The sequence below is a fragment of the Sycon ciliatum genome, chromosome 2, assembly GCF_964019385.1.
Source record: "Sycon ciliatum chromosome 2, ocSycCili1.1, whole genome shotgun sequence".
Classification (NCBI taxonomy): Eukaryota; Metazoa; Porifera; class Calcarea; order Leucosolenida; family Sycettidae; genus Sycon; species Sycon ciliatum.
This window is the reverse complement of record NC_088644.1, coordinates 30,014,543-30,086,631: the sequence shown is the minus strand read 5'-3', so window position 1 is coordinate 30,086,631 and position 72,089 is coordinate 30,014,543. Positions and strand designations below refer to the sequence as shown.

The 72,089-nt window shown below is 47.7% G+C and overlaps 2 protein-coding genes across 2 annotated transcripts; both read right to left on the bottom strand.

The window, feature by feature from the left end:
- Positions 1–43,752: 43,752 nt before the first annotated feature.
- LOC135809627 (uncharacterized) lies at positions 43,753–52,367 on the bottom strand. Its single transcript, XM_065323014.1, has 6 exons — positions 49,170–52,367; positions 48,429–48,671; positions 47,899–48,051; positions 45,718–45,972; positions 45,203–45,541; positions 43,753–44,845 (listed from the first exon to the last, which is right to left on the bottom strand). Exons 1-6 carry the CDS (start codon positions 50,847–50,849, stop codon positions 44,555–44,557), a joined length of 2,961 nt encoding a protein of 986 aa, XP_065179086.1. The 5' UTR covers positions 50,850–52,367; the 3' UTR covers positions 43,753–44,554.
- Positions 52,368–65,802: 13,435 nt separating this feature from the next.
- LOC135809626 (collagen alpha-3(VI) chain-like) lies at positions 65,803–68,701 on the bottom strand. Its single transcript, XM_065323013.1, has 2 exons — positions 68,226–68,701; positions 65,803–67,568 (listed from the first exon to the last, which is right to left on the bottom strand). The coding sequence occupies exons 1-2, from the start codon at positions 68,608–68,610 to the stop codon at positions 66,493–66,495; spliced, it is 1,461 nt and encodes a 486-aa protein (XP_065179085.1). The 5' UTR covers positions 68,611–68,701; the 3' UTR covers positions 65,803–66,492.
- Positions 68,702–72,089: the final 3,388 nt, after the last annotated feature.

The window sequence follows — 72,089 nt, the reverse complement described above, 5'->3', positions numbered from 1 at the left end:
CCTACTTCCCCCCTTGCCAGGGTAAACTGACCTTGCTTTCCGTAAATTGCCGCTCAATCGTTAACAAATCTGCCGAACTGTCTGTCATTGCTGATTTCAACAAACCTGATGTCATCTGTCTAAATGAAACATGGCTAAATCCAAGCATAGCGCTCACCATCTCCGGTTATACCACATTTCGTCGCGACCGACCACCTCATGATAACAAATCCGGTACGGCAACCAGAGGATATGGTGGAGTTGCGATTCTTGTCCGGCAAAATCGCTTCGGAAGAGTCCAAGTTCGCGACGACCTTGCTCGTCCGACCTGTGAATCCGTATGGGTTGAGCTTCACCCAATCTTAGGCTCCCCGACACCCATCCTCGTCTGCTGTACCTACCGTCCGCCCTCAGTCAAAACCACGGAAATAGACCACTTCTGTGATATGCTAGCTAGTGCTTTGGTAACCGTTCCCATGTCATCGTACCATGTCATAATGGCTGGGGACTTCAACAGTAAGCACAAACGGTGGTGCCCATCGGATTTAACGTGTCCTGCTGGGGCGGCACTTTTTCGCACCCTTACCTGCTTCGGTTTGGATCAGCTGGTGCAGAGTCCAACGCACACAACATCTTCCGGAACACAGTCATGTCTAGACCTTGTCTTCACAAACCAACCCCTGCTGGCGACGGACGTTCACACAGCTTGCGCTCTTGGCTCCTCGGACCATCTCATGGTTTCATGCCAGTTCGCCGTCTCATTGCCCTCGGACCCAGACCTGCCACTTCCTTCTCGCAAACCGTTCCCATATCGCTTCCGTCGAGTTCCCTCTCAGTGCTGGGACTCTATGAACGCTGATTTCTCCTGCCACGACTGGTCGTTTCTGCAACCAGAAGGCTCTCCAACTGTTGACGCCGCGGTAGATCACTTTGCAGCCGTCCTTGAACGAGGGTTCCAACAGCACCTCTCTAACTTTGCTATCGGCTACAACAACCGGAAACATTCCAACTCAACATCCTCGACATCTAGTCCCCCATGGGTGACACGGTCCCTCGTATCTGAAGTGAAGCGCAAGCGTGATCTTTTCAGCATCTACAAGAAATTCCCAACGCCGGTTAACCGGGAGGCTTACCGAGTTCAACGCAACTTCGTCAAGCACCTTTCTCGTACCTCACACCGCTCCTTTCTAAACTCTCTTTCTGCAACACTCTCCTCCCCCGATCGCCCATCACTCCACCAATTCATTCGCAACCAGTGCCGCGGGACCTCCCGCGCGCCAATCCAGTACCTGACGGACTCCAATGGCAACCGCCAGCACGATGTGAAGGCGATTGCAGACACACTGAACAAGCAGTTTGTTTCATCCAGTTGACTTCTTATTATGACTTTGTACGTTATAATTTTGTTGAGCTCCGGTCTTCCCCTTCATTCTAACTCAAGTGCAGTTTAGCGTGTATTGGCTTGTGATTTCCTTTCTTCTGTTTGCTTGGCATTTTATCGCTCCACAGGTACCCTCAGTCTCAGGTGCTCTCACATTTGTGCAATTGTTGATTTTGGTCCTGAATTGTCCTCCCTGTTGCTTTGCTACCGTCCTCCTCCTTCCTCCACCTTTTTTTCTTAATTGGCCTCATTATGGCATTCGCTTCCATGTAATTGGGCTTGTAGCCCGTGTGTACTTGCGAATTCAAATAAAAATATACATACATACATACATCCGGCATTCCGGAGGATCCGAATTGGGACATTCCATCGCTGTCCCCAGCCCCTGAACTTAGCGCACCACTCACACGCGTCGTTACCACGACTGCTACCGTCTGTAAGCACCTCAAACTCCTGAAGAATTGTAAGTCCCCTGGCGAAGATGGCATACCCAATGAGGTTCTCAAATGGCTTGCGCCATCTCTGTCCTATCCCTTGTGCCTGCTCTTTAACATGTCATATCGTACAGGAGTATTTCCGTCCGTCTGGAAATCTGCTGTTATCGTCCCGATCTATAAGAAAGGCCAACGCTCTCAGGCTGGCAACTACAGACCAATCTCTCTCCTTCCCGCTGTGTCAAAGGTCTGTGAACGTATTTTCTTTGAGTCTCTGTACTGCCACGTCACCCCAGCGCTTTCACCATCTCAATCCGGTTTCTGCCGTGGAGACTCCACAACTTTCCAACTAACACGTCTAGTACAAGACATCTACACCCAGCGGAACCTCAGGCGGCATGTTGGCATCGTGTTCTTTGACCTAGCGAAAGCTTTCGACACCGTCTGGCATCGTGGTCTGCTTGCAAAGCTAGAGTCCGTCTTCTTGGTACATGGTCCAGCCCTGCAATGGCTCTCATCCTATCTTTCCTGCCGCCACCAGACTGTCAGAGTATCTACCTCCCTATCAGACCCATTACTAGTCGTGTCTGGGGTACCCCAGGGGTCCATACTTGGGCCGCTCCTATTTCTACTGTACGTTAATGACTTGCCAGCCCTTGTACCAAATGTAAGTCTTTTTGCTGACGACACTGCTCTGATGTGCTCCGACAGCTCGGCAGACAACCTCACGGCCTCCATGCAGTCCGGGGTCAACGCTACAGTAACATGGATGGAAACCTGGAAACTGAAGCCTAACCTCGCCAAAACCGAGGCCATGTTCTTCTCTCCCTCGCCCCCCACTCAGTTTCTGTATTTTCCTGGTCTAAATAGTACACCTATTAAAGTTGTTAACGAGCACAAGAACCTGGGCGTTATTCTCGACCGCCAACTCTCCTGGTCTCCACAAGTCCAGTCTGTGTGCAAGCGTGCGAGTGCGTCCTTAGGTATGCTACATCCCCACTGCCAACACTTGAATGATAACTGCAGAAAATTGTTCTTTAAGTCGTACATTTTGCCTATATTTGACTATTGCGATATAGCTTGGTGCGGGTTGTCTCAGACTTTACTCCACAGACTGGAAGTACATCAACGCTTGCTTCTGAAAATTCTGTTTCGAAAAGACCAAACATTTGCCTCCCTTTGTCTTTATAAACTTGCTTCCACGCACCCTCTTCTTGCCCGACATCAGCAGCATCTTTGTATCCTTGTGCAAAAAATCTTCCTAGCCCAAGTCCCGAAACATATTGCCAAGTACAACTGGTTTGTTACCACTAGACCAACACGCAATGCCTTATCACTGCCCCGAGCTAGTTCCTCTCTGTTTTTGAAATCCCCTTTCTTCTCAGCATACTCCCTTTGGTCTAACCTGCCTACTAGCATTAAGACATGCCAGGATATCAGGAAATTCAAAGTCCAGCTTTCCACACTGTCTCATCCGAAGTGATCCCATGTATTACTAATGTGCCTCCCTTTCTTTTTCTCTCCCTATCTCCTTTCCCTCTCTGACAGCATCTTTCTTTTTCTCCCTTTTAGCTTGCCGTGGTTGGCTATCACCTGACCTCTCATGTTTATTGGCAGTCTTCGGAGGGGCCAGGAGATGTTGAATAAATAAATAAATAAATAAATATCCGGTTATGCGACGTCTGACTGTACTACATTTGCCAAATAACGTGCAATCAGCGCCAGTACGTCAGTGGGAGCATTTCAGCGCTGCGAAACTGAGCCTGACTACGAACCAGTCATTACAATTTGCAGATAATTTCGGTGATCTGTCTTGTCGGTGATATAGCCATTCGGTGAAATGTCTTTCTGTGAAGTGACTTTCGGTAAAGTGTCCAGTCGGTGGATTGTCCATTCGATGGTTTGTCTTTCGGTGAAGTGCCTTTATTATTATTTAAACACATGGCGAGGAGACAATAATTTGATAACCGCAATCAATAAAACTAGCTGAACCGACATTTGTGTACTTTATTCATGCAATGTAAAAACGGTGGAGACGATGTGCAATAAAACGATGAAAATATGAAGAAATGGTGTAGGGAAAAATATGGATTCAAACAAGTTTTCGTACAACACTCATCAGGAATCGTCGTTGTACTAAAGGACACTGAAACAAAAATTGAACTATTATAGAAAATCTAAGTTAGAGAAATAACACTAAGAGCAACAGCAGTGAAATTTGCAAGTGTGAATTTTAACAATCAAAGCGAGAAATGAACAAAGGAGAAAGGAAGGAAAGACAAGGTGATAACAAATAACAGCAGTACATTACACCTAGAACATTAACGACCAAGCTTGGCCGCACTAAACACGACACGTTACTTGCACAATTTCAACCCAATTATACTATCTTTCTGTACACACAAATTAGGGTTATACAGACGCTGATAGATAGCTTCCAACACTTTTAACTGTAGTCCATAACCATGACGACCACGGCACAATACAGTGAACGAAGAGTCGGAATACGAATTGCAACAATCAGGACTAGCTAGCAGATGGTTGTACACTGAAGACTTGCTACCACGAAACCTACGCACAACACTAACACTCTCACTGGCACTCTCACCATCACTCCCATCACTGCTCTCCGACTCACTGCTCCCTCCGCCGTCCGTTTCATCCTCCACTTCCTCTGTACTCTCTCTGTCTCGTCCATCCCGCCTGACCGGGTCCATTGAGCTCAACTCGGCCGTCACCCTGCTATCACGTCCCTCCTTTCACCATTGTCCGCTGAGTGCGTAGCTTCTGTTGTAGTTGGCTGTTGATCGTCTTGGTCTTTCAATTATGGGCTTGGATGGTGGATTAGTTGTGGTTGCTGTAGATTGCTTTGTTGGTGTAAGTGTGGGAGCTACTGATATGCAAGGTGGGTCTTTTTGAGTCGGCATTTGTAGTGTTAATGCAGCTGTCAGTGTTGCTCGCGGTCTGCCACTGGCAAGCTCCACCACCGCAAGAACCGATGGCGGAGGATAAGGAGGAGGCAGTGGGACCGGGACCGCAAGCGGCACCGCCTCAGCCAAAGCCGCCGGGGGCACTGACGAAGGAACCACCGACGGCCGGAGCAAAGGCGGCGACACAAGCCGACCCGATGAGCCACTACGCCCATTCTCCTCCACCACCGCCACCAGCGACGGCGGAGCAAGCACAGTCTGTGAGCCAGGATCCGCGGGTTGTGTAGGCAACGGCTGTGTGGTTAATGGTTGTTTTCTAGGTCGCCCTCGCTTCGGTCTTTGATTTTGTGCGCAAGGTGGAAGTATGTGACGTGGTGTGTGTTGTTTGATGCGTGCGTTCAAGTGCTGAACAGTCCTACCAACATACCGACTAGCGCATTGTCGGCATTCAAAGTTGTAAATAAGATGACTTAGGTGATGGGCTGGTAGGACATCCTTCCGCACCGTAAACGCACGCATCGTCGTAAAGACTGGCACGAAGTGTACTGCGTAGTAAGTTCGACGAACAACAGACTTGACTGCACTACAAACTTTAGTCGACTCCTGCCCTTTCCACAGCAAACATAAATAAACGGGACAACGAGCAGGACCAATCATAGGAGCCTTCGTAGTTTGTTCGACTTTCAACAACTTCTGCAACAAAAACTCAGGGTACCCGTTCTTGACAAAAACTGACCGGAGAAAATCAAGCTCTTCCTGCAGCTTGCAGGACGAACAAATACGCTTCGCACGATCTACAAGGTTACGCACTAAGTTTACTCTATATCGAGACGAACAATAAGAGTCATATACAATGTACTGACCAGTAAACGTCGGCTTTCGATAAACGGTTGTCAGAACGTCACTACTCGTTTTTTCCACAAGCACATCTAGAAATGACAACTTGTTGGACTGTTCATGCTCACATGTAAAACGAAGGGCAGGGTGAATACTATTTAACACGTTATTAATATTATTATAATCATCACGCTGGACCTACGCACTGGCAAATACCGTCCATATCGGAAACCCAACGACCGGCCACTGTATGTCCATCACAAATCCAACCACCCACCAATCATCATCCAGAACTTGCCCTCTTCCATCAGCCGACGACTAACGGACATATCAACGGATGAGGAGACATTCCAGGACGCATCTCAAATGTACAACAATGCGCTCAGAGACAGCGGGTACAATGAGACCGTCCAGTTCTTGGAGGAACGAAAGAGTGGGAAAAGAAAGAGACAAAGGAAGAGACACCGGAATATCACATGGTTTAACCCACCGTTCAGTAAGAATGTGTCCACGAACATTGGTCAGCGATTCCTGCAACTCGTCAGCAAGCACTTCCACAAGGGTTGCAAATTATACAAGATATTTAACCGGAACACGCTAAAGTTCAGTTACAGTTGCATGCCAAATGTCGCCACCATCATCAAGCAACACAACAATAGTATCCTCCGCAGCGACCACCAGAATAAGACCAAGGATGTGAGAACCTGCAACTGCCGTGTCAAAAATGATTGCCCCTTGGAAGGAAACTGTCTAGCATCGAGCATTGTGTACAGGGCACATGTAACCGGCAGCGACATGAAGGAGTACACTGGATTAACGGAAGGGACATTCAAGACACGATTCAATGGTCATCAACATACTATTCGCCACAAGAAGCACGAGACCTCAACGAGACTGTCCAGACCCATCTGGAGACTGAAGGATGAAAACAAACCTTACAGTATCAGGTGGTCCGTTGTGAGGAGAGCCGCACTATACTCTAACATCTCGAAGCGCTGCAACCTGTGTCTGGCCGAGAAGCTGGAGATTGCCTGGGCCGACAAGACCCGCTCCCTCAACAAGAGGTCAGAGCTTGTGTCCAAGTGCCGTCATGAAAACAAGTTCTACCTCTGTAACTTTGCGCGCAAGGTCAAGTGAATCTAGCTGGTAGTCCCGCTGCCAAGTGTGTGTGTGTGTGTGTGTGTGTGTGTGTGTGTGTGTGTGTGTGTGTGTGTGTGTGTGTGTGTGTGTGTGAGTGAGTGTGTGTGAGTGTGAGCGCGCATGTGTGTGTGTGTGTGTGTGTGTGTGTATGATGCCGTCAATCCTTTTTCTGCACCTTGTCCTCACCCACTTACTGAGGTGTGGTGAGCCCATAAGTGGGATCATTTTCAAGTCCACCCAGAGTTTTGGGGATTTCAGGGGGTGTCGGCCGTTGGGCGGTTCAATAACCAATTGAGTCATCTTACTAAGATTCCTTTTGAGTCTCTCTCCCCTCTCCCGGGGGGACTCACGTGACCAGTTTTGGCAGTGAGCAACAAGTAAGTACAAGTGTGTGTGTGTGTGTTTGTGTGCATTCGTGAGAAAGAGAGAGCGTGTGGGTGATTGGATAAGTGCGGGTGCAAGTATGTGTGCGGTAGGTGTGAGAATGAAAGGATGAGTATTGTGGCCGTGTGTGTGTGTGTGTGTGTGTGAGAGAGAGAGAGAGAGAGAGAGAGAGAGAGAGAGAGAGAGAGAGAGAGAGAGACAGAATGTTTGTGTGAGATTTGGAGAATGTGTGTGTGTGTATGTAAGATTTAGAGAATGTGTGTGTGAGATTTGGAGAATGCGTGTGTGTGTGATATAGAGAATGAATGTGTGTGTGCGTGTGCATGTGTGAGATATAGAGAATGAATGTGTGTGTGTGTGAGAGAGAGAGAGAGAGAGATTTAGAGAATGTGTGTGCGGACGCGCGTGTGAGTGTATGTGTATGTGAGAAAAGGGAGAGAGTGTGGGTGTATGTTTGTGTTGTGGTGTGGGCATGTGTGGATTTGGCATTTGCCCCCAGCTCTATTCTATATCATTCATGCCGGAACTACTGCTGCATAGCCCCAAGTCTGAAGACTTGGCAAATTCACGCCTGCACCTGACTCTTGCGCTATGATACGCGTCGCCTATGACACCCCTCGGAATTTCCCACCTTGCTCCCCCTTATGTTCTGGCTGCCCGTTTTGGATCCATCAGTTGCCTGATGATCGTAGAGATACGTGAAACTCGGAGTTGTGACAAAGCTTCCAAACTCTCTCTTGTGTAGTATTATTATTATTATTATTTCGTAATCAATATTCGCATGCAACGACGCAAATCCACGCAATTCAGTAGACACATCCTTTCTATCAAACATTTTCTTTCCCTTCTCTTCAGGATAGTACAGGGAATGTTGGAAATTTGGAAAAACACATAACTATATAGAAAAATAGAGAAACAGTCAACACTTCAACACAGGCGATAAAATGGCTAAAGTGTTAAAAAAAACTCGAAAACAATAGCAGCAAGTTGTAGACAAACACGTTGAACACATCAAGAAGCACTTGTCACACTTTCACGAGGTGTGACACAAAACAACTGCAACGATAACACATTCTCCTTCTGTACACATAGTTCTGGATCTAGTTTACGAATATACAGAGCTTCTAACACAGCAAGATGTAACTTAGACCTTCCACGAGTTAAAAGCGAAAAGACATCATCACTATACAACTCACGACAATTAGCACTTCCCGACAAATGACGCTTGATGGACGATGTCCGATCATCTAGCTCTGTCACCTTCGACGTTTGCGGTTGTTCTCTTCCGTTGGGCTTGTTGACACCTCCAACGTCCTTTGAATTCCTGGTCGTTTTCGTTTGACTCCTCGGTCTTCCTCGTTTCCTCTTGTTGATCGTTGTTGTCACTTCCAGTACCGACGTATTCAAATCTCCAGTACTTCGTCTCTTCACCTTGCTTCTGGTAACTCTTCCGGTGTCCGTGAGCTCCAGTGTCACATTGGGCGGTTTTCGGGATGGTCTTCCTTGCTTCCTCACGCTAGTCTGAGATGGGTCAAGCTCCCCGCCCGTCGAGGCGGAGGCGCACATGCGTACATCGACACTGGGCGCAGACAAAGGCGCTCCAGTCTCCGACTGCACAGCACATTTTGGAGGACGGCCACGACGAGGACGAGTACCACGAGCGTCAACAGGGACAAGACCTAACGGCACGTGTTGACGGATGCGTGCGCCCAGGTGCTGAAGAGTTCTACCTACGTACCGAATTTACATTCTCGGCACTGAAAAAAATAGATAAGATTGCTTCTACTAAGGGTAGGTAGAACATCCTTCTTCACACTGAACGCACGCGTCGTTCCAAATACTACATACAATTTCACGTACGGGTAAGACGAACAGACAGTGCTGCGCACCTCCTTCTCGACGCGCGCAGAACCAGCACCCACCCAGGGTAAGCGGAGTACTACGGGGCACCTGTCCGGTCCAAATGGTTTCGGATCCTGCGTGATTGGTTTGTTATTAATAAGTTTTGTTAGTAGTGACGAGCTGCCTTTGGAGTGAAAAACTTGTCAGCGCCTTCTAGGTTCAGCCTGGTCCCATAGCTCAGTGGTTAGAGCATTGCTCACGACAAGCGGGGTCCCAGGTTCCAGTCCTGGTGGGTCCGGCGTTTTTTCTCTTTTCAGGCACTTCACTTCCCCTACTGATCCTTTGAATTTGAAGTTCTCCCAATCCTTTCCAAATTTAATCACTTTCTTTCACCTCTGGTAGTTTCCAGAAACTGACCGTGGTTTGTCCCCTGGGGGAAGGAAAAAGACCCAAGTGCCATCAGTCGTCAGCTGGCCCAACTAGATTGCACTCCACCATGGGTCTGCGCCAACCGCCAGTTTCCACCAGGTTCGGCAAGGGTTGCCTCGCGTTCCGGGGCGCCCAGCTGTGGAACACATTGCCCAGCGATGTACGTGCCATCTCCACGCTCCGCCAGTTCCGCGCCAGCATGATCCCGCACACACTTACTGGCCTTAGTACCTAGAGTACCAAACGTCCTGTTTGATGATCAGCTGGCTTATTAGTTTTTCTCCACCTCTATCCTAATTACATCAGTCCCCAATTTCATTTATTACTGCTTTCTATCTGCATTCGCCACCTTTTCATTGGGCAGATCTGCCCGTTTGGTTTGCGAATTAAAATAAACACAACAACAACAACAACAACAACAACAGTATGTGTGGCACGTGTTGTGAGCTGCCTTTGGAGTGAAAAACTTGTCAGCGCCTTCTAGGTTCAGCCTGGTCCCATAGCTCAGTGGTTAGAGCATTGCTCATGACAAGCGGGGTCCCAGGTTCGAGTCCTGGTGGGTCTGGCGTTTTTTTCTCTTTTCAGGCAGTTCACTTCCCCGACTGATCCTTTGAATTTGAAGTTCTCCCAATCCTTTCCAAATAATAATTATTATTATTATTATTATAACACCTTCCAGTGGCTAAAGATGAATCAGTGCCAATATAGATGAGGAGGGGGCGTTTGCCAGCCATGGCGTAGAAAGAAAGTATTATGAAGTGTGGTTAGGGTCCAGCGGATAATGCTCCGAAAATGTTCGTATAATGCTAATCATAGTGCTCCAAAATCTACCTTGTAATGCTGATTATAATGCTTCAACAAGGGCTATAATGCTCTTGGTTTGGAACAAAAAATGGAAGAAAGGCTGCATATTAGTAAATTTCCAGGAAATAATGTAGTCGATCTGCCTCTGAAGCTACTACGATATCTCTCACGAGCTCCACCACTTCTTAGCACTATAAGACATGGTCGCGTTTCCATTGGCTGCTCTCCTTTGCAACTTTGGTGCAGGGCTGTGGCTGAATAGTGGGTGTATCAAATCTTTTCCCTTGCTTATCCATGTAGCGAGAGGTGAAACCATTATGGCTGGTGATCATTTGGATGCTGGAAGCTCATCATGGCTAGTGGTACTCCCGCCTGCAGACAAGCTGTCACTGCTTTCACTCTGTGAAAATTGTCTTCATCTGAAACAGCTCAAGTGAGGCCAGTTCCTGGGAGACGATCTCAGATAGAGATCCCTCCCATTTGCGGAAATCCTGAAAACACGTGGTCAGAAGTTATTTTGCCGCTCTACATAGTCTGCTTGCGCTGTCTTCTTCTCCTGAGGTTGCGTGGAGACAAATGGTTGGCCACAATACTCTTCTTTTCTGATAGCACTTGACTGTAGGCCTTGCACTACAATCGTCCACGACGAACCGTACAATACATTGTACATGTACGTGCTTCACCAGGAAAGTAAGTGCTCAGCACTCAAATCGATTTGGTACCGCGTCCATGAGAAATTCTAGTTCTTTTCGAGCCTGCGGAGCTGGACTCGGCAAAGGCAGGTATTTGGAACAAGCTCTTTCTGTTTATAGCCGCTCCTTCATCCAGGTATCGCTAGAGATGCTACGACCAGAGCCTATGGCATAACAGGAAAACTCCTCTCCGTCTGTTTGATATTCACGTCTAGTCTCCTCCATGGCTCTCCATGATTTGTTGTTGTTGTGTTTATTTTATTTCGCAAACCAAACGGGCAGATCTGCCCAATGAAAAGGTGGCGAATGCAGATGGAAAGCAGTAATAAATGAAATTGGGGACTGATGTAATTAGGATAGAGGTGGAGAAAAACTAAGCCAGCTGATCATCAAACAGGACGTTTAGTACTCTAGGTACTAAGGGTGTGCGGGATCATGCTGGCGCGGAACTGGCGGAGCTTGGAGATGGCACGTATATCGCTGGGTAAGGTGTTTCACAGCTGGGCGACCCGGAACGCGAGGCAACCCTTGCCGAACCTGGTGCAAACTGGCGGTTGGCGCAGACCCATGGTGGAGTGCAACCTAGTTGGGCCAGCTGACGAAGGAACTAGGAGGGCTTGCAGATCAGAACTTGCGTGCCCATTCCGAGACCTCCAGACAAGAACGATGAACTTCTGCCTGAATATCTCGGATACTCTGTAGGTGTCCAATTTTAGCAGGAGGGTACGCGCGGAGGTGTGATGCGAGAGTCCGAAAACCGCCCTTGCCGCCCGATTCTGCATGACTTGTAGCTGATCCAATTGGTTGGCAGCAAGAAGTGGGGAAAACGCATTGGATCCGTACATCAGGTCAGACATGAGGATCGCTTTAAAGTAGAGAACTCGGCTCTGATGAGTCAAGCAGTGACGCAACCTCCATAGTGCTCCGATCCTCTGAGCCAGTCGAGCGGTGCAGCGATCAACATTTCTAAAAAAGAACTCTTCATAAATCATCGTTACGTGTTTTGTGTACCAGCCTCACTCAGTTCAACAGTTGCAACGTAACTCGTTGGGCATGCTACATCACCTCTACATTTACCTGACTACATTGCTACATAAAGACTTTATGTAGCAATAGCATTACAATCATGCAGTCAGGTAAATGTAGCATTAGTGGTAAAGGTGTTACGTGTCTTAGACTCTACAAAATCACAAATTTTAACTCTGGTTTTTACTCAGTCGGTAGAGCAAGATGAAACTAACATGCAGGAAACTTATCGGTAAGAAACATATCTCAAACTTAAAATCTTACATCACATTAGAAAGGATTGACCATTTGTGAACAGATAAAAAAGTAAAGTGACCTACTTTGAATACTTCGACGCTTTAGAAAGAGCACAGAAATGGGTGTGAGAAGGTTCACAGTCAATCATGGGCAGTGTTTTGTTCCAGAGAATGGTACCAATGAATTGGATTGTGCCTCTACCAGAAGGACCTGGCCAGAAGGCTACTTGCAATAGGTTTTGGTGAGCTCCACGGGTGCGATCACTCTATGCTCTGACGTAATAATTCCGAAACAGGACACTTGAACGGCCATGGATGCAGCGACGAACGAATATTAGAACGTTCGCTGCCAGGACGTTTTCGAGGGTAGGAAGACAGAGTCTCTCGAAGAGCCCTGTAGTGGAAGTCCATGGCGGAAAGCCAAAGAAGGCAGGGATTGCAGCTTTCGTCATACGAGTGAGGGCGTCCATGTTTCTGGCTACCAGAGATGGATAGATTGCATTGTGTTGGGAGACGTAATACTGTACACATCCTAATAATATCATCACCAACAATGGTAGTCGAAACAGCGTAACAGACAATAAAACACCTTTTACTGTATCAAATTACTGTCCATACGTCTTCCAAAGTTGTGAGATACTCGTACTACAGAGCCATGCCAGTGATAGAATGTTGACATTGGATTATAAATAAGCGAGAATCATTCCATTGTCCGTTTTACATGAAGATGAACTTCGTTTCCTGGATGTTGATTGTATCCTGAAACAGTCATTTCGCTGAAAATATCTTCATTGTCCGGTTCTTCTCTTGAAGATTTTGTTTCGATGGAGATCTCAAGTTTCAGAAATGTATGCAAAACTGTTCTAGGACAAATCTTCTCTTTCAACGAAGCGTTGTTGCCGTGCATGGACTCGTGAGAATACCGTGCATACTATTATCGGAGAAATGCATCGGAAGGTAGAAGCCTTTATCTTCCGGGGAAATCACACATCACTGACCGGCGAAACTGAGCGTTCAGTTTCCAGATGCGCAAGAACAAAACCAAACATTTTTTTAAATTCGACCATATCACTTCGTGAACGAACAATACGTACGGTGACTTGCCTAAAAGGCTTACCAGACCTCACAAGGGTATGAGGAGAATGCCAAACCTGGAATAGCGTGAGCATGTGTGGCCACCTGCTTGCCAATCTGTATCATCCGATGATCAGGGCAACGCCAGCACGTCGTTGTTCCAACGTTGCATGCACGTTCTTGGTGTGTAGCCGCATGTGTTTTGCAAGCCGCCTTTGCCAAAGCAAATCACTGCGAGCCTGCAACACAGATGCCAACTCAATGGAATAGACAATAATGCGCATGTGCCTGTCTCCCCAGAGCCATCCCGGCCCCTGAGTCCTGACAAATGCGTAGCGGAAACAGCGGTATTCACAACGCACGCACTGAGCGTGTATTCACACTAGGCCGTAACCTTAAAGTCTACATGTAGTGCCCAGTGCAAGAATCACTGCTAGGAACCTTTTCTACAGTTGTGGCAAGTGAAATCCGACACTTGCCATAGGGGACAGCGCCTCAAATGGACATCAATGATGTAATGCACTGCACCTAATTTGTACTATAGAGCCGTATGCATCCCAAACAGGTCGAAAGGTCACAGCTTAGATACACACAGTTCACAAACATGGCACACATAAGGAGTATTGGTATCCAATTCCCATTCATTTTTGCCAGCACCTTTTGAACCTTGACTGTGATGAGTACGAATTCTGTCATCAGACAGATAAAGTTGTATGCAGCACATGTACTGTACGTATGCAGGGCTGCAGAAGCTGCAGGATGCACGGTGCAGTCCCTTATGCCAAGTGTCAGATTTCACTTGCCACAACTGTACATTATCAAACGCCATGCATTACTATGAAAAGGGAGCCAACCCCCAAACGCTGTGGGAATAGGTCGTGGTGGCAGCTTATCAGTCATGCCGGATAAGCGTCTATCCTGCATTTGTTTGTTGACAGTCCTCAACGTGTTACTACAGGTATAAGGAATTTAGGAGAGGGTGCACATCTGGATAATAATATGCAGATATACATGTATACATGTCCATGATATGCTGAAACAAGAAAAATCAGTTAGATGCAGTTACAATGCCTGCGAAGCGTGCGATCTGAACTACAATAATACAGTGTATGTTACTCGGAGCAGTCGTCATGACTGCTATGGGTTCGATCACCTCGTCCTTCACCCACATGATCTCGTGTCATCACTTAAAACTAACGGAATTCTGGCATACATCATGCAACTGGCATTGCCTCTACCACAACCTGCACAATGCGTGTACCACCAGTAGGCATATGCGGATAATGCCGGAAGAAAAATTGGCAGAATTCGGTACTTTTTCTGGTAAGCTTCATGCATGTTTGGTATGTGGATAAAGAAATGGAGCAGAATTCGAGGAATTGTCCGCCATAAGGTTTGTATGGTTCTGCCAATTTCACTGCTTTTCGAGCAGAATCTGCCACCTTTTCGAGCATTATCCGCACACCCCTAACCACCAGTCTACCACACACAAGTACAATCATGTTGTTAGTTTAACAGCATGAAATGTATTGGGTTATGTATGTACTAGGTTACTATTTAGCTCGTAGCTGTACTGATGAGGCCGTTATGGCCTTTATGGCCGAAACAGCTTGCTGTCTACAGCATTGGGTATCATGCTCCTCGGCTTTCGCCTTGTTGAGCACTCTCAGTAGGCTGCTCTAGTGCTGCTGCATCGCGCAATGCCCGCTACTTTGTGTAGTTTGAGCACTCTGGCGCTAGAGCGACGAGCTACCTTAATGTCTGTGGTGCCTCCTTTGCACCATGGCTGGTAGCTCGGCCTATTTAGCTCGTAGCTGTACTGATGAGGCCTTTATGGCCGAAACAGCTTGCTGTCTACAGCATTGGGTATCATGCTCCTCGGCTTTCGCCTTGTTGAGCACTCTCAGTAGGCTGCTCTAGTGCTGCTGCATCGCGCAATGCCCGCTACTTTGTGTAGTTTGAGCACTCTGGCGCTAGAGCGACGAGCTACTTTAATGTCTGTGGTGCCTCCTTTGCACCATGGCTGGTAGCTCGGCCTATTTAGCTCGTAGCTGTACTGATGAGGCCTTTATGGCCGAAACAGCTTGCTGTCTACAGCATTGGGTATGTACTAGGTTATGTATGTATGTATGTATGTATGTATGTATGTATAACTCATAATCACAAGGTGATTGTAGAGGCATTAATCAGCGAGAGAATTGTGAATGATGTCTCTGAATCCAACTCTATCGTGTGCTGCATGAGAGAGTGCGTGCAAGGGAAGACCCGTCTAACTTTTAATGTTAGAAATCCTGCAAATTGGGTTATAGTTAACACCAAGTACAATCATGTTGTTAGTTTGACAGCATGAAATATATTGGGTTATAGTGTACTGTAATACCAAGTACAATCGTGTAGCTGTATGCAACCGAATAGTTCTGAAGCGGCAACATCTGCTACTTTTCGTGGACAAAGCTCCCCACCTTCCCTCAACTCGTTATTGGCCGGATATTTATCGTGCTATGAGGTGACGTCATAGGGATGTTGCTCTGCAAATGTATAAATAATGAATAAAACAAACATAGGCGGTACATGGTGTGAAGTGACTACACGGCAGTGGTGTTAACGTGAATACGGCATACGCGCAGAAAACTTTATTTCACTGCTTTATCATCACTATGATGGTGGGGTCGGGCAACCACCCTGAACTAAAAAATGTAGTTATGCACATGTATACCAACAGGTGTGAGGCCACACGCACACAGGACACGGGTGGTGATGGCCACGGACAGCTCCCCCGGGATACAGGACGCATGCGCATTCACTAGCTGGTGAAGCCAAGGGTCGCTACTGGTTCTGACGAATGTCTGCAACCATGCGACTTCATAGCTAAACCAGGAATAGTCCCGGGGAGCCATGCTTCGCAATTGCTGGCGTAAAGTTGCAGTATTCAGTTTCTTATTAATCAAAAAGGGGTACGCCTGTCACTGCTGGTACCCATTGTGGTTTTCATAAAGGAAACTCAACACGCTGCAAACTTCACGGCATGGACAACAGTAGTACAGAACAGCTGTATCATCCCAGGGTTGGAGACGTCCTCAGACACATTATCCTTGTGCACACTCGCCCGTGAATGATTTCATCCGTTTCGGAAATTAGGCCACGCGACATGCCTGAACGCGAGTGGACTGCATGTGTCGGTAATGGGCGACCATTGCCGTAACAGCAGCAAGACAGCTGGGCATTGCACGCAGATTTGCGATCATGTTCAGGCAGATCGGGTTTATCCTGGCTTCCCGTGAAGGTCTGAAATTGTTTGTAGAAGCGGAAGGGGATTATTGGAGAGATGCCGTTGGCGCTCTTCATGGCTGTGCTCGGATCAGTGACGACACAGGGCGTGGAGAAGAATTCGGTAGGATTGTTTGTGTTTGTGATCATCAGTGGGGAACGTCGTGACAGCGTGTTGCAAATCATTCGCCCTTGCTGTGTCGTGCACTGAAGTAGAAAACAGACAAGAAAATGTATTGCCATGCCGGGCCAATGCATCGGATTGCCGACCGGGGTGGTATAAAAAGGCGGCGACCGCCAGACAACGATATCACAGTTCCCAATCACCGCTAGCAGGAGACTTCAAACATTCATACCGATCATAACGTGAGGTGAGCTCCGCTATTTCCCTTTCCAGCGGCTTAGCAGTTGTCTCGTACGCTTCTGTGTTTGAAGACCGGATCAGAAGAAGACTTTCTCACCGCTTACTACAGGATTCGTTGAAGGTATGTGTAATTAAATTTCATATTTCAAAAGGGCAATGTTCACCTTGTGTGTTCTGCTTATTTACAAAAATGATTAACTCAAACGATGTTGTACTGTCTGGTACTTCAAATTGATTTCTGCACCTACATCATGCACTAGCGGTTCAGCAGTTCAGCAGTTTAGGTAGATTTTCAGTGATACCTGGTTGTGCCACTACTACTGCTCTGGCAAACCTACATTTTGATTTTACCATGCTCGGTCTCACAATTTGTGGGCATTACCTGGGAGTACATGTACGAGTCGTAGTACAATATCTTGAGTTGAAGTACGTACCCCTGAGCATGACGGACATAGACTCTCCTCCGGTCGTCTTGATAATTATACAAAGTCACGTACGTACATGTACAGGGGGAAAGAAGCAGAGCCATACATGTACGTGTACATGTACGTGGCAAACCGATATTTTGTTCTTTGTGTCCTTCCCGACTGTTACAGATCTCACCAAGAGAATGGCTTCCTCTCTTCTCATCAATTCCGGTGGTCTTCTGGTAACACTGGCTGTCTTGTTGGGTGCTGCTATGATCTCTTCTGCAAAATCCATCACTGCTGACGACGGGTCGCCAAGCACCGCCATCAGTATGCCGTCATCAAGTTCCCCAGCAAGCCTGCTCACTTGCGACACGCTAAATAGACAACTGCGTGATTCGCGTGATTTGCGTGATTTGCCTTACGGCATGAAGGTCCGGCAGTGGCAAGTGGCCCATGATGCAGAGGATGACTCTTGCGAATGTAATGAACTACTGCGGGAAGCTAGGCTGGACTACTACACCGACAACACCGCTCAGAAGGAACTCAACGAAATGCAAGGAGCCCGGTCAAACAGTGGAGGCTGCGAGTGGACAATGGAATGCCGATATTCTCCCTCGCGCTTTCCACACTTCTACCACGTTGCCAAGGCAGCAAACATGGATGGGGAGACGAATTTATGCGGAAGCAGACAGGCTGGCGACAGGTGTGAAGAAGTAGAGAGCCATGAGATGGTGTTACGCCGTGTACAGGGTTCTGCGACGCACGCCAAGGGCGCACTGAATGGCGAGGATTGGGAGATCAGCCTAGAAAAACGCAGCATCGCATACGTGTGTAGGTCTCAAACCCACTAATCTACTCACCCATTGTCTGTGCTATAATTTGGGCCGTGCTCCACACAAAGCTGACACGTTGCTCGCAATGAGATAAATCCCCCCAATTTGTTTTCAATTGTGCCGTGATCTTTAACAATTCGACAATTTTGATAAATTAGAGGGAGTTGAAAACGGGGATAGCTTTCTAGGCTACAGGTCTAAGTATATGCATGCTAAATTATTTTCATTATTCATGTATGCTGCTCAATTTCCAATAGACAAGTTCTATCATGAATAAGAACAATTCTATACTCAATCTGCGGACAGCAGAACAATTCTATAGATATTTATTCATTTCACGACGGCCGATTACCCCCTAATATACTCACTACAATTATCCGTTGCATCTATCTATAAGAATCAGTTCACCATTGTTTCCGACAGCTAAAGATCCCAAATTATCTTCCCAATGTGGAGTAAGGCTATATTTTTTAAACTTCATCCAGTATCATAATAATACAATGCAGTAACATTATAATATATATCTTTATTCCACAATATCTCAATCTCAGCAGGACTAGCCAGTTCGTCTCTCCCCAAAAATATTTATTATCAATTATACTCAATCTGCAGACATCCTTTAAGATTATTTACATGTACATCGTACATACACCCCTGTACGTGCCGGCTAAGTATTGACATTGGTTTAGAATTTACAAGCACCAGATATCGATAAGACTGCATTACTATCGTTCAAAAAAATACAATCATACTATTCTACTACTGGTCACACTCCTCCGCATGTCTACTATTGTAAGCGTGAGAATGTCTGATAATGGACCGGCGGATTCTGCTCGAAAAGGTGGCAGAACCATACAAACCTTCTGGCGGGCACTTCCTCGAATTCTTCTTCATTTCTTTATCTACATACCAAACATGGATGAAACTTTCCAGAAAAAGTACCGAGTTCTGCCAATTTTTCTGCCGGCATAATCCGCCGGTGCCTATAATGGGCTTGTCATAATCAGTGTTTGGGGTAATTCACCCCTCATCACTTGAGCTCGAGGCTCCGTTTACATGGAGACGAAACGAAACGAAACGGAACGGAACGAAAAATCGCTTCCTCGAATCGTTTTCAAACCGTTTACACGAGAATGTCAAATAATTTTGGCAGAGTAGGCTGAGAAAAGTTGCGCCTGAAGAGCACCACTTATGTAGTGCTCTCAAGGCACAGACGTCGCCAGGGATAGAAACTTACAAAGACACGCCGTTTCCAGCGTGACAAACACTTCGTGAACACCAGACAACAGCGTGAGTCAGTGTCGCTCATGGAGGTGCAGAACAAACGCTGAGGGCCGTTGGCCATTCACAACTTCCTTCGTCAGCTGGCCCAACTAGGTTGCACTCCACCATGGGTCTGCGCCAACCGCCAGTTTGCACCAGGTTCGGCAAGGGTTGCCTCGCGTTCCGGGTCGCCCAGCTGTGGAACACCTTACCCAGCGATATACGTGCCATCTTCATGCTCCGCCAGTTCCGCGCCAGCATGATCCCGCACACCCTTAGTACCTAGAGTACCAAACGTCCTGATTGATGATCAGCTGGCTTAGTTTTTCTCCACCTCTATCCTAATTACATCAGTCCCCAATTTCATTTATTACTGCTTTTTTATCTGCATTCGCCACCTTTTCATTGGGCAGATCTGCCCGTTTGGTTTGCGAATTAAAATAAACACAACAACAACAACAACAACAAATCATGGAGAGCCATGGAGGAGACTAGACGTGAATATCAAACAGACGGAGAGGAGTTTTCCTGTTATGCCATAGGCTCTGGTCGTAGCATCTCTAGCGATACCTGGATGAAGGAGCGGCTATAAACAGAAAGAGCTTGTTCCAAATACCTGCCTTTGCCGAGTCCAGCTCAGCAGGCTCGAAAAGAACAAGAATTTCTCATGGACGCGGTACCAAATCGATTTGAGTGCTCAGCACTTACTTTTCTGGTGAAGCACGTACATGTACAATGTATTGTACGGTTCGTCGTGGACGATTGTAGTGCAAGGCCTACAGTCAAGTGCTATCAGAAAAGAAGAGTATTGTGGCCAACCATTTGTCTCCACGCAACCTCAGGAGAAGAAGACAGCGCAAGCAGACTATGTAGAGCGGCAAAATAACTTCTGACCACGTATTTTCAGGATTTCCGCAAAAGGGAGGGATCTCTATCTGAGATCGTCTCCCAGGAACTGGCCTCACTTGAGCTGTTTCAGATGAAGACAATTTTCACAGAGTGAAAGCAGTGACAGCTTGTCTGCAGGCGGGAGTACCACTACCCATGATAAGCTTCCAGCATCCAAATGATCAGCCATAATGGTTTCACCTCTCGCTACATGGATAAGCAAGGGAAAAGATTTGATACACCCACTATTCAGCCACAGCCCTGCACCAAAGTTGCAATGGAGAGCAGCCAATGGAGACGCGACCATGTCTTATAGTGCTAAGAAGTGGTGGAGCTCGTGAGAAATATTGTAGTAGATTCAGAGGCAGATCGACTACATGCATTATTTCCTGGAAATTTACTAATATGCAGCCTTTCATCCATTTTTTGTTCCAAACCAAGAGCATTATAGCCCTTGTTGAAGCATTATAATCAGCATTACAAGGTAGATTTTGGAGCACTATGATTAGCATTATACGAACATTTTAGGAGCATTATCCGCTGGACCCTAACCACACTTCATAATACTTTCTTTCTACGCCATGGCTGGCAAACGCCCCCTCCTCATCTATATTGGCACTGATTCATCTTTAGCCACTGGAAGGTGTAATAATAATAATAAGAAGAAGAAGTCTCTTTCCCTCAAACCAGTTAATAATAATAATAATAATAATAATAATATGAACTTAGAAGTTGCGACTTCGGCGGTAATGTCATGAAGTTGGTTGCTCCAACGAGGAGCACACGCTTCTTGCCGAACTTGACACTTGACTGACTCACGACTGCCATCCGGAGCACACCAGGAGCACGTCGCACCTTCCGCTCGGCAAACCTGAAAGAAAGCACCACTCCCTACTCAATACACAGTGTTTCGGGGAATTCACCCCTCATCAGTTGAGCTTGAGTAGGCTGAGGAAGATTGTGCCTGAAAAGCACCACTTATATACTGCTCTCCAGGCCAAACCATCACCAGGGATACAAACTTACAGAGACGCTTTGTTTCAAGCGCGACAAACACCTCGTGAAGCCCCAGGTAGCAGCGTGAGTCAGAGTCGCTCATGGAGTTGTGCTAAACTGATGAGGGGTGAATTCCCCGAAACACTGTGTATTGAGCAGGGAGTGGTGCTTTCTTTCAGGTTTGCCGAGCGGAAGGTGCGACGTGCTCCTGGTGTGCTCCGGATGGCAGTCGTGAGTCAGTCAAGTGTCAAGTTCGGCAAGAAGCGTGTGCTCCTCGTTGGAGCAACCAACTTAATAATAATAATAATAATAAAACACTGAAACCTTCAACTGAAGGCATGATTATGGCAGCACAAGACCAATCCCTCAAAACGAAAAATTACCAATACGCCATAATGAAGTCAATTGCTCGAACTGATGCCAATTGCAGGCTTTGCAAGGGCAGCTTAGAAACAATTGACCACATTGTCAGTGCCTGCCCAGTTCTTGCTCGGACCAGTTACATCGAACGTCATAACCGGATAGTAAAGTATGTGCACTTCGAAATGTGTAGAGCACGAGATCTACCTACTGGTGCTTCACGATTCGACCACCAGCTCAAGGCATTGGTCAAAAGTGATCGGTATCGGCTCTATTGGGAGTATTCGGTCCCAACTGACCTGAAACTATCAGCAAACAGGCCCGATCTGCTCCTTGTTGATGACAAGGAGCGCATCGCCTACATTATAGACATCAGCGTTCCTGGTGAGAACAACATCAATAAGAAAATGGCTGAAAAGCGCTCGAAATATTATGATTTGAAGCGGGAGATTTGGAGGATTTGGTCCCTCACCCAGGTTGACGTGGTCCCTGTGGTTGTCGGTGCCCTGGGAGGCTTGGTGAGGGAGACTCCTCAATGCCTTCGGACTGTGCAGGGAGGAGACCTGGCTATTGTGCAACAGGAGGCTATACAAGGTTCGATTAAAATACTAAGAACTATCCTTAACATGTAGATGCACCTCTGCTGCGTTTGCATGTTCAATAGCTAAGAGACTTGAATAACGACTGATAAAGACTGATATTTCCTTTGTTACTCCCTTCATTGGTTGATATATTTTGCCTGTCGCTGCAAATTCTTTATTATTGTTTTGATGTTGGAGTTCGGATTGAGTTTCTTTCCTTTCTTCCTCTTCCTTCAACTGTTTCTTGTCCCTTTGGTTTTTAGGTTTTATTTATTTATTTATTTTTGTTTGTTTTTTCACTTTCTTTTTGCTGTCCCACCCATGGAAATATTTCCCGGTGGGTCTGGCTTATCGCCTTCGAAAGAAGTGAATAAAGGAGAGATAATGTGAAGTGTGTGGGTACAGTGAGGGCTGCGTCCCACCCGCCTGTGTGGATTCACAGGAAGTGTGAGTTACGAAGTCTGAAGAAAATGTTGAACAGTCTCTGCTGGGATGACGACTACACCATAGCTCAGTGGTTAGAGCATCGCTAGCTACAAGCGAGGGTCCCTGGTTCGAGTCCTGGTGGTGACAGTCAATTTTTTCTTCAGACTTTTCCCGTTTGTCTCGTTCCCTCAAACTAGTGAAAATAATAATAATAATAATAATAATAATTGTGGAAGAGAAAAGGACATATGGATACGAGTTAAGAGTAACTCTCCATCACTGTAACATGATACTATATACAGTCAGAAAGTGCAATAACTAGGCACAAAACTGACAGAGTACTGAAACATTCGACGTCCTGACACCTAGCTTTAACACATCTCCGTAGCGCTAACCGACAGCCTTCCAACTTGGAAGGTTCAAGGTTATGGAAAAGACCAAAGAGGGGAAGGCAAGCGCAACGAAAACGAGCAAAAGCCACAGTCCCAACGGAACAAAGAATGTCGATTGTTACTGGACGATGACGAGACCAGTACGATATTTGACAAAGCGGTCTAACTACAATTCGAAGCAGCAAAGCAGCACTTGGAGATGTGTTAAAGCTAGGTGTCAGGACGTCGAATGTTTCAGTACTCTGTCAGTTTTGTGCCTAGTTATTGCACTTTCTGACTGTATATAGTATCATGTTACAGTGATGGAGAGTTACTCTTAACTCGTATCCATATGTCCTTTTCTCTTCCACATTTATTTATGGCTCAACATCCGAGTTTCAAATTGCACACCTGATGAGCCGTCACGAACCATACGGCGAAACGTACGTCGTGTGAAACCACTTGTTTTGTAGTCAACTAGTCCATCACAATGTCATGCATGAGGAGTACTGTAGGAGTTTGGCTTTCGGCTTGTACAATTCGTTTTCGCAAAGCTTCCCTTTCTTTACTTATCTTTGATATTTATGACCCACCCAAGTTGGGTGGTGTGCTGCTTTGCTGCTTCGAATTGTAGTTAGACCGCTTTGTCAAATATCGTACTGGTCTCGTCATCGTCCAGTAACAATCGACATTCTTTGTTCCGTTGGGACTGTGGCTTTTGCTCGTTTTCGTTGCGCTTGCCTTCCCCTCTTTGGTCTTTTCCATAACCTTGAACCTTCCAAGTTGGAAGGCTGTCGGTTAGCGCTACGGAGATGTGTTAAAGCTAGGTGTCAGGACGTCGAATGTTTCAGTACTCTGTCAGTTTTGTGCCTAGTTATTGCACTTTCTGACTGTATATAGTATCATGTTACAGTGATGGAGAGTTACTCTTAACTCGTATCCATATGTCCTTTTCTCTTCCACATTTATTTATGGCTCAACATCCGAGTTTCAAATTGCACACCTGATGAGCCGTCACGAACCATACGGCGAAACGTACGTCGTGTGAAACCACTTGTTTTGTAGTCAACTAGTCCATCACAATGTCATGCATGAGGAGTACTGTAGGAGTTTGGCTTTCGGCTTGTACAATTCGTTTTCGCAAAGCTTCCCTTTCTTTACTTATCTTTGATATTTATGACCCACCCAAGTTGGGTGGTGTGCTGCTTTGCTGCTTCGAATTGTAGTTAGACCGCTTTGTCAAATATCGTACTGGTCTCGTCATCGTCCAGTAACAATCGACATTCTTTGTTCCGTTGGGACTGTGGCTTTTGCTCGTTTTCGTTGCGCTTGCCTTCCCCTCTTTGGTCTTTTCCATAACCTTGAACCTTCCAAGTTGGAAGGCTGTCGGTTAGCGCTACGGAGATGTGTTAAAGCTAGGTGTCAGGACGTCGAATGTTTCAGTACTCTGTCAGTTTTGTGCCTAGTTATTGCACTTTCTGACTGTATATAGTATCATGTTACAGTGATGGAGAGTTACTCTTAACTCGTATCCATATGTCCTTTTCTCTTCCACATTTATTTATGGCTCAACATCCGAGTTTCAAATTGCACACCTGATGAGCCGTCACGAACCATACGGCGAAACGTACGTCGTGTGAAACCACTTGTTTTGTAGTCAACTAGTCCATCACAATGTCATGCATGAGGAGTACTGTAGGAGTTTGGCTTTCGGCTTGTACAATTCGTTTTCGCAAAGCTTCCCTTTCTTTACTTATCTTTGATATTTATGACCCACCCAAGTTGGGTGGTGTGCTGCTTTGCTGCTTCGAATTGTAGTTAGACCGCTTTGTCAAATATCGTACTGGTCTCGTCATCGTCCAGTAACAATCGACATTCTTTGTTCCGTTGGGACTGTGGCTTTTGCTCGTTTTCGTTGCGCTTGCCTTCCCCTCTTTGGTCTTTTCCATAACCTTGAACCTTCCAAGTTGGAAGGCTGTCGGTTAGCGCTACGGAGATGTGTTAAAGCTAGGTGTCAGGACGTCGAATGTTTCAGTACTCTGTCAGTTTTGTGCCTAGTTATTGCACTTTCTGACTGTATATAGTATCATGTTACAGTGATGGAGAGTTACTCTTAACTCGTATCCATATGTCCTTTTCTCTTCCACATTTATTTATGGCTCAACATCCGAGTTTCAAATTGCACACCTGATGAGCCGTCACGAACCATACGGCGAAACGTACGTCGTGTGAAACCACTTGTTTTGTAGTCAACTAGTCCATCACAATGTCATGCATGAGGAGTACTGTAGGAGTTTGGCTTTCGGCTTGTACAATTCGTTTTCGCAAAGCTTCCCTTTCTTTACTTATCTTTGATATTTATGACCCACCCAAGTTGGGTGGTGTGCTGCTTTGCTGCTTCGAATTGTAGTTAGACCGCTTTGTCAAATATCGTACTGGTCTCGTCATCGTCCAGTAACAATCGACATTCTTTGTTCCGTTGGGACTGTGGCTTTTGCTCGTTTTCGTTGCGCTTGCCTTCCCCTCTTTGGTCTTTTCCATAACCTTGAACCTTCCAAGTTGGAAGGCTGTCGGTTAGCGCTACGGAGATGTGTTAAAGCTAGGTGTCAGGACGTCGAATGTTTCAGTACTCTGTCAGTTTTGTGCCTAGTTATTGCACTTTCTGACTGTATATAGTATCATGTTACAGTGATGGAGAGTTACTCTTAACTCGTATCCATATGTCCTTTTCTCTTCCACATTTATTTATGGCTCAACATCCGAGTTTCAAATTGCACACCTGATGAGCCGTCACGAACCATACGGCGAAACGTACGTCGTGTGAAACCACTTGTTTTGTAGTCAACTAGTCCATCACAATGTCATGCATGAGGAGTACTGTAGGAGTTTGGCTTTCGGCTTGTACAATTCGTTTTCGCAAAGCTTCCCTTTCTTTACTTATCTTTGATATTTATGACCCACCCAAGTTGGGTGGTGTGCTGCTTTGCTGCTTCGAATTGTAGTTAGACCGCTTTGTCAAATATCGTACTGGTCTCGTCATCGTCCAGTAACAATCGACATTCTTTGTTCCGTTGGGACTGTGGCTTTTGCTCGTTTTCGTTGCGCTTGCCTTCCCCTCTTTGGTCTTTTCCATAACCTTGAACCTTCCAAGTTGGAAGGCTGTCGGTTAGCGCTACGGAGATGTGTTAAAGCTAGGTGTCAGGACGTCGAATGTTTCAGTACTCTGTCAGTTTTGTGCCTAGTTATTGCACTTTCTGACTGTATATAGTATCATGTTACAGTGATGGAGAGTTACTCTTAACTCGTATCCATATGTCCTTTTCTCTTCCACATTTATTTATGGCTCAACATCCGAGTTTCAAATAATAATAATAATAATAATAATAATAATAATAATAATAATAATAATAATAATAATAATAATAATAATAATAATAATAATAATAATAATAATAATAATAATAATAATAATAATAATAATAATAATAATAATAATAATAATAATAATAATAATAATAATAATAATAATATTAACCCCCCTCGGGGACGGTTCAGCTTTTTGGAGCTCTGGTAGCCATCCGCCTCTGAGCGCGCTACCCGCTCCAATTCCTTTGAGTTTACCCTCATCCCTTTACTAGTAGCCGTTTCATCATTTTTGTGAAGTAGGTCTCAGCAAAGAGAAGGTCTAGTCTTGTTTTTTAGTGAACTGGTGTATGCCACCTCGCAGGAAATGGTCTGGTTCCGACAACCGTATTGCCTTGGAGTGCCATTTTCTGGCTGTATGGCCACAGAAGGCGGGTCACCGGAAGCGTCAACTTGACCTATGGATACAGCGTCGACCGGATGATATTATCTCGGAGCAGAACTTGGCTGGTCAAATTTCGCTAATTATCAAAAAATACCTTACATCGGTGGAGCAGGAGGAGATAGCCCGTCAGTTGGTGCAGCGTGGCGAGTTGCCTGTTGAGTTCATGACGCGCTTTGGCTGTGTGGTCCAGTTGCCTGCTACGACTAGTCAAGGTCCTGAATCTGTCAGTGCGTCTTCCACCGGCGCTGTTTCCCTGGATTCGGCTGCTGGGTTACCTGATGGTCCTGGCACCTGTTTCACTGACACTGACAGCGAACCGCCAGCCTCTCTTGCACGTGATCATGTAGAATATTCCGCCTGCACCGATTCCGTTGACTCTGGTCCCAGTGTGCTAGTAAACGATGGCCTTGACACGTGCGCCGGCGTTCCACCGAGCTTACCCCGTGTGTTTGCTGCTGGGCCTCTGCCTTCATGTACTGAGTACTCCAGCACTGCGGGTGATGATGCATCATGTATTGAATCTGTCTATGCACACTCTGTGGGTAGTCCAGTGGCCTGCGTGCGTCCACAGGCTGTTTATGGCCTGGCAGGACCTCAGCCACCTGTGGAGGGCGACTTTGCTCCCAGTGGATCAACGCCTACTGTGGATGGACCGGCTGTTGGAGTGCCTGAAACAGAGCAAAGTCACTGCACAAGGGAGACGCCTTGTTCGCCTTGTAGTAATTCCAACCCTGATAAGCTTGGAGGCATTCTAACCAATCTCAGTGAATCTGGCATTCTGGGCCCTGGTGGTTTGAGTATGGATCTGGAGTGGTCAATCAGGCACCTCTGCATCAATCGCAAAATAACCACACCTGGTGACGTTGCCAGACCTCTGAGCGGTGTTTTAGTTAGAGTACAGAGCTTGCAGTTGACAGGTCGGCCAAGACTCACTGTCCCCAGAAAGGTCCCTAGCCGTGCACTTTCCAGCAATGTTGCCTTGGTCAACGGTGGCATGAGACTGTTCCTGTTGGGTTTACCCCTGCCTCTGTCTTTGGAATTCGCCAATCAGCTCACCTATGCAGCGGCGGTGCTGGTCTTGGTGGTGTCTGGTGTTGCACCTTGCCGTTTGGGTGGTGGTGATCATGGGAGGGAGACTGCGCCAGGCTGGTTGTTGCGGATACAACGCAAAATTGAGAATGTGAGGAAAGACGTGTCGCGCCTCACAAGTTTCATCCAAGCTGGAAACCCAAGATTGTTCACCAGATATCCTGTCAAGAGCAGTGATGAGGCCGCGGCTCTACTCGAAAGCAAGAAAATGGAGCTGCTGGCGCTTTCCGCCAGAATCAGACGGTATAAGGATAACATCAAGAGAAAACAACAGAATCAGGTATTCAGAGAGAACGAGCGCCAGTTCTACCGCTCTCTGGGGACACAGGAGGCTGACTGCAGTGACCAGACTCGGCCTGGTATGGGGGCGTTGCATGATTTTTGGTCAGGCATCTGGTCCGAGCCATTTGCGGTGAGCAGACATGGATGGATTGAACGGGAGGCTCTTGCCTATCAAGATGTCCAGCCACAAGAGGATGCAGTCATAACGCCGGAGTTGTTCCAACTGGCAGTTGGAAGGATGCCTCACTGGCGTGCTGCTGGGCCTGACAACATCAGACCATTCTGGTTGAAGAAGTTTAGTGCACTGCATCCTGCCTTGCTTCGCATATTCCAGCAGCTGTTGGATTCGGAAGTCGTGCCACCGCCCTGGTTCTCCCTTGGTGCAACCGTACTCCTACCGAAGAAAGGTGATCTGTCGAAACCGCAGAACTGGAGACCTATAACCTGCCTGCCTTCTATGTATAAACTTTTCACATCTGTAGTATCGGAGCTTATGTGGTCTCACATCACCGCTAACAGTCTGCTGGCCCCGGAACAGGTCGGATGTGCACGTGGCCGAGGAGGATGCACAGATCAGTTGTTGATCAACAACATGATTATTGAAGATGCCAAATGCCACCAGCGCTCCCTCAGTATGGCATGGCTAGACTTCCGAAAGGCCTTCGATAGCCTTTCCCAAGAGTGGATCTGGGAAATTGCTACCATCTACAAGTTCGATCCTAGGATCATCCGCACACTCCAAACGCTGTCGGAGCAATGGAGCACACAACTGTGCCTTAGCAGCGGTGTCAGCGAGCCAATATCCATCCGACGGGGTATCTTCCAGGGTGATTCTCTGTCTCCCCTGCTGTTCTGCATCGGTCTCAACCCAATCTCAAACGAATTAGCAAGAAGCGGCATAGGATATCGTTGTGGACCCACGCGTGATTCCCTGTTGTCGCATCTATGGTACATGGATGACGTCAAGCTATTTGCCGCTAGCAGTACTGGACTGGACTCCTTGATCAACATTGTGGAGTGCGTTGGTGGGGCGGTTGGCATGCAACTATCTCCCACTAAGTGCTCGAAGATTGTCTGCCCGGCCGCTAAGCCAACCCAGGATGCAGAGCCTTCGTCAACCTTGCTAACAGAGTCGATCATTCATCCTCTGCAAGATGGCGCGGCGTACCTCTACCTTGGCCTGCGGGAATTCCTGGGAATCGAGGCTGGTGAAGTTAAACAATCTGCCATCGCTGAGTTCCGTCGCCGTCTTCGCTTGATCACGGATGCTTCACTATGTGCACCAAACCTCATCAGAGCAATCAACACCTACGTTCTGCCAGTGGTGTCCTATGGCCTTGGCACAGTCGTTCCTTGGACTGCGGATGAGCTCCGCTCGCTGGACAGGACAGTGAGGAAGGCTCTGACTGCTAGCAGGGCCCACCACCCACGTGCCTCAATCCGTCGCCTATATCTACCGCGGAGTGAGGGAGGTCGTGGCCTAGTATGCATCGTAGATCTCCATGACCGTACTTGCATCCGGCTCGCTCAGTACCTGAAGGATCGGGAAGATGTCCCTGCCCTGGCCGCTGTTCTCCAGCACCATGAATCACGTCCCTCTAGAAAATCAATACCAAAGCTGGCAAATACTGTCCTGCAGCGCCTTCGCCTGACGAGCCTGGACACCGCTAACAAAGAGACTGTTAAACAGGCCCTCAATGACAACCGCCGCTGTGAACTTCGAGCGATGCCTCTTCATGGTCGCTATTGGGCGCGTGTTGATGGCATCCTGGACATACAGCTCTCGTTTTCCTGTTTCAGATCCCAGACAATGCGTCCTGAAACGGAAGGCTTTCTCATTGCTTGCCAGGATCAGGTGATTGCCACGAGAAACAATATGCGCCATATCCACAAGAGGCATGATGTCGTGGACCTCTGTCGTGTATGTGGTGCACCCGGAGAAAATATGGACCACATCATCGCCTGCTGTCCAGCCCTGGCACGGACTGCATACATTGCCCGGCATAACTTTGTGGTCCAGGCCCTGCATCGTGCGCTGTGTAAGCAGCATGGATTACCCAGCAGTAAGCAGCTGGTGCAGGTCACAAGTTCTGCCAGTTGCAAGCTGATGTGGGAGATTTCCATTCCCACAGATCGAGTAATAAAAGCGAACAGACCAGACCTGGTGCTGGTTCTGGATGATCGGGCACTGCTCTTGGACGTCAGTGTCCCATTGGACCACAGGGTCAATGAGAAGGTGCAGGAGAAGATCAGCAAATACCTGCCCTTGGCAGCAGAGCTGAGGAGGATCTGGAACAAAAAGATAACTATTGTTCCAGTTATCATTGGTGCTCTGGGTGGTGTGTCAGGAACGAGCCGCAGCCACATCTTAAGCCTTGGGCTCCACGCGTCCGTGATCCAGCGGCTGCAGCAATGTGCTATTCTGGGCACCCTGAGAATTGTGCGGTCGGTGACTGGTCATGGATGGGAGAGTGGCATGGTCGGAACGGTCGGTTGACCTTATGTTAGCCTGCCCGCCGGTAATGTCTCGATGTGTCTCAGTCTGTGTGTTTTATGATTGTGGTGCATCATGTGCTGTGTGACGAGCCGAGAGGCGTGAATTTCTGCCATATGCCCCCAGTCATGTATTGTCTTTCTCTGCATATGCCGTTTTATCTCGTCTGAGTTTGTCTTGCTTGGAGTGTCCCATGTGCAGCATGCTTGGTGTTTACTACTTGAGTAGTTCTGTTATACATGACTGTGATTTTATGTGAGTATCGAAGTTGGTATACTTGAATTTTTCTCTCATGAAGTTTATCAAAATTTGGTTCAGGATTTTCTTTTATCTTCATTGACTGGTGCTTCACCCTTGGGTCATATGGATCCCGGTGCTGTGCTTCATGTTCAAGAACCATTTACCTCCTTTCAAGCTTTCTTTTTCTGCTTTGGGAGTGAATAAAGTCGTCATAATAATAATACAATACAAAGCTTCCAAACTCTCTCTTGTGTAGTAATAATAATAATAATAATACGAAGTAGTGGTTGCGACTTCGGCGATGATTTGTAAGAAAGGTTTGCTCCCCACACAATAAAAATAATAATAATAATAATATTAACTGGTTTGAGGGAAAGAGACAAACGGGAAAAGTCTGAAGAAAAAATTGACTGTCACCACCAGGACTCGAACCAGGGACCCTCGCTTGTAGCCAGCGATGCTCTAACCACTGAGCTATGGTGTAGTCGTCATCCCAGCAGAGACCGTTCAACGTTTTCTTCAGACTTCGTAACTCACACTTCCTGTGAATCCACACAGGCGGGTGGGACGCAGCCATCACTGTAACCCACACACTTCACGCACAAACTAGCACGCGGGGAGCCCCAAGTCATAAAATATTAACTGGTTTGAGGGAAAGAGACAAACGGGAAAAGTCTGAAGAAAAAATTGACTGTCACCACCAGGACTCGAAGTAATATTAATAATAATAATAATAAAGGCACTTCACCGAAAGACAAACCATCGAATGGACAATCCACCGACTGGACACTTTACCGAAAGTCACTTCACAGAAAGACATTTCACCGAATGGCTATATCACCGGCAAGACAGATCACCGAAATTCTACTGTAAATTGTAATGACTGGTTCGTAGTCAGGCTCAGTTTCCCAGCGCTGAAATGCTCCCACTGACGTACTGGCGCTGATTGCACGTTATTTGGCAAATGTAGTACAGTCAGACGTTGCATAACCGCATAATCAATCACACATACTCCACATGTATACATTATATGCAAATAAAACGTGTGAATTCGTGCGTACATTACCATGCTACATATACAATCATGTACATGTACGTACATACATGTACATGTAGCGTGTGCGCACATTGGTTGGTTGGTTGGTTTTTATTTCACTTCGCACATTCAAACGGGATGACGACCCAATAAAATGACGGCGAAGGCTTAGCCTAGAAGTGGCTATGGAAGAACATAGTAAAAGCTATGGAAGCACATAGTAAGAGAATAGGATACTAATAACTGCGGGTAAACGGGGGGAGAGAGAGAATACGATGTATCTGTGATACTACGTGCGGGTTACTGAACTGCACGGGGAGGGAGAGCAGAGCAATCAGCAGCAACTCGAACTACTCCCTACAGGCGTATGGTACACATGCATGCTTAAACTCAGGTAGCCGGGTAATTGTGCGGACCTCACCAGGGAGAGCGTTCCACAGCAGAGCACCAGCAACAGAAAATCTCCGCTGACCGCGGCGGCTACGGTTTGCCTGGCTTAGTAGGCCATTTGACTGCTGATGGCGGGTAGGGGTGCCTTGTGCCGGGGTCAGAAGCTGGGCGAGCACAGGGCTGGTGCGGGCGTTTATGCACCGCCAGATGGTGATCAATATTTTCTGCCTGTAGAGCTCGCTGACACGGTACAGGGAGTGAGCAGTGAGCAGCGGCTGCATGGCTGTCCGGGGCGGGTTGCCATCGATACAGCGGATGGCTCTGTTTTGCGTGGTTTGCAGTCGTTTCAGTTGACCCTCTCGCATTGCGGCTGAAAAACAGCAGGAGCCATAAAGCAGGTCGGGCATTATGACCGCCTTCACATACACCTGGCGAGAGCGTCTTGATAGGCTTCGGCGTGCCCGCCACAAGGCGCCAATTTTCTTGGCAACCTTGGTGACCACATAGTTTACATGGGTGTCCCAATCTAGGCGATTGTCAAGGTGAACGCCGAGGTAGCGCGCAGAAGACGCTGAGGGGAGGAGACAGTCGCCGCTTTTGACTGTTACTTCCTGTACATGCTGCTGGGGAGAGATAGTCAGAACCTGGCTCTTGGTGGCGTTCAAGATAAGGCCTCGGGACTTCAGCCAACCGGCCAGAGCAGTTGCCGCTGTGGTGAGGGTTCTGGACGCTTCCGCCGCTGAGGCCTGGGAGTCGTACAGGGCTATGTCATCTGCAAATTGTACACTTGGCACAGGCGAGGAAACCAAAGGGACATCGCGTGTGTATATACTGAAGAGGACAGGGCCGAGAACAGAGCCTTGGGGAACTCCGCAGGTGCAAGCCAGAGCAGGGCTGGTTGAAGGCGAGATGAGGATCTGCTGCTTGCGGCCGGACAAGTAGTCGACGAACCAACTAAGGGCTTTTCCAGAAATTCCAACCGCAAGGAGGTCTTGAATTAACTTGTCGTGGTGCACTTTATCAAAAGCCTTCGACATGTCTAATAGGCACAGCCCTGTGGTCTTGCCACTGTCTCTCGCCTTCTGCAGATTATCAGTCAGCACACAGAGGGCGTCTTCCGTGGAACATTTCTTGCGGAAGGCAAATTGTGTTTCGGGTAATGCCTGGGTCAAGTCCAAATGACGAACTAACTGGTGTTGCACTACCCTCTCCAGCAACTTGGACACTATTGGGAGAAGGGATACAGGTCTATAGTTGGTGGGGACTGATGGGTCACCGGCCTTGTACAGTGGCACGACAGACGCCAATTTAAATGCGGATGGAATGGTTCCAGTCCTCAGCGAGGTGCAGAACAGCACAGCCAGAGAATATGAAAGCAAGTCAGCACACTGCTGTAGCAGAGAGCCCGGTATGCCGTCACTACCTGTGGCTTTCCGCGCATCCAACTTCTCAAGGAGACGTCGGACGTCAGCAGGAGTCACAGGATCAAGTTCGGTCAAGGAGACGGGTCCAGCGGGACCGTGCGGGGTACAGAGTTGTTCAGGACGGTTGGGATCGGTGACAATGGAGTGGAACGTGTCGGCCACCTCGCTGATGCTACAACTAGGATCTTGGCGGCGACGTGAACGCCCAGTGACTGCATTTAGAATGGCCCAAGACTTCCTAGGGTTGGCCACATTTTCTTCGCACTGACGGGAGAAGTACTCGTTTCGCTTGCGCCGATACGCGTTCCGAGCAGTGCTACGTGCTTGTTTAAACTCTGCATACAGTGTGCCGTTTGTCCTATCCTTCCGCCAACGGCTGTGCAGCCGCCGTTTACGCTGTTCGAGCTGGTGCAGCTCTCTGTCAGACCAGGGAGGTATCGCCCTCCGGGAAGGCTTAGAGTTGTGCAGCGGGGCATGCTTGTCCAAAACGTACAGGAACTTAGTGTGCCACTCTTTCCACATGTGATTTACATCATTGTGATCCGAGAAATCATGTAGAGAAGCCTCAAGGATATCTTGCCGAAAAGAGTTAATGTCAACGCCACGTATATTCCTGGTCAGCCGCGACGTCGTGGATGACGCGGGTGGAATGTCAACGGCAAGCTGAATAAAGGCTTCCACAGCGCTGTGGTCACTAATATCAGTGGGCACAACCGTTGCTAGGGACACTAGCGCCGGGTTGGTCAATATGAGATCGATCACCGTGCCTTCAGGGCACTGTGGAGTTTCACGGGTCGGCTGCATGACGATGTTCTGGAGGCCAAACGCAGCACAGAGGTCGGTGAGGTGTTTGTGCTGGGGTGCCGGATGGGCTGGGTCCATATTTACATTAAAGTCTCCAACTAGGGTCACGGAAGAAGACTGCACAGCTGCTCGTACAATATCTGCTTCCAAATCTGCCCAGTAAGACACTGGCTCCCCCGGTGGCCGGTACACGCAACCAACCAGGTGTCGACCTGGTTTTCCGTTTATTTCTACCCAGACTGTTTCTGTAGATTCAGAATGCAGATCTGGGCGGGATCGAACTGGGAGATCTTGACGGTAGTAGAAGCAGACTCCGCCACCCAAGCGTTGAGTGCGGTCTTTTCGAATCAGATTGTACCCGTCAATACTGAGCTCTCCGTCTGTAATCTCGGGATCTAGCCATGTCTCTGATAGACCCAAGATGTCGTACTGACGCGTGCGGATGAGGCTGGCAATCTCTGGCAGTTTGTATCTTAAACTACATGCATTGAGCGTGGCTATTTTGATGCCAGACTGAGTCGGCGTAGATGCATGGGGTATAAAAGGTGGTGCATGAGGATTGAGAGGGAGAGTCATAGTAGGGGCTAAAATGTTGATGCAGATAGATACAGACAAATGCGGAATAAGCCAATGAGACAAACAATGCAAGGCGCGCAACCTCTAACAACTTACAAGCTGTCCCTTCGCCTGCTCCCGAGCTTTCGCTGTGGCATACTCATCCGAAGCCTTGTGACGAGTTGACGAATGGCTTTGCTCTCCTCACTCTCAGGCACCTGGACTCCTTGCTTTGTAGCCGGAGTAATAACACGCGCTGGGAACGTGTGTTTACCACGAGCCAGCTTGAAGCCTTGGTCATCAGGTGATGGGTGACCAGCTTTGCCTCTACTCATCGGGAACGCGGGTGTGGATGAAGATGTGGGGGCAGTCGCCTCGGTTCGAGCACTCGTGCAGGGAGTGTGAACTCCCAACGCATTGGCGTACGTCCAAGGTTGTGGCGCATCAGGGACATGATCCTGTGCCTCCTTGTTCACACTGCCTTCTTGTTGCTGTTTTGCTGGTGTTGGTAGCGCTGCCACTTCTTGGTTTTCCTGCCCCTGCCCAAGTGGTTCTTGGGGTGGCCCAAGCTCGCTTGTTGACGTTGCAGCTCCCGGACTGGGCTTGGTGCCCTGCTGCGAGATCGCCCTGCAATCCCTCGCCACGTGGCCAGGGGTGCTACATTTCCAGCACGTGGGGGTCTGCCCTTTGTGCCAAACTCGCAGTTTGTACCGGCCTACGGTGATGGAGCTGGGGACAGCGATTGTGGGTACCATGGTGTAGTATACGATACCTGTACTGAAGGTGCAGCCCTCAACCGTCTTTTTCTCGTTTTTCGCGGGCCCCAAGAGTGTCCCAAAACGACTCAGTGAAGACGCAATGGCCGACAGCGCCATGTCCTCCGGAACTCCAAACACATGCACCGTTTCAGCAGTGCCATCCCCTGGCAACAATTCCAAGGTCTTCCCTTGGGCCGACAGTCCGCGGGAGAGCAACGTGTCACGGGCAGCTGTCGAGGCAAGAGTTACTTTGCACGTACCTCTCCTGCCCTGAATATCAATAACTCGGATGTCCGTGCTCCGAACCCCTGCTCCGAGAAGCAGCTTGACGAAGAAGGCATGGTCCTCTGACGCAAAATCCTTACTAAGGTTGATGCAGCAACTCCTGGAGGTACTGCTAGACATACTTGGGACATAAGCTAAGAAAACCGCAGAACGAGAAAATCTGCATCCGCACTCAAATTTGAAAAATCGGGGGCACATACATCATGGATTTTCACCTACAGCTTACTCTTTAGCATCACGATCGAATATTTAGTTATAATCGCTAATGAACAATGCATGTGTCGAGTTTGCGTGCAAACATTACTACATTTCCACGGTGTGACCAAAATGATCAAAATGGTAAGCGGAGATTAGCGAACGAAATAATGTTGAAGGTTTTGAAATTTTTGCTGAACATTTCTCAGGAGAGATGGCGAATACCAAGCATCTTCTCCTAGTCTAGAGAAACCATTTCGTAGGCAACCCCAACCAGGCCGTCTCCTGCATTTCCCTAGGTGGACTCTAGTCCACCTAGGGAAATGCAGGAGACGGCCTGGTTGGGGAGGACACACTTTGAGGAGAACGAAGTAAGTGGTCTTGCTTATGTTGTTCTTTGGTATTGCAATCTTATGTGTGACAAACATACATCATGTTGCATAGTTAGTCGTTGCGTGCCTGCATGTGCATGTATCAGTGTGTGCTGATGAACACTTCCTCTGCAAGAACCTGACACTCATGCTCTCTTCTTTCTTGCAGTGTGTGTGTGTGTGTGTATGTGTGTGTGTGTGTGTGTGTGTGTGTGTGTGTGTGTGTGTGTGTGTGTGTGTGTGTGTATGTATAAGAGAGCCTGTGCAGGAGCAACGTGGAGCATGCCAGTGAAATCGCTGTGGCCGTTGGTTTCTTAGCTGTGGCGTTCTTGCCCGTCACAAGTGTGTGGCTCAGTCCCCAATGACAGTGAAGCTGTGTTGTGGTGAACCCTGTGTGTCCTGCGACCGCTGCTTCCGTTCGGTCCAGGGCAGGGATAGACACCGCTGCTCCAGCTCTCCCCAGCCATACCTTGGTCTCATGGCCGATGATCCGAACTCTCGTTCTGTGTGTGTGTGTGTGTGTGTGTGTGTATTTGTGTTTATTGCTCCCAACGTAGACAAACTCATGTTTTTTGTGTCCTGGGCGCTGTGGGACGGCGTTCTCCCATTCTCTCTCCACTGCCCCTCCGGGCCCACGTGGCCCTGGTGGCAGTGTCTCGACAGGGCAGGGCAAGTGTGTGTATGGTGCATGGTGTGTGCTGGCATGTCTGTATAAACATGTTGGACAGGAATTTGTTCACCCACGACGTTCACGTAAAACCATGCCAGGTGTTGCTGGAATGTATGGAGTCTGCAAGCACTTACAATAACTTACATCATGTAACAACAAAGAACGGTGCAGTGATTGACCCTCATGTAAACATGATGGTGATGGTACCTCACCTAAGCTACCCTTGAAGCCCGAAAGAACACCAGGCTAACAGAATTGTACCAGAGGGAAGCATCTATTGCCCAAACTTCTTCATATGAAATGAACAATACCCTTCTCCGCAGAGACAACATGCAGATGAAGTGTATGGACAAATAATATACAATATACCATTCAGTGAGGGCATGGAATGATCTCTACGTGTTTTTGTTTTGTTTTGTTTTTTATTGAATACCACAGTACCATCAGATGCTGCACAGCGGGGGCGGTGGCATATTGGATGGAAGTGGGGGCGGGGCAAAAGTAACTCCTCCGACCAAAGGTCTTGGAATCATCGTTACTCCTGTGCGCCGATACATAGGAGAAAAGAAACATGTGCATCCAAGAGGGAAGCACCGGCTTTGCAAACGATAATGGGGAGAATTTGAGACTGAGATAGGACAAAACAATAGTAAAAGCAGTGCACCATAGGAAGATGGAGAGAACTGATAATCGAATTTTAAGGCTGAGCGAAGGGGATCAAAGAGGGGTAGTAAAAGCAGTGCACCATAGGAAGATGGAGAGAACTGATAATCGGATTTTAAGGCTGAGCGAAGGGGATCAAAGAGGGGTAGAAGGGAGCTGGAGTGCGGTCAGTATAATTAGGCTGGTGTGTTGGCAGAGATCATAGCCTGTCTGTGGCCCACTCCCACTTGCTGCGCCGCAAGTGGTCGTTGACGTTTTTCTTGAACGTGTGCATACCTCTGCGAGAAGGGGGAGACTGCAGAAGGGTAGGTGGGAGCTGATTCCACGTTGCGATGAGGGAGTGGGGAAATGAGCGGAGCGTGTTGTTTCGTGACTGAGGAGGAAGAATACTGGTGAGTTGCGATGGATGATGTGTTGCAGATCTGGTTGTCTCACGAGTAAACATGCGGCATTGCGGTGCGGCTGCTGATGGTGGCAGAATGGCTTTCACCATTTCCGGACCCTCCACAAAGTGCAGCTTGTACAGACAGCAGAGCCCTGCTACGGTACGGCGAATACGTGTAGATTGGATTGACACATGCACAGGCCTGCCAGGAAAACATTTGTTCATGGGTTAGCTTGTTGATTGAGTTCACATGGCTTACGTTCATACATGCCATCTCTCCTGAGAAATATTCAGCAAAAATTTCAAAATATACGACATTATTTCGTTCGCTAATCGCCGCTACCCGTCGTCTCACGTGGCTTCAGAAGATGTTACGAGAGATAGGAGAGTCTCCAGCAGGCAGCGCATCCATCTTCAGGAAGTGGAAAGAGCAAACGGCATGGTCCTTGGTTGAGGTAAATGCTGAACGTTTGATTTGTCCCAACCAAGATTTCAGCACTTCGTTCCGACGGTCACGATTTTCGCTTGCCAGCTAACGTCTCCGCACTCCAGCTTTCCCCTGTCGGTGTCGCGTCCCAGTACACAACGAAGAGGACTACTAATAAACAGTTCATGGCACTAACAGCATTGAACACAGCACTTCTTTCGCATCGTGAATACAATAAGACAACTGAAAATGACACTGCAGTGATCGATCTTCTCTCTCACGGAGCTAAGCAGAATGTGCGTCATCACCTGTAGTCGCCATGGAAACGCAATCAGAAAATCGGCGATATGGCAAGTTTGCAATTTCGTACGGCCCGGAGGCGAGAGATATACCATCGGAACCGATATCAAAATTGTCTTTCATCTCAGCCCTACTTGAAAAATGGATGCATTTCCCTTTAATTTGCCCGTAAAAGAGGCCAGTAAAACAAATAGCTAGATCAGCCGCTTTTTGGTATAATCGTTTTTTGTAGTGCCGTGGTGTGCACGGGTAGTCGGGTACCCGTGCTACCCGTGAGGACCTCGGGTAGACGGGTACTGAATCGTACCCGAAAACCCGAAGTCGCAGATGACATCATGTAGAAAGAGGTCTACAGTGCACGTGTAGATCTACACATAACTCACGCATGTCTACCCAGTGTGCAAGGGAAGGGGCCGGTGTGCATTGTGGTCTTACCATGGAAACATTGCCCGATCGGGTACCCGTGCTACCCGTGGAAAACTACCCGGACCCGAAACCCGAAGAAAATGCTACCCGACTCAGCCCTAGTTTCAACCCTAGTATTAGTAGTAAACATTACACAAACATGTAAACAATTTTTTTGTTACATTACACATATTAATTTTACTACAGTGCTGGTTAGGCATCAGCGGGTGTGAGTTGTGCATTCGGTGAAATGGGCATTCTGTGAACTGGGTGTTCGGTGAGCTGTCGTTCGGTGAGCTGTCGGTCGGTGAACTGTCGCTCGGTGATATGTCGGGACACCCACGGTGGTTGCGAACACCAGCACGAACAACTCACCAGCAGCACCTTCCACAACAGCCAGTAATCACTGTTTACTCCTGACAAGCTTGTTTGTTCCATTATTAACGGCCTTAGAGGCTACACAACTAAGTTACTTACTTGGCAAGCCTGAGAGGAGCGGGCGCAGCTGGATGACAGCAAGAGTGGAGTAAACGTTTATCTACTCTTGATGATCATAAATTAAATTGGCATAATGACAGGCGCTAGGCATGGAAAGTCTTTCGATACGCGAAAAGTAGTTCATGATGTGGAGACCCAGTCATATGCTACGATGTCGTTTTACCATCTGTACTGAGTCTGTAGGCTGGGTGTGGGTTGCCTACTACATGTATTGCAAACGCCACGTGCAACTTTAGAGTCTTTAGTTTAGACACACGAAACTCTGTAGTGTAGATCTGCAAGAGTGCCAGCACTCATACGCTCGGCTGGCCTGGTGATCAATGGCGCATTGAAATCCGTTCCCTTCGTCAGAATAATTTTCTGCTTCTAGCCCGTTGGGGAGTCAGATCGAAGGCAACATTTCTCTCCGCGCTATACCTCGGGGCAGGGTGTGACCCGGGATAGATCTTGCAGCTGAGTCCCGGAGCTCTGAGCGACTGAGGTTAGCCGAATTCCCCGCCCAAGGAGTTTAGAAGCATGGCATCACGCCTTACCCTGGAGAATGTGGAGAGGCATGCGAAGATCACGAGGGTGAGCAAACTGTTTCAGTTCAAATGTCCGCAATGCTTTCGAGTTTTCTGGAGGAGGACCGACGAGCTAAAGCCTGTGGCTGGATGTCGACAATGTCAGAGAAAATGGAAGAAAGCATGTAAGACCACTACAAGACCGGCACGTCTGTGTGCTCTGCCTAAACACGATATGATCGGCTACGCTCGTTTCGACTGCGAAGATTGTGATAATAGTTTCTCCAACAACAGAGCAATGTACGATGTGACACAGCCATGTCGGAAATGCAGGCGCGAACTGTTCCCGGCCAATGACCTTCGGCCTCCACCAAAGAGGTACGCAGTTTCGCGTAGGACCACTCCAGCCGCGTCCGTGGAGAACATTGCTGCTTCGTCCTCGTCCACTAGTGGCAAGGAAGCAGGTCCAGTGCCTACAATGCCGCCCTATCGACGACCTGCACCGGACCACACAGCCTGGCGAACAGTTCAAGGTAAAAGAGGCAAGGCATCGGTTGATGACAGGCAAGACGTACATGTACGACGTGGGCCCAACAAGTATAGACATGAGTGCAGCGCTTGCAGTGAAGGCAGATGCAGAGTTGAAGGAATGAAAAATTCCACTCTACATCCGTCGACGGGCAGCACCATAGCAACTGAGGCGACAGCAATGCTGCTTGAGGTCGAGGCAATGGAATCTGACGATTGGGAGTCGAGCGAATCGGCGGATTACGAGGTGATTTTGAACTCGCAGCCCCACGCAGACCCATCCATACCCTTTTATGGACTGCAGTACAATGCAACTGCATCCACATGTAGGATGGATGCTGTTAGCATTGGCGATACGATACATGAAGAAGCTGATCATGACTAGGATATTATCAAGCGGCAGCCATGCAATCCAAATGGCTATCATACGTACCGCACTCCTCACAGTATCTGGTACGTAAAGCTGTGCTCTTGTTTTCACTCAAATACTCAACGAGCAAAGGAAATGTTCTTCCCTCACTATTCAAATGTACCATTTTGTTTACATAGTTACTCTGCTAGTGTATAATTATGCATGCACGACTGGATGCTTCGCGTAACCTGTGCGCGGCTGAAAATTGGTTTAGCACCCTCAGAGCCGCACAGCTTTTCGTGTGCGTGGACACATCTATTACAAAACTATTTTTATTCAGCAAATCGTCCATCGTCCCTAATACAATGCAGAGACCCTAGTGACGGGTGCAAACTGTACACGTGTCACTGGTACGATCACGACATGCTCATACATATACATGCAGCTCTTGAAGCTTATCACCCCAATGCACACTACGAAGGGACGAACATTGAACCTCTTTTTTTCTTTTTCTTTTTGAATGAGTAGCCACATAGTCATATGTGTAGGTTTGGCGGCAAAAGAACATCCAGGTCAGGATGCTGTGCTACTGCCAGTACTGGCACTGTGTGCGTAAGCAGCATGCACACAGTCGAATCAAGCACTTTACTACAGTACGTGTATGTATGTGTAAATGTATAGTCGATCATGAGCATCATTGTCTACTCACAGCCTTGCATCATTGCTAAACTCACTTTGTGTACATTGAATCTAGCATGCTACTGAAGTAGCAGACTCCTTTCCTCATTGGGCTTCTGCACTAGCACCACAACCTGGGGTGTTTTTGCAGGCGGCGGGAGCTTCGAATTCTGTAAAATCCATTGAATTGTCTATTTTTTAGGATGACGACAACTTCGTTGTTGTGTGGTATAGCATCATTTGCTGCTAGTGAAAGTCCTGGTGCTAGTTTGGGTCCTAGTGGTGACAGTCGATAGTTCTTCGGATTTATTTTCCCCTTTCACCTTTTTAATTTGCCTGTGAAATGAATACCACCCCTGACATTCTTTTGGCGGACTTACTGCAGCCTAATAGATGTGCGAAAGGACTTCTTTCTTCTTTTTGAAGAGATCTGGTGGTTCTTTTAAAACCGCCATGCTGGAGTTTTGTCTCAAGAACTAAGCAGTCAGACGTAACATTATAAATTTTAAAATAAACTACCAGTCTATGGAGAAGTTTGCTGCGCGGCCATTTCATGTGCCGGTGCACAGTGCGGTCCAGACAAACATGCGCCTGAGAATCCATGGGATACAGGTAAGCACTTACAAGGTCCTGCCCCAGGAAAGCAGGTTGAGAGCCCACACCGTGAGGCCGTACAAGCCCATGGGCTGGTTTTGCTTGCATGAGTACAATTTTTTTGCCTTTTAATTTTATTTTACGTGTACTTCATTCTTGAGTGAATGTACATGATTGTACATATTGTTAGATTGACAGCATGTAACAAGGTGGAGGACACTGTGTTCGGAAACAGTGACCTTACTACAACCTTCCGCGGTTGGCAGAGCCCCAGTCCCTGCGGACCATTTGAACCATATGGGTGTTGAACCCAGTTCTGACCCTCATTATGCTAGGGGGTAGGAGACTACTCCTTACGTCCGTCGTGCTTCATGCTGTCAATCTAACAATATGCGTGAACTATAACAAGGTTTACAGGGGCGTCGCACATGGTACGGTCACTACGGTATTGACCGGACCACTTTTTGCCCCAGATACCCCGTGAATCAACAAAATACACTGATCTGGGATGTAAAATTCCAAATATTTTGGCTCCGCCACCTCTCCCCCACGAGTAAATTGTACTTCAGATGGCTGACCGTACCACACTAAAATACCTTCCGACGCCCCTGGTTTATCTAATACTGGTTTTGAACCAGTGTTAGGTAATATAATACCATGATTGTACATGTATCTGTTTAGCAAGTGAAATGTTGGCTACAGGTACTAACAGTGCTCCCAGTTCTTTTCTTCCTGCATACTTTAATACAACAATCATAATAATGTTCAACGGGGTATAAGCTCCTGCATAATGCCCAAACCAATCGCATAGTGCCTTTGAATCAAATAAGCCCTTGGTCTTATTTTCTGCCTGCGTGGTTCTAGTTTCTACACGGTAGTGCATGATTCTTGCGCAGGGACCTGCTCGGTGCCCACAAGGACTTATCCATGCTGTCGACTGGTCAGTTTACGGTACTGTGACGTCTGAAGTGCGCCGAACGTCTTTGGCTGCTTTGTGACCATGCCAGAAGCGTTTTGACAGTGTAGATCGATCCACATGTTTCTTGTAGAGGATATGAACACCACCAGTACTAGCCGACCTGAAGCATTTAGCCCAATTTCTAAAAAAATAAGTGAAAGAATAATACGGCAAGAAAAAAATACAAATTGTATCCTCTTCACCACCATAATCACAGCTCAAGAAATGTTTTTCACGAACAAGCGTTCGTGCATTCTCTTCAAGAAAGAAAGAAGAAGAATTAGGAAATCTCTGTTATGGATTCCAAAACTTTTAAATCAAGCATTTGCTAATTTATATGATACAGACAATGGGTTAAAGAAATAGTTGAAGAAAAAAATGTCTCGCACTTCAATTCATGGTCAAATTATGGAAGTTGAGAGGAAAAAAATCCATGCCAATAACTTGATGGCTATCAGATCAGCTTCACTTCTTCAGAAGTGCGAAACAACGGTAGGTATTTTCAGCACCTGGTGAATATACCCAAGGAGATCACCATGGGTATTGTGAATGGCCTGAATTAAGTCTTTGTTTCACTCCACCTCGCACAAGATGTGAGCTGTTCACGTGTTGATGACGTAAGGCATTAAAGAGGCACAGGGGCTGTAAGTCATCTGACTGTTCTTGCACATTCAAGTCACATGCTGTAAGTCATGTGACTGTTCTTGCACATTCAAGTCACATGCTGTAAGTCATGTGACTGTTCTTGCACATTCAAGTCACATGCTGTAAGTCATCTGACTGTTCTTGCACATTCAAGTCACATGCTGTAAGTCATGTGACTGTTCTTGCACATTCAGGTCACATGCTGTAAGTCATGTGACTGTTCTTGCACATTCTAGTCACATGCACAGCAGCTGTAGACATCCAGCACACTTATCGTACAGACTTGCACACCAGAAGTCGGGTGACGTCGCGCACGATGTCATCGGCAGTGCGCGAGATCTGATGCAGAACATGGCAATGGCGTTCCGTACTGTTCGGGTCCGGCCTGGCAATGAGTAGAGCGTAGTGTGAATTCTCCGGATGCAGGCGCACTGACTGGATGGACTTGGTGGCGATATCTTTAGTCTTGTGGTGGTCGTCACAAAGATATATGCCTCTGTCTGATATGCTCATTTGCAGAATGTAGGAATGGTTGCGTGCACTATTCATCTTTTCAACGACCTGGAACACACACAAGCAATAGAGAATAGACACCGACAATCAAATACGGATAGTTGACAGACATGTATGGTGAACGTACGGGTATATGTTTTTGAGAGCTGCCCACTCCTATATTTCCATGTATCTGACCGTGCACACAACACGTTTGCTTACAGTTCCATGTGCAGTATTGCTAGTGCAAAGACCGTACAAAGTACCTAATGTTACCCTGAAGAATTGTATGTTTTGCTGTCTGCCGCACTAGTACCGTACTTGCGCGATTAGAGCCCTCTCTGGAATAGTGCCCATTCTCGAACAGTGCTCCAGTCTCTAAGAGCATGACCTAGGAAAGTTCCAAGAACACAATATTAGTATTACCTGTCGGCTTTCGGTGTTACTAATCTCATCCTGGTGCATGACCATTGATCCCAAGTAGTCCACCCTGTGCTGCAGAACACCACTGCTGGGCATGCTGCCATCAAAAGCAGAGCTTGCTGGTGCAGTTATGTCGCTGACGGAGCGATTACGACTGTCAGCATTTGCAGCAGCAGGCTCTGCTGAACTGGCCGTCTTGCTCGGCGATGACACCGCTAGGTGGCCGATGCTTGCAGTGCCGTTGCCATGGGATCGCTTCTCTCGACGCCGGGCCAGAAAGCCACGTAATCCGTTGCTTTTGGGCACGTCCGACTTTGATACTGGCTCATCGATGTCATTTGTCTGTACATGAAGAAAGAAGGATGAGGACTATGTTGGATCAAGGGGCATTTTACATGTCATATGTGTACTTTCCAACTCCAATCACCCCTCCCCCCCCCCCTCCCCACCTCACACCTTGCTATAGCCAATTACTTGGATATCACGGATATCATTTTGGTAATCTTTCATATCCTCACCTTGTAGTTGTCCTGAATGACATCTTTGATAATATCCACAATGGCAAAGGCCAGCGATGGACGGCTACATCGGAAGACGTGACACTTAGTGCCGGAGCCTTTCTGTTTCACAACATAACCAAATACACGACCATCCTCGCTGAAGACATTCAACGAGGCAATGGAAGATGTTGGGTGAGCCGCAAAGATGACCGAGTTGGTTATGCCTGTAAGCCGAATCCTGTCTTCTCCCACATCCATGAATGCGAAGTTAATCTAAGGAAGAGAATTGCAGAAATACATGAAGATCTTAGAATAGATAGTAGTAGTATTTATTTTATTTACCATCGGATGCCTCAACAGTGATACACACAACTCTTAAGAGGGCCGATAACGGGATAAGTGGAAAGGAAAGGAAAAGAAAAGAAAAAAATAGAAAAAATTGGAATCCAGACATCAAGCAGTACAGTAAGCAAACACCAAGTCAACTTCAAGCTTAGTACAAGAACTATCAAGATCATCGAGAAACTCAACAGATTCCAAAAAGAAGGTCAAAGTACTTCTTAAACGCCACTGGGTCTTTAAAAAGATCCATGAGTTGGTTTGCAAATGTAGAGGTACGGTGGTGTCTGCGCCACTCGGCAGGCAGTGTATTAAAGAAAATTGCGGCACGATTAGAAAAAGAATTTACTCCAGTTGTCCGGTGCTTAGATATGGCAATGGAAGCATTAGAGTGGCTTCTAGTTCTAAGGCCTGTTGTAATCGGTGGAAATAATTCCGTTAGGGTAGGCAGTGAGATGATGACATGATTTCAGATTATTGGGCAGTTTCTGTAAACCGCTGAATAACATGTCATTGCATTTTCGCGAATTCTCAGGAACATTGAGTTTACGATGGCAAATCGAGTTTAAGATGGCAAATTGAGTTTACGACGGCAAATTTCACTTAGCACAGATCAAATCTACTATGTGCACTTAAAGGGGAAGTTAAGGCAAAAATCAAAATTTCACTAGTTGTAGTCTTCGGGGTGCCGAGTCGAATGGTCTTGGTCCGAGAAAGCTGAGATGCTCCCTTCCTACTTGAATCCCAATCGAACTCGCGCACTTCCACCGAAACTGGGTGACTGCGCCCTACTAGATGGGGATTTGTATGCAAAATGTCACTAAAAGCGCCATTTCGTTCTTATAAAAGCCCGGATGACCGCGATTGGCCCATATGTTGTAGTCTTTTGGACGCCGAGTCGACTGGTTTTGGTCCGAAAAGGCTGCGATGCAGCGTTCCTCCTTTATTCCCAATCGAACATGGTTGAACAAGCGGTCACGTGCTCCTGGGTGCCCAAATCACCTGGTCACCACGCCAGCAGGCGACAACTTTCACACCAAGGTTTAACTCGAGTTCAACTCGAGTGACAGGACTGCACCCAAAAAAGGTCAAACAGGCTAGTAAGTTGTACCCTGCATGCACGGTGACCAGGTGACTGGTGAACGCAGGAGCACGTGACCGCTTGCTCAACCATGTTCGATTGGGAATATAGGAGGAACGCTGCATCGCAGCCTTTTCGGACCAAAACCGGTCGACTCAGCGTCCAAAAGACTACAACATATGGGCCAATCGCGGCCATCCGTGCTTTTATAAGAACGAAATGGCGCTTTTAGTGACATTTTGAATACAAATCCCCATCTAGTAGGGCGCAGTCACCCATTTTCGGTGGAAGTGCGCGAGTTCGATTGGGATTAAAGTAGGAAGGGAGCGTCTCAGCTTCCATTCGACTCAGCACCCCGAAGACTACAACTGGTGAAATTTTGATTTTTGCCTTAACTTCCCCTTTAAAACACTACCCATGGAATAGACACTTTGCCGATTCTCTATTTCTCTTCCGTTTCTTCTTCGTCCTGTCTCTCGTCCTCTCTCCTCCTATCACTCTCCCTCGGGTGCTTGTACAGTCTCTCTCTCTCTCTCTGCCTCTTTCTATTTACTTCACTCTCTGACCCAAGGATGCACACATGCCACCAGTTTGAATATAGTACCTGTCTCATACAAACACACACATACACACACGCACGAACACACACACACACACACACACACACACACACACACACGCACGAACACACACACACACATATACGCACAGATTGCTTCGAGGAAATGATGCTTTGTGGTCGGTTGCACCCATGCATCGTTGCAACAACAATGGCATACCTTGGCAGGGTTGGTGCTGGAGAGAAGGCGCTTAGCTGCTTCATCAATCACGCTGAACGTAGTCTGTACCAGTACACTGCCTACGTACTTGACCGAGAACTGGCTAGCTGACTTGACCTTGGCCTGAATCTCATACCGTGGGTAGGTCATCGACTGGACACAAGATCAGAGACAACAAAGGACATTAGAAAGTGTGCTGCCATTCAAAAAGCATCTTGGCAACAACTTTAGAAAGGGCTATAGAAACCATGCTATACCATGATTATGTACTCTTTGTAATACTAGCCAGTCATGAATTTATAGAGCTTCAATGAGCTACGACGCAATGTCCTCCACGGGTCAACAAAAACAATGGAATTAAGAGGACAATGCCTAAGGGTTTCGGGTACAGCCTATACTAAAGTATCACCACCTGTGTGTATTTTTTTAGAGCACACAACGAAGTCTGCACAGTTGACAGCAGGACAATGCAGCAACAATCAACAATCAACTCACAGCACATCTAGCAGAAACTTTAATTCAAGTCTTACCTTGAAGTTTTTCACGTCTGCATACAATGCCGACTCGATGGTCTTGCACACGGTTCGACGAGAAGCAGCGTCAGAAACCTCAAAGACGAAACACGCCGCTGATACCCCCTCCTGCACCACAACGTACGCAACAAACTTTGCAAGGTCGGCAGGGACAGGCGTGCTGCTGTCTTGCCACGCTGAGATACTCTCGATGCTGTCCACTTCGTGCCGCAGCTTTTCCGTACCATCATCCAAGGAAATCTGCAAACGAGAAAATGAAAACCATGAACTATGAGTCAGCTAACACAAATCATCTACAATTTTAGTGGTAGAACGGCAGTGAGACCATGAACCGGTGTTCTATTTTTTTGCAGAAAGATACACACCCGGCTGAAGACAAATACCAGGATAAATGGATAAATATATTGCGGGGGGGGGGGGGAGGGGGTGAAGATGGATAGAGCTAGGACGCAGAAGTTGTGGGTTGACAGAGCAAACACTTATTGAGCGGACACGAGGATTTGAATGTAACAGGTTTAAAGTGATGAAGCAAAGTTACTTATAAGTTTGACAGCTAACATGCACTCGTCTCACAATTATCCATGGAAGACGATTTCAGTTCAGCTGGCTAACATTGTGCAAGTGCTGTGATGCGCAGAAATAGTATTTAAAAAGTTAAATCTGCACATCACATTATGATGTAAAGCTGCCATCCAGTCGGGCATTCCTAGCTTTACACTGCCACGACGGAGTACTTACTGTGACAGATGTAGCTGAAACGGCCATGATGACATTGCGCGTGACTGCCGGAGTGCTGCGCTGAGCGACGGATCGCACTACCTGCGGTATCACACCATAGCCACGGTCGACAGCCTCCGCTCCCAAGAACGTCAGCTGGAACTTCCCGAACAGTGTGTCCGCATTGGATGCTTGGAAGGTGGGTGACATTACTGGTTCCACCTCCTCTCTGCAAGGGCTAGCTATAGGTGACTTGGATGGTGAAGACGGACTACTGCATGATGTCGCGGCGGTTTTTGGCAGCTGCTGGCTGTGAAAGTCGGCTTGAGTGTGCTCGGCGTGGAGGGATGAAGAGCTACGCGACCGACGACTTAAATGATGCCCGCCTGATGCATCATTCATGTAGATTGGCTGACCTGGCGTTGTCATGGTGTTGCTATGGGTGGACCTCGTCCTAATCGCTTCCTGGCCGCTGGCACCAGTAGTGATGTGGCAAGGCTCGGACGGTGAGCGCATATGAGACACTCCTAGCATAGGGCCTGATGGCCGTGATGCCTGTGCACTCGCGTTCTCATACGTTCTCTCCATGTAGTCTTTATGCTGACTCATGTCGAAAGCAGAGCTGGCTGATGACGGGGATAGTGCAGTTGCGGACACATTGACAAGGCCAGTTCTAGCAGGCGAGGCACCAGTGCTTTGACCACCGGGGGACGTCAATGGTGAAATTGCCGGACTTGCCGACGACGTGCTACTGAATCGTGTATGGATGTTAGGAGGACGGAGGCTCTCGCCACTCGGCGTTTGAATAGCATTGATGTAGACGGGCTCTTTGTCGAACAGGGTCACATCCTTAGACGCTGCTGGCTGCTCGCCGCCATTGCTCGTTACGACAGATGAGTTTACGTATATACAATTATTCTGAGGCAGACCTGCACCGGATTTTGATGCCGTCTTCCCAGAAGTGGACAAGGCTGCACTTCCCGCATTGGACAATCCACATGTGTTATGCTGGGTACTATGTGTTGCTGATGGCACTGCTGATGATGACACAGGATGGACTCCATGGCCGTTGTTCAACGGCTGGCGTCCGTTCTTCACGGCGAGCTCGGCCGCATGAGCAGAGCCACCAAACCATGCATGGGCCTGCTTGCTGTCGTTCAGCTGCACCAGGTTCATATACTGTGCACTGGGCTGCAGGCCACGAGCCTCCTGCATATTGCTACCAGGACAGGACCAGCCACTGGTGTCCATTGCAGGTAGTCCCGTAGTACTGTTACTGTGAACATGCTGAGGATGCTGCGAAGCATTTCTAGGCTGGTTATGGGCGAACTCCAGTGCAATGTACTCGGCTGTGCTCTCTCTGCGATCCAGATTTGTTCGTACCTGGTCGCCCACGAGTCCTCCATTTCCTGACTCCGCTGCATGCGGATGATGCTGGTGGTGATGTCGTGGACTGTGTCGGCTCGGCCTGCAGTACAACCCCTTCTGTTGGACGATACTCCGGCCATCGATGTTTGCGTCGCGCAGGATGGGGTTGTTGGACGGACGGGTGGCCCTGGACGGTATAAACTCCGCAGGCGACGCGTTCATAGACGCTATGGACGCGTAGGTTGTCGACTCTGTCGTAGCCATTCCATTCGTAAGGTGAGGAGGTCTGCCGTCAGCCAACGCCATGCTACTCACTGCTGCAGACAAGCTCATATTTAGATCATCACACAGTAATATTCCGTCAGGATGCAGTTGCTGGAGAAGACAGAGGTATAGCACTGTCTCTGAGTCTTCCCCCTGGTCTTCTGATATCCGCTGCGCCTACTACCGTGCCTTTTGCAATAACTAGGTCGACACGTCCTGTGAAAGATATCCGCCAGTTGTCCCGGAGATCCCGATACGAGCTTGACTCAGTCGTGGAGCTCTTCCTTTCTTTCCCGCTCTGCCTTCCTATGCAGTGTCGGCCGCGTAGATACTGCGTGCCGATAGACTTGTCGGTCGAGCAGCAGCGGATAGGACTGCGTCTTCAGTTAGAGCGCGTTTTCCCAGAGGTGTTGTGTACGGTGTACGGTACACGCTGGGACGTTTATCACGCTGGGAGAGAACGACTGTTATGGCGCTGGTAGAGTGCCAGCCTCTCCCTCCACTTCTGCAGATCCTCTCAGGAACAGTTGGTCACAGTGTCTCGCGGAGCCTATTAGTATGCCTCGCACCCCACGCCGTTGGTGTGAGCAGCTGCACACTTGCCTATGTTCGTGCCGTATGTTGCCGTGCTCAACAGGCTTGTAAGAATGCACTCGTTAGGTTGGCCTTTCTTGCCGACGGGGTTGGTAAAGGATTCTGGAGCGTTCTTCAGCTCTCGGTTTTGGCAGAGTCGATGGCAAGGCGAAGCACTTGTGCGGCGCAAGTTGCACTTAGTCCATTCAGATGCTGTAAATTTACCTGCCCTTGAGCTGTGTTGTGCAGTGGGAGATGGCACTAATGCTCAGCTGTGACGGTACTTTGAGCGCACACTGCACCGTCAATTGACAGCAGGGCTCTCCGTTCACACTATCAACACGAAAATCCCGTTGTGCAACGCACACCGACACGGAATCAGAACCAAAACACCAACACCAGCACCAGGAGGATAACGAAAAGCCTGTCAGTTCACCAAGAATTAAATGTCGAACAAGCTGCTGATGACCAGAAGGCTTTTGTCGCACTCACCACAATCTCGCCGGTTTTCCTTTCAAAGTGCCGGTCGCGGTGGATGACAAAACGGAAGAGGCAGGCTGATAGCACACGATTGCAGTGCACCAGCACACACAATCTACACACTGCTGTGTAGAATTTGTAATGGATAATTAAAAGCGCTACAGGTCGTTTACGACTCTTTGGCCAGTTCTTTGCCCAGCAGCTATCCAGGAGCTATGCTTTAACTCGAATTCCCAAATAGAGGGATCACTAGTGACGACCAGGCCTAGGAAGCTTCCAAATCGAAACCTCTGCCTTCCGCTGTTGTAGCAGCTCTCCTTACTACCTTAGCTTGTGAATCTGTGCCTTCCGCTCGGAGCATTATGTAGTTCTCCCCGTTTAGTCAGCAGTCCTGGCGCTTGGATGTGAGTTGGTTTGATGGACCTGTCGTGAATACTGCTGAGTAAGAATGTAGCGGTGAAAGCCCCATCGAGTATGCCATGAATACGCTGACTGGCAGGTCCCTGCACGCTGCGATGTCCATGTTGCTTTCCGGGGATCATTTAGGTTGTGAAACACAAGTGGTGCTCACAAGCGAACGGATCTGGCCAAGGTGCATGGCAGCAGGGAGTACGAGGGCTTCGACAAAGCAACGGCGTGTGTGTCTGCACTGACAGCAGTAGACGGTAGCGTATAGAGTCTGTGGACTGATGCGACGATTGTGTCTTGCGCCCGTGAAGGTGTGGTAGTCCATCAACGATGTTGTCCTGTACATTTTAAGAGCCTGGCCAAGTGCCATCCAAGTGGCCCGCTCTGTAGTATTCCACGGGATCGTCTCTGAAATCCAGGTTGGACTTGAGCCTGCTCGCATGACCCAAGTGAAATCCTGAATCTCATGCTGTGCACCACGGCAACATTCGTGCACTGCTCTACATGTAGTATAAGCCAGTGTTTCAGATTCCCAGGTCATGCTCTGTGCTAAACACTCTCACGTCTTTGTGACATTCCCACCCTGCAGTGCAAATGCGCCGCTACAGCTTGCACTCCGAGAGAGGTCACGGACAAGTACCAGCCACAGCACGATGGCGGGGACTGTGGACAACTGAACAAGGAAACAGCCGGTGCAGTGGTCGAGCGAGCCCCGTCTGGTGCGGGAGACGACTGCCTAATACCGGCTTCTTGGACCAGCATGACCCGAACGTGAGTCTTTTGCCTGACAGACCTTCCAAGTGTGCACTGGGCATTACGGATGAAGCAACTTCAGCAGTGCGAGGCATGGAGCACTTTCCCCAGTGCGAAGCGTGAAGCACTTTCCGCAGTGTTTGCCAAACGAGAAACGATTACCGTACCCATGCGCAGCCATTAAATAAGGTACTAGTATTATACAGTATATAATGACAGCACCACGGTGAAAACTATTTTTAAAAATAGTTTTCATTGTGGCGTTTTCTCTCTACGCTACTACCACATCAATGTGCATGTACATGTACACGACCGTATACAAACTCTCTATAACATCGCAGTTATATTGGTGGAAGATACAATGTCGGTAGTGCACTGGTGTCCGTCGTTCTGCTACTACATGTACGGTACTTTAGTGATACTAATACGCACTCTACTTGCTAAGGCACAGTGCTGACATAAAACAACACGTCCACATGAAAAGGACAGCACATCATGATGCCTGATGTCAGCTCAGCTGGACAGTGGACACATGCTGGCTCTCCTGAAAACCTCATGTAAGTTTGATAGCTGCCAGGCGGGCGGTATTACACCTATTGGCCGACTTCAGCCATCCTGCTCCACTGGCATTGGCGGCTAACTCACAAAAAGGCCATGGTGGCACGTGTGATGCTTGGCTGATGCAGAGATGCCATTACAGAATTACACTCATGTGATCTTCAGGAAGGTCGTGCCTACATACTCATGTTTAACCTAACTTCTAGCATTGTCAAGATAGCTTGCGGTCCATTTGTTATCAATGTTTTCCTGCTGTGCAGAGGAAGCCCACCATGAAACATTGCTAACACGAATAGCAAGTGATTATAGCGGTACGTATAATTATCAAAATCTTGCTTCTCACGCCTTGAAACCCTTAGAAAAGGTCAAAGTAGAGAATACGATGTACACACAATACCGGGGCCGCGTCTGCTCTGTTAGGTCAATCCTTTGGTTTTTGGCAGCACAATCAAATGCTGCTCCGTTTGGAATACGCAGAACTTCCGCGCTCTTTTCCTAATTTCCGGTGCCACAGTGACACGTAACTCGCTACTTTCCGCTTTCTCTAGCTCAATGATGGGACATCCCAATCCAACATCACGTGACTCCTAGCCCACAACAAAAACAAAGAGAGCTGAGAGAATGGAGTCATTACGCCAGTGATGAGCGCAATATGCACGATTCCTGGATCCTGAAGGCTAGGAGAGAGAGAAGCGATTGCGATTGTTCCTACCTAATACAATCTACTACGTTGTAGTAGTGGGCTTTTCACCATATATGTGAATGGTCATCTCAGCTTTGAGCAGCACACCCTTGGACAATGTTAACAGGACGAAGCATTGATCTCGTTTCAAGATGCGCTCCCACATGCACAGACGCTATGAAAGCAATTTGGCCAGATCCGAGCAATTCGTACAAGTGTGGAAGCTTCAATCATGACCCGCGTTTGAAACGATGTTGGGAGCAAATTGGGCGTCAGCTTGACTGAACTGAACCCGTTTAGCAACATCGCACAATACAGGATTGCAGTACCGTGAGCATAGAAGCAAACATACTCCTAATCCTAGATTAAACATCCGCACTAAATCCTATGAATCGTGTTGCATGTAGATCTACATGACATGCACGTCGTTGAGGTCGTCCGCTGGTCGTGGTCGGATCAGAAAACGAAATTGAGTTAATTAATATTCTCGGGATATCTCGTTTGATTATCTTACAAATCGGTGTTCGAGTGGGTGTGTTTGTGAGCATATGATCTGATGTCTCGCAAAGGAGGTTGCCACACGAAGCTAAATAATTTCGTTTCAATGTGTGTTTCGAATGATGTGTAGAGTACCACAAGGTGTGTGTGTGTGTGTGTGTGTGTGTATGTGTGTGTGTGTGTGTGTATGTGTGTGTGTGTGTGTGTGTGCCTGTTTGTGTGTGTGTGTGCGTGTGGGAGTGCTTTGGTGAGTGCTTGAGAGTTGAGGTGATACAGTATGCATTCAAGGTGCCATAGAGTCCACTGGAATTGGAGTGCAAAGTCATGCTAACATGCACAGCAGAACCAAATCCTTGAAACAGTACAGTAGGTATGGACGTGGCGTGAGCATGGACGTGCCCACTGCCCTAGCCCAGGCCATGGCCATGCGTCACCGGCCTTCACTGATAATAATTATTATAATGTTTTGTTGAGCTGTGAACAGGGTACACACAGGGTAACAGTGCTGGCCAGGTTGAAGCTTCCGTGAGGAGTAAGAGGAAAGATGCAGTCCCCGCCGTAGATTGAGAATCTCTGATCAGTAACGGTTATTGCCCGCAGCCAAACTGCAAAATGGTCGAGTCGGCTACCTCTATGACGTGACCTACTTGCAGCCATGTTACAACTTACTTATAACACACAGTGGCAATGCCGCATGATTTCATTGCACAGGTGTCTTTGGCTCGCTTCTCACATCGCCTCCATGGCAACTTTAGTAAGAGTGATCATACAACTTGCACATTGCCCTAAAGGCTGTGCTATCCGAGATGGAATGGGCAACAAAGCGTCATCGACCTGTACCTGAGTACAATCATGTAGAATCATGTAGAACTGAGACTTGTGAGAGGCGAGTAGAGTGTACAGACTTCGTGTGGAAGCTTCTATGTCTCTTTGTGGCTGCTTTCTGCATCTGAGTATGTAGCGTCTCTGACGTTCTCGCATCATGACATCATCATTTGTTTGCATGTACACGTCATATTTTCCTCATCATCACAAACACTGATTCACCATACTCTCGCACACATTGTAATACCTACTACACGTACTTCTCTACCATAATAATTACGTAATGTTTGGCTAGCATAGTTCCAATCCACATTACGACATCTTTTGATGTTACGCACTCCTCGCCTACAACGCTATTGTAGAAAAGTAGTCTTTACTCATCTCTTGTAAGTTCTGTTTGCATCCAAACACTTCTTCCAAACAGCACACGTCAGATATCTAACAAAACAACAAACTTCATTGCACAGTCTTCTATCACAATCTCTTTCCTATATAAACCTCCTTTCTCTTCACTTTCTTCATGACATTTAGTGTTCGCCAGTCTTGTAAAGATCTTGGAAACTAACACTCGTTGCACTGTATCTAGACTACTAAATTGGTGACCCCCGACGTGAGTAAAGTGCAATATGTCCAGCGACGATGGTTCTTCCGCTTCCGCCTCTGGAGCTTCAGCTGCCGCTAGCTCCTCCGCCCCGGCCCAAAACCAACCACTCGCCCGCAACGACCAACACGACGCACCGGACCGTCCGGTGTCTGCCATCACCTTCCGACTGCCGCAGTACTGGCCCGGCGATCCGCAGCGATCTTTACGGGACTGGCGAACACTAAATGTCATCCACAGCCGTTCACAGACCCACAGCCCGCGTCAACAGCGCCATTTGTCGTACATTGCTGAGTTCACGACAGATATTCGTCATGTCAAGGGTTCTCAGAATGCTGCCGCTGATGCACTGTCACGATGCCACCTACCCGATGAGCCCGTCTCTGCCATCACTGCCATTGACACAGCTTCCTTTGCCGCCGCTCAACAAGATGATCCAGACTTGCCCAGTCCTGGTAAGGATCCATCCACTTCGCTATGCTGGCAATCTATAGCTCTGCCCATGACTGATCACTCGCTCATCTGTGACACCTCTACTGCGTCTGCCCGCCCGTATGTACCTGCCAAGCTGCGCCGTGCTGTTTTCAATTCGCTTCACGGCCTCTCCCACCCTGGTACCCGCGCTACCAGGCACCTGATTACAGCTCGCTACGTCTGGCCCGCGATGAACAAGGATATTAGTGAGTGGTGTCGTTCCTGCCACGCTTGTCAGCAGTCTAAAGTTCAGCGCCACACCACATCTCCCGTGAGTGCATTCAAGCAACCTGATGCCCGTTTCTCCCATGTCCATGTCGACATCGTAGGCCCGCTTCCATCTTCTAGTGAGTCTCGCTACCTCTTGACGATGGTAGATCGCTTTACTCGCTGGCCCGAAGCAGTACCTATTCCCGACATTACAGCCGAAACCGTCGCTCGCCAGTTTGTTGCCACCTGGGTCGCCCGATTTGGTGTTCCCACTGTGCTCACAACCGACCGAGGTGCCCAATTTGAGTCATCCCTGTGGTCATCGCTCATGTCACTACTTGGCACATCTCGCATTCGCACAGCGGCTTACCACCCGGCTGCCAACGGCATGGTAGAGCGCTTTCACAGACAACTGAAAGCTGCACTCCGAGCTTCCGACAATCCACAGCGCTGGACGGAACATCTGCCACTAGTCCTGCTCGGCATTCGCTCCTCCCTGAAGGCTGACCTCAACTGCTCAGTTGCAGAAATGGTCTACGGTTGCCACCTCCGCCTGCCAAGTGATTTCTTCACTGACGAGCCTGAGCCATTTCCGGATCCGACGTCCTATGTCAGCCGCCTCAAACAAGCCATGTCCGAGCTCCGCCCTACACAACCCCGCAAGCCACCCACCCAGCATCCGTTCATTCCAGCTGACCTCTCGACATGCTCTCATGTCTTCATTCGCACAGATGCAACACGAACGCCCCTCCAACGTCCTTACACTGGTCCACACCGAGTCCTGGAACGTCATGATAAGTACTTCCGCCTCGACCTCAACGGCCGCTCCGACACAGTATCCATCGACCGACTCAAACCCGCATTCCATGACAACCAGTCTGTCGACCATTGCCATCCGACCAAGCCGACGCCATCGCTCGCATTCGACGTGCCTCCGCCACGCCAAACACGAGCTGGTCGTCAAGTCAGATTTCCCGCCTATTTCTGACACTCTCTCGCTTATCCCATTTGCTTGCTCTCACTTTATCGCGCTAGTTATCGCTCATTACTCATTCACTAGGAGGGGAGCTCTGTAGCGTCTCTGACGTTCTCGCATCATGACATCATCATTTGTTTGCATGTACACGTCATATTTTCCTCATCATCACAAACACTGATTCACCATACTCTCGCACACATTGTAATACCTACTACACGTACTTCTCTACCATAATAATTACGTAATGTTTGGCTAGCATAGTTCCAATCCACATTACGACATCTTTTGATGTTACGCACTCCTCGCCTACAACGCTATTGTAGAAAAGTAGTCTTTACTCATCTCTTGTAAGTTCTGTTTGCATCCAAACACTTCTTCCAAACAGCACACGTCAGATATCTAACAAAACAACAAACTTCATTGCACAGTCTTCTATCACAATCTCTTTCCTATATAAACCTCCTTTCTCTTCACTTTCTTCATGACATTTAGTGTTCGCCAGTCTTGTAAAGATCTTGGAAACTAACACTCGTTGCACTGTATCTAGACTACTAAAAGTACAATGTATCTAGACTACTAAACACGCACGTGTGTATGTGCGTGGTGTGGGCTGCACTAGGCCTTTGCGGATAATGCCGGCAGAAAAATTGGCAGAATTCGGTACTTTTTCTGGTAAGTTTCATGCATGTTTGGTATGTGGATAAAGAAATGGAGCAGAATTCGAGGAATTGCCCGCCATAAGGTTTGTATGGTTCTGCCAATTTCACTGCTTTTCAAGCAGAATCTGCCACCTTTTCGAGCATTATCCGCCAATTCCTAGGCTGCACGGATGACTACTGGTACCTACATGTACATGTTTTCGATTACATGTATGAGGATAACTATAAACTGAATACAATATACTTTGTTGTTCCTCATCCAGTCTTGTACTCACGTTGCCAGTTCTTTTCTCTTCGTCGTCTCTTGGTGCTCTGGGGATACATCGAGACCTCAGGTCGACCAAGCGAGCTCAGCCCCACAACCATGTCACTCTTCTATTCATTATCATTGTCATGAGGTGTTTCGAGTATGGAAGTTGGGAGCATGGCAGTTCGGAGTATGAAGTAAAAATAAAGAAAAGAAAATGTCGATTGTCTCTCCATATGGAAATTATGGAAACAAAGAGAGGATAGACGTACTTGCAAGTATGGTCAGTGAGAAAAGTGACCAGCTGATAGTCACTCCATATTTGCCCCTTTGCCAGGACCCGATCTGAAACAGTCTGAAAGACTAAGGTAAAGGCATGCACAACCGTGGTGTCACGTGGCGGACTGGATCAGTTGCGATGGGGTAGGTTGGATCATACAAGTACCTAGTAATATCCGTAGGACCATGCAGCTACAATGTAGCTTGATGACCTACGGGACAAATCCAAGTGATGGTAATTTAATTATTACACTACAAACAATCATGTGCTTTAGCAGCTAGCTGTCTGCAAAGGGAGTACATGTATTATGAGTATTACAATCTACAGGAACTGCATGCATGATGGCTGGAATTCACGGTTTGCTCCCTTTCCTAAATAGGGTATGAGGCTATGAGTATGACCTACATGTACATGTACATGTACACCATCCTGTGGATCGTTCCGTATCACACAGCACTGCACAACACCCTTCCTTCGCTTTGCCGTCTTTGGCCTGATGATAGGAACTACATGCACTTTTTGTATGTGATTTGAGACGTTGCGTGAGATCCATGGTCTTGTAGCAGTTGTCTTTCCCCCCCCCCCCCAACACACACACGCACACACACACGCACGCACACACTTAGCAGGGCGAGAAAACCACCACACGAACCGAGCACACACGTACATGTATCTGGAGTTTTATGGTTGGGGGTAACGTTACAGCCGAACATGTGTTTGTACGGCTTTTTAAAAATGTTCCACTCGCTGCATCCATCCCACAATGCCATGTGTTGTCATTTTGCACTGCCATGCGTACATGTACTTGTGCATATTGTCGCCTGATGATTGCGAGAGCATGAAACTTTAAATCAAGTCGCAGCAAACAAGCCTTGATTGTCCTTGTTGTTCTGTTCTGAACACGTTATGATGTACATGTATGCGTACATTTTTTGGCCCCCGCTCGTTCCTCAGTCCACCATTCCATTTGCATGATTTTGCTTATGAGAAGGCTAGCCAAGATTGCATGGCGATGCCGACGCAAAAAGATCATTAAATTTTACAGTACCCGTACTTGCCGTCTTATAAACAGGTGGACCTGCTGTACATGGTCATCCCTCGACTTGTGCGTTGTTTTTTATACACAATAGTAGTGTTCTCACCCTACATGGAAATCCTCGATGCGCAATTTAATATTCGGAGGCTGGAGGCAGTTCAATTTATGTGTATATTTGGCAAATGTGCACCGTTACAACCGGAAGAATCTAATGCCCAAAGGCGAAACTCATTCAGGGTAGGGAAATCGCCATGGAAACACAAGTGAAGCACAAGTTCATCGATCACGTGACTGGCGCAGTATGGGTGTCTTGCAACGCAGCTCGTGCCTGAAACCAGGGTGCCCTAGTTATCGGCTTGCAAAGAGCTCCAACCAACCAAGAGGTTGCTGAATCAAGGGACAATGTGGAGATTGTGGCTGACACTTGGTGATGGCTTCTACCAGGTTTTGCCTGGTAAAGATAGCATGATGTCACGATGATTTTTCAAACCTAGTTCAGGATGGAGCTTTGCCGTCGACCGCATAGCACACATCATGATTGTGTCAGCACATGCCCATCGTTCATGTGTGACACATGAAAGATAGGTACAGCCGATGATGTGCTCACGGCTTATCACGACTCCCGTCTCTTACTGTTACACACTAGCACAATACATGATTGTACAGGTGTCATCACGGACAAAGAAGAAGTGAAGATGCCAGTATTGGTCTACCATTCCGCAGAGGCCAAGCCAAGCACAGGCCAGCCAAAGAAAATCTGAATGCTCCCAGCACCTGAGCCACTCTCAGCTGCGACAAATTGAGAAGCCCTCAGATCATCCCATACGTGAAGGCGACATCAGTTGCTAGGTCCATGCCCCGCGGAAAGCATTCCAGGAGAGTTAATGTAGGGAGAACCACTTGTAAACTCTCCACTAGTTGTGCCCATACGAAGTCAGATAATGGCGTACCCAAGGTAGGAGTTCCAGGTGTTGCAGACTGCCTGCATGTTACAACCGCCCTAGTAGGCATTCAACGCCCTTCGCAATGTGCTGCCATTGAGCTCAAAGAGCTCTGGGCCCTGTCGACTGGGGCTGACTTTGTGTTACACCACTGACACTTCACTTTGTACGTACACACCGCAAATCTGAACTGACTCGGACTGGCACAGACTTGAAGTAGCCTCCTGCTGCGAGGATCTGCATTCCAACAACAGCGACTCGAACACTGGTCTTGCATGCCTTAAGTTATGTCAGCCGAAAAACAGCAAGCAGCCTGATAACAAAGCGACTTACACAACGTAGTTATTTTCATTGGAAATAATTTGACGGTTGTTGTTTCTTCAGCTAAAGGAGTTGAAATGGAAAGTTTTCCTTCTCTAAAATACATGTATCTCGCCACAGGTGTACAATTACATGACGAGTACTCTGGACTAGTAGTTGACATTAACTGTGACTTGCTTTGCCACTGAACCATGGGGTATACCCGTACATTGTAGTTCCCACAACAAGACGGACGAGTATCTACGACCATCCCCGGGTGTGCACAATCGATCGAGTGACTTCACACAATACGAATGAGCTGGGTGGATTTCTCGCCAGGTAGCGGCAAAGCAAGTTGCTGGTGTCGTAGTATACTTTATACAAGTGCCTTTATAAAGCCTTATTCTGTCACCCAAGTTATACCACCAAGGTTCCGCAATCGTAGTCATACCGGTAATTACAAATATGTTCCGTTCCTTTTCATTGAATAAGAAGCGGAATTCAATATGCACCTGGACCTTTCTTAGTGTTGATGAAATGATGGTGTATTGGCGAAGGATAAGAGCGCATTACTAGTAGTGTCGAGTGTGAGGTGTTCGTTCTCCTGCTGCGAATATGGGTGGGTAGGATTTCCGCCTAGTTTTATCCCTATCAACATGAATAGGTACCGGAGCAAGTGATCGCCGAGGCTAGTTGCCACTTTCCCCAGTCTGTCACTTCTCCAGTCACCACCGTCAGGTCAGGGACGGCCCCAGGATGAGAACAAAAATGAACCCCTGAGGTAGTCTCAGCGCAATGATCACCCTACTTATAGTTGCTGAATGGATTTGACAGCATGGCTTCGAGTATATTTAGAATCCCCTCCACATGTATCATCCTGTGAGTTAATGATAGCTCATCTTCGGTCTTGATGAATGCCTATTCAAGCCAAATATGCAGTTCTTACCATCTTGGTCCATAGAGCAGCTGAGTCCTTGCACAGCTTTCGCACCGCTGTGTTGATGCCCTTGGTTGCTATGATAAGCTACAAAACACAGTGCACTCTAACACTAACTGTACTGAGCTTTGCCCATGCTATGCTGACAGTGTACATTCGGCAGTTGTCTGCAGTGTTGCTGGAATGCCCCATCCTCGTTTGGCAGATCGCACTTACAAAAATAATGGAAGGACACTTGCTCCCGCGGATCTTTGCTGCTATTTCAGTAATTTGTGGGGCAACAAAAACAAACGTTGCGGTTGTTCTGGACGACGCTGTTGGTTTACTAAACTGTGATTACACGAGGTATGCTTTAAACACACCGGCACATACACAGTTATCGCCTAAATTGGAATGCATTTGACACGGAGAATACCCAAACATATAGCAAAGACGCATCAGCGAAACAATCTTCCACTTCAACTTGCACTTACCTGTCAAGTTATTTCGTGGACTCGCGCAATGACAATGATGTGCTAGATGCAATTGCCTGATTTGGCCTCACTTCTCGCCTGATTTCGTAACACCCACAGGGCCACTGCGTGTACAACTGTACATATGGGAAGACTGGAGATTATTGAGGTGCGTTAACGACGTTCTGCTTAGTGTCATTTCCTTCTTTAAGCGGAAACTCTACGCAGAAAGCCTCCGAGTATTAGTAATAACTGGTTGGAGGACAAATCGAAGAGCTGTGGTACCCCATCCAACGTTACAATACATGCAATTCTACAATGTAGTTATTCTGGTACGGAGTTGGGATTCCGCATCACCGCGACACAGGGCTCAGCGTGCATGCTCTACGCGTCCGACTTTTAACCGGATATAGTCGGTGAGTTCATGCCAGTATTTCAATGTCCATCGTAAAATTATGCGTACATCGTCATGCCACTGTAGTGTTAGTGAGGAAGAAGACTTTTTCTAAAGGAATGAACTCCTTGAGCCTCTTGTACGGGCAAAATAACACATTTTGTGAAGAATCAACACAATTACATAAAACGAATCATCAGATACAGTAATGATTATACAGAGTCTGTCACTCAGTAGGATCACTGCAGCTTCACTGGATGCGTGCCTCCGCCGCCACTAGCACTGCAGGGGACTCAGGCTCGGCAGGAGCAAACATGCTCCTTGAGCCACGCAGGCACATGGCACCACAACGCTCCAGGGCAAACCCAAGGCGACAGCGCAGCAAGGAGATAATCTGCGCGTATGGCTCTTTGCTCTTCTCAGCCAGGAGAGAGGCGATCCGCAAGAAAAGCGCACCAGAGGCAGAAAGCACAACGGGCACGAAGGAGGCATGCTCGACTTCGCGTACTCGCTCTTCGTACTTCCGGCGCTTTTCCTGTTCATGGCGTCTGTACTGTAGCTAGCAGCGAGGGAGGTAGCACGATTCGAAGACGAAAAAGGGTTGAACACCCGTACATCAATAAAGATGCGCTCGAATCGGCCACCCCACATCCCACTAGCCGCAACGTCCAGCCGAGCTTGCTCCTCCGTGACAGCTGTGCGATGGCGGAAGGCCTCTCCGGTGACGGGCTGAAGGTGGGGTTCCACCGTCACGTTATGAGCAACCTGCCTTAGAGCTCTGGCGGTGATGTCCCTCACCTCGTTATGTCGCAGCGTCGGGAAGCCACCAAACGGGCACCACAGGGCGTGACTCACATTCAGCAGCTTACTGCACACGCAGAGGCTTGGGAGCGGAGGAGGTGTCCAGCCGTACCGGAGGCACAGGCCATCCCGGAAGTCTCCCTTGGTGAGGGTGAAACCATGGCGGCTGAGGGGCGGCAGGTCAGCCAGCTTGATGCACCCTTTTCTGAGGCCAGGTCGAAAACAGGGGCCAGCTCCCGGTGATCCGAGCGAAGGGCGCCAGCCATAGACTTGGACGCGCTCCGCTTCTCGGCACGAACCGTCGCCTTGACCGTCCGGAGCTAAGTCAGAGAGTCGCCAGGAGACGACTCCTGCTCCAGCAGGCGAGACACGAGGCTAGCCGTGATCCTTCTGGACGAGGTGTACTGCTCAGCCAATGAACAGGGGTTTGCCATACCTAGTCCCCCAAGCCGCAAAGGCAGAGAGAGTAGGGAGCAAACAGTAACTGTTGTCCCATGTGGAGCTTGACCCGTGATGGCCGGGATGAGCCGATCGCTGATTGCGTGTTCCAGCGGTTCAAGCAGGGACGCCGGGATGGAGGAGGTCCGGCAGAAGAAGGACCACTTGTTTTGCAGGCCATCTGTGAATGCGGAGTAAGCGGCCTATGGTTGCGATGCAGCGATGGTCGTGAGCTGCGCAACTTCCTCACACCAGGTGGCGACCTTGGATTGGACAAATTGTTCTACAAACTCATCCGTACCCAAAGGTGCACCAAGGTGGCGGCATCCATCACACGTGACCTGCACATCGGTCCCTCGAACGTATCGACAGCAGCTGCGCACCTGGAGGGCTTGACCAGGATTAGTGACTTCTGGGCGTTGCAGTGGTAAACATACCCGGGACCGTGGCTGACAAGATTGTCCCACCATTGGCGAGGAAGAAGACATCGGCTGTGTGTGTGTGTGTGTGTGTGTGGTGTGTGTGGCGGGGGGGGGGGGCAGAGTTAGAGCATGCATACTTTCATTTACGCTCTTCATGATCACTGAAAGAGTCGTACAAACATAGTTTACTGTTTGTAATTCGTATTATTTTCTGATGTTCGCATCATTTCACGAGGCCAGACTTATATTTTATTATTATTATTATAAGCTTGTTCGCGTTGACATCACCAAGCAAGCTTTTAGTCTTCGCATAAGCCAAATGAACAAAAGAAATGAGGAACGAGCGAGGCCAATGAGGTGAACACACGCGTGCAACTGCAGAATAGGCAAAAGGAATATACATGACAGTCCTAAAAACACACGAAATGTCAACTATTTACTTCAAAAAATAAAACTGGAAACGGATGAATACAGGAATCATGACAGCTGACGGTACATAGTGGAAAAGCCACATAACACGAGTATACAAGTCATGATAGTACAATTCTACTTTTAAACTATGTACATTTGTACATGTACAATCATGTACATGCCCATCTGTTATGATGCTGCAAGAAAATCGATTCTCGGCTCTGTGGGAGTATGGGTAGTCAGACTGGCTGTTCTGCATCCGCAGGTACGTTTCCACCCTCCATGGGCTTCAAGGATTAGAGATCGAATATTGTTGATCACATTGGGACACCTCCAGCTGTTCCACTGTGAGCTCAGTGCCACACTGTGCTCTATAGTCCTAGGAATGTGCACGCATCCATTGAACAAAGTGTACAGAGAAACCTCAGTATTACGCACCTCCATGGGACAGAATGAATATTTGTACGTTATAGCCGATGTACAGTATATACGAAGCACAGTATATCCAAGGTCACATGACTGGTACATACTGTGATGCAGGGTTCTCAAAATAGCTCTTCACATTAAATTAATAATACTTTTACCCGCGTTTCAATGTACGCTTGTACAGCCAACTATGGCATCAGTGCAGCAACCACGGTTGTCACCAGCAATACCACTGAGTATGGAAGTACATGTACGATTTGGAGAGCAAAAATATGTGACGGTGTGAAAGAATCCAATATTTCGGATAGAGCCACTGGAAGAAGAACATACAGTGCAACGCTACTATGAGCATAGGAATGCAGTGCAAGTCTAATTTCTATGTGCTTGCTTCACGACTGAAATTATCGCTGTCAAAATGGACATAAACCTCATAAACATAGACCTCATAACTATGCAGGGTATATCAAAGAAAATGAGGATGAGCATAAGAATTACAATCGGCGCTGAGTGTGAGAGGAACACGGCAACAAAAGATGAATTTCTGGTCGCTATGTGTCATGACCTCATACCTGCAAAGATACCATTGCACAATCTGCAGGGCGTAACATATTACAGACAGAGGATAACAGCTACACCAGAGCGGGTGCACGGTTGTGTGGTAATGTGTGCGCTCGTTTATGTTGTGCATGTGTGTCTGTGTCCGTGGACCTGCTTGCTAGTGCAGAGAGGGGGGGGGGGGGAGAGATGGGATATATATTAGTAGTTGGTCCAAAGGAGGTGAAATGCCCGTATAATAGGATACCAAACACCAGCTGTTGAAATTGATGCTTGGCAAAACATGAAACTACATGAGAGTCATAATAATGGTTAAAGAGATCTTGGGATATCAAAGGCTCACGCGATGTGAGAAGGCCAAGATGTGGAGTGTTATTTGAAGATGGAGGGATTACCACAAAAATTCCGACCATCCTGGACTTCCTGGTTGACCGCATCTACTATGAAGGCAAACGAGGTGAAGTCGCTCACCAGCATAAGAGGTATAAGGCGCGTGTTGTAGTCACCTATGGTGGTTCTGACCCTGTGTAGCTCCTGCAAGTTGACGTTGTTGCCGACTCCGACGGGAAACACCTCCACTCTCTTGTCGAACTTGAGGTCCTGGGCAACCTGTCGGGGCGGCTCGCCTCTGTTACTTCTACCGTCCGTGATCAACAAGACTCTCCTCATCGTATTGTTGGACGCCGTCATGCCGGCTGATTCGGTGAAGATATTGTTGTAGCAGTACCGAAGGGCAGGACCAGTTGCAGTGAGGCCTCCAGTGTAGAACTGTTCCGCTGCTAAGACGGAGGCTTTAATGGCCTCCTTGTTAAGATGTCCCAGGCTTGAATGGTGGAAGTTGAAAACCTCATGCACTGCAGAGCCATACACGACCAATGCAAAGCGGTAGTTTGATGGTGCATTCTCCTGAGTGAAGTTGGTGCAGAGTGCTTCCAGGAGATCCCCTAGATTCTGTAACATGTCGTTGTAGGCCGATCGTCCTACACTGCCAGATGCATCGAGCACCAGCACGATTTCTCTCGTCACGTCTGGACCGGGAGTAGTGGGGCCACTGTGGAATGATTTCCATGTGACATCCGGTCGCCATGGCCGAAAATCTGAGGTGGGAGGGCAGCGACGGCTGGGTCTATATCCTCCTGGTGGGCCAGCCGGTCCTGACGGTCCTGCTTGTCCTGATGGTCCCGATGATCCGCTGGGTCCTCCCTTGGGTCCCGGCGATCCACGTCTAGGGGCACTACCTTTGGGGCCGGGTCGGCCGGGCGGAAGGTGTCGAGGATAGCATGGGTAAGTGGGCCGCCGGCCGGGAGGACCACTCTTACCAGACGGACCTGCCTGTCCTGGACCGGCACGACCACCTGGTCCCTGGACCTTCCTGGAGATCTCCTGACCTAGAGAACCGCCGAGTGCAAACTGCAATGAGTTGATTTGCTCTTGTACTGATGGTGGACCTGTAGTTTATACCAACACAATAGCACATCACAGTTAGGAAATTCTTTCTTCTAGTTTGCTTTAGCAACAGGAAGAGCACCGATCATCAACTCATTACAACAGAATGTGATGAAATGACATGATGATTACGCTTTTGTTGGCCTAAATACGTTTTTGTATAAAATCGGCTCTTTGCAGCTGCCAACACTCGATAGCATGAAAAACTGATAACACGTGGGTCAAACCTGAAACCGTATTGCTTCAAAAGCACTGGGCAGGCGGCATCAGAAGACCTCAAAGACAACCAATAGAGAGGTAAAGATGAACGTTATTTTCGACGTGAGCTGCAGGTCACTCGGGTTGTTTTTCGACGCGCGAGCCAAATAGCTGAAGGTTCGCGTCATGTCAGAAATAACGTTCATCTTAAGCTCTCTATTACCTGCTTGGTCACCTAGGTCAAGGAGCTTCCAGTGCGTGCATGTACACGTGACAACATATGTTACGTATGCATTTACTGCTTACAGGCATTGCGGTTAGCTTCGTTGAAATTTGCTCCATACAAAGGATTTCAATGTGAAAAGCATTTCAATAGAAGCATATGAGAAGATTGCTTGACCTGCATAGTTGTGGGGATACTAAGGTACTAGCAATTGAATAATTATGCTCCTAAAACTTACAGCGTAGCGATCTTTCCACCAGTAGCTCTTTGCAGTAGCTTTTGTCACCCCCGGAAAGAGTACGGCGTCTTTCCGCTTCGACTGCAGAGCCTGTTGGGCAGGATTTCTGGCCTGGCCGGGCAAAGCTGAGCTCCTGCCAGTCACCCCACTCACTATATGTACAGGGCGGCAGTGTTGTCGGGGCCTCTGTTGTAGGGGCCTCAGTTGTCGGGGCCTCTGTTGCCGGCTGGGAACAAAACTTGAGTATGGCTCGCAGAGCCGGTTGCTCACACAACTTGAGCAGCGAGGCAGGTACAGCTTGACTTTCTGGGATGAGCACTGCAAGCACCGCCATGACAAGCAACGAATGGCTGCACAGCTGCCGAAACTTCATCATCGTGACCATTTTCAGGGCCTTCGCCTGAGATCTGGCTCCAATGGACAGTGCTACCGCGACTTCTGAACTTGCGTAAACTGTCTTAGAAACTTCTGATCAACTTTGTTCTTCGGATCTCTGCACCGTTGACTTTTATACAGCTCACGCTGGCTGATAAAACCAGCAACCTCACTTTGATACCTGATGTACTGCAGTAGTGTGTAGTATATCTACATTGACAAGCAGCAAAATTCGCCAATGATGAACTCCCATCGAGCAATAACCCTTCACACGAATCTCTCAATGCCATTGAGTCAGCTGATCAGCAGGAACGACGCCTAGTTGATTGATGATACGGTTGGTGAATGAAAGATGTCTTGTTGCACAGGACTACTACTAGCGCCATTTGGAAATCTGCATGTTTGACCTTGCCACGCCATTCCTGGTACGTTACGAAACATCTCCCATGGGGCGCCGCCAGGCCGACATGCGATCAAAAGGCATTGCTGGAAAGCAATACATTGCTCGTATCGATTTGGATGCAAACACACAATAACTAACGGAGCCATGGTCCATGAAAACCTTGATCTAACCATCGAGGCCGATATCTTGACAGGGACACAGGACCTTTTCGATTGTTGTGGGTGTGTAGGTCTACAACTCGGTGACTTTTTGTTTTTTCTAAACTTCGAGTCCGATCCAGTACGCGCGGTACATCTGTTCATTGATTTTGCTAATGCTTCTTTTCGTCTTTTGTCGTTTTGAGTCATTCACACCCGCTCGCCCACACGCGTACATGATGTAGATCTACACGCCTTGCACGCAAGTGTCGACAATGGATAACTGCGAGAACAACGGAAATTCTGCACCTGACACAATCTTGCGAGAATCTGTCGTCGACTTGAAGCACGACTGACGAGAAGTCCGTTTGGCAATGTTGAATACGGCCAGTGCATGAACCGCAGCTTGACACTGACATGTTGAACACCTTGAATGAAGGGTCACAAAGAGATCAATAGCATGACACCTGAACTACAGAGATGTCGACTGTCAACACTAATTGCTTCAGGTCTTTGATACGATCGAGCAAGGGAAAGGGAGAGAGAGAGAGTGTGTGTGTGTGTGTGTGTGTGTGTGTTTGTGTGTGTGTGTGTGTGTGTGTGTGTGTGTGTGTGTGTGTGTGTGTGTGTGTGTGTGTGTGTGTGTGTGTGTTACTGAGAACTGTGAAAATTACTGATGGAAGTTCTTGTGACAAAGGTCATTGCGACTACTAGTACAGGGTATATCATAAGCATCGGTTGTGCATGACTTGTCAACGCTTCACTACAATGGGATTCATGGAGAATGATGATCTTGGATATGTTCGTTACGTGTCACGTCATCACCAACCGGTCATAACAGGTGTGAGTGAAGGATGTCATCAGACTCATCACTCCAGTAGTAGTGGCAGTAGCTAACTGATACTGGATTGTGGTATCAGAACAGTACGAGATGTATACTACTAACGAACACTGTAACTCTTTACAATCTACATCTACATGTACATGTACATGATTGTAGAACTTCTGCACCCCTTTAGAAAGTAACAGCACAAAATGATTCGTCACACCATGTTTTCGTAGTAAGAGGTTCTTCATTTGACCAGGCGAACAAAAAGATGTAAATCGTTGTTTTAACTCGGATACTGAGGGTGCGTTTGGTTGGTACGATCTAGAACAGGATCGAAAAGCTGGTGCACATGGAGCAGCCTCATGCCAACCAAACGGTACTCCAAAAACAGAGCATATTCTTGTGAAAAAATGCCAAACTTGGTGCAATCTTCAAATTTGTATGGGTCACCATGGTCACTGTTTGATTGATTGATTTTTATTTCACGGATCCTCCAGAGGCAAATAGATGCCTATCGAAGGGAGTCTCCTAAGTAAGTATGGAAAATGAGAAAGTATGTTCGTAAGGGAGAAGAGGTAGAAGATACATTAGAATATAGAGTACAGAAGAAGTAAATTCAGTACTTCGGGTAGTACATTGCATGCTAGTCATAATGAGAATTAGAAAAGCAGCATTGCGGACTACTATAACTGACATATACACAAACTATTGAAACTATCATAGATGTGGTTAGCCTAGACACAAAAGTCAGGAATACCTTTCAAAGAAAACATAGATAGCGAATGATACCGACGAACAGCAATACTAAATTTCGCTGTTGTAGAGAGTGAACGAATATCTTCAGGAAGTTTATTCCAGGCAACACTAAAAAAAAAAGGGTTGATTTACGAAAGAAGGTGCCAGCTTTAGGAAGAATTATGGATGAAGGGTGACGACTGCTTTGGGAAGAGGGTAGCTGGAAGTGAGACAACAAGGAGGGGTATTGGGAGAATACATGGTGGAAATAGACTGTGTACGGTACGACGAGTCTAATATCCCCAAAGCGTATGCACGTGATCATTTGGGACCAAAATCGATGTTCCGGCCAGGTTTCACTGTGAAAAAGTGAAACTGCTCGGTCTGCTCCGGCCTCGAGGCCGGAGCAAGCAGAACATGTTCTGGCCGACCCAGAACAGGTGCAGTCCCAACCAAACGCGCTGTTCTGGTGAATCCTGTTCTAGTTCGTACCAACCAAACGCGCCCTGAGCCAGTAATAAATGTTTTTTTTAAAGAGAAGAAACACATGAGAACGAGTTATGCAGCAACTACCCACAATTGCCCCCCCCCCCCCCACAATTGTATTCTGTTTGCCCGTAAAGGAGGCCTTTTTTACCATTGACCTGTTGACTGAGTCAGTGAATACATGTACATCAATGTGACAAGAAAATTAATTCTGGTAGCAACTACCCACGACTGTAACATCTTGATTATCTTGTTACAGTGGTGGATAGTTGCTGCATAACTCGTTCTCATGTGTTTTCTGCTCTTTTTTAAATCGTTGTTGCCATCTTTTAAATACATGTACAGTAGGTATCGGTTATAGCGTGGGTGTTTGAAAAACGACTTTCTTTTCTTATTTCCGATATTTCTTACACACGATAAATATATTGTGGCGTGTCATTATGCATGTGCGCATAGCCAGGAAGATCATCATACATGCAACGACTGTGTATGCGGTTGTTAGCCCTTTCCCAAAGGTGCTCTTTTAATTTGCACTTAGTGCTTTTCGCGTCCCTCAAAATATGCTGAAAAAGTGCTCCTTTTTCAGTGAAAACAGGCAAAAAGTGCTCTTTTTTCAGTGAAGCATAGTCATGATACAATGTACATGTTCAGATACATGTACATGTACATGTATATATGAACCCAAGCTGAGAAATGAATACGCACTCTTCCATTTATGAGTCCATGAAAGGCAAAACAGGTAAAGTTCAAAAAACCCACTTTTTACAGCATTGTGTACACCGGGTACAAGCCTCACCAACTACTTGTTGCCCCCAAAAAAGCGGCGTACCAAGGCCCATCAAGAACTCGGAAACTGTGATCGCATGCATGAGCAAACAGATTTTAGCACTTTTTCAGCT

Excerpts from the sequence above, each read along its gene's own strand:
- LOC135809627 (XM_065323014.1), bottom strand. The coding sequence starts at position 50,849 with ATGAGCTTGTCTGCAGCAGTGAGTAGCATGGCGTTGGCTGACGGCAGA. Across the intron at positions 48,052-48,428 it reads CAGACGTGAAAAACTTCAAG|TCGATGACCTACCCACGGTA; the intron begins GTAAGACTTGAA and ends TCTTGTGTCCAG. Across the intron at positions 44,846-45,202 it reads GTAACACCGAAAGCCGACAG|GTCGTTGAAAAGATGAATAG; the intron begins GTAATACTAATA and ends TGTGTGTTCCAG.
- LOC135809626 (XM_065323013.1), bottom strand. The coding sequence starts at position 68,610 with ATGGTCACGATGATGAAGTTTCGGCAGCTGTGCAGCCATTCGTTGCTT. Across the intron at positions 67,569-68,225 it reads GGTGGAAAGATCGCTACGCT|GTCCACCATCAGTACAAGAG; the intron begins GTAAGTTTTAGG and ends TATAAACTACAG.